At 34.8% G+C, this 52,572-nt stretch overlaps 2 protein-coding genes across 4 annotated transcripts; one reads left to right on the forward strand and one right to left on the reverse strand.

The window, feature by feature from the left end:
* Nucleotides 1-3,588: 3,588 nt before the first annotated feature.
* On the reverse strand, nucleotides 3,589-30,172 carry LOC123715078 (cytoplasmic FMR1-interacting protein). Its single transcript, XM_045669897.1, has 28 exons — nucleotides 29,892-30,172; nucleotides 29,149-29,285; nucleotides 28,683-28,862; nucleotides 28,301-28,482; nucleotides 28,052-28,179; nucleotides 24,567-24,664; nucleotides 23,962-24,066; nucleotides 22,532-22,617; nucleotides 21,889-22,009; nucleotides 20,587-20,778; nucleotides 20,193-20,407; nucleotides 19,354-19,484; nucleotides 18,093-18,263; nucleotides 13,945-14,027; nucleotides 13,244-13,386; nucleotides 12,103-12,276; nucleotides 11,262-11,400; nucleotides 10,158-10,244; nucleotides 9,636-9,835; nucleotides 9,143-9,276; nucleotides 8,384-8,575; nucleotides 7,937-8,061; nucleotides 7,458-7,536; nucleotides 7,282-7,376; nucleotides 6,547-6,725; nucleotides 5,321-5,383; nucleotides 5,098-5,245; nucleotides 3,589-4,771 (listed from the first exon to the last, which is right to left on the reverse strand). The coding sequence occupies exons 1-28, from the start codon at nucleotides 29,965-29,967 to the stop codon at nucleotides 4,607-4,609; spliced, it is 3,828 nt and encodes a 1,275-aa protein (XP_045525853.1). The 5' UTR covers nucleotides 29,968-30,172; the 3' UTR covers nucleotides 3,589-4,606.
* A 1,386-nt stretch (nucleotides 30,173-31,558) lies between these two features.
* On the forward strand, nucleotides 31,559-50,583 carry LOC123715617 (cyclin G). 3 transcript variants are annotated; one of them, XM_045670795.1, is made up of 10 exons: nucleotides 31,560-32,020; nucleotides 43,194-43,299; nucleotides 44,582-44,753; nucleotides 46,328-46,443; nucleotides 47,071-47,198; nucleotides 47,593-47,771; nucleotides 47,921-48,032; nucleotides 48,159-48,253; nucleotides 48,680-48,894; nucleotides 49,148-50,583. In XM_045670795.1, exons 3-10 carry the CDS (start codon nucleotides 44,616-44,618, stop codon nucleotides 49,227-49,229), a joined length of 1,065 nt encoding a protein of 354 aa, XP_045526751.1. In that variant the 5' UTR covers nucleotides 31,560-32,020; nucleotides 43,194-43,299; nucleotides 44,582-44,615; the 3' UTR covers nucleotides 49,230-50,583. The 3 variants fall into 3 exon arrangements, with proteins under 3 accessions (XP_045526749.1, XP_045526751.1, XP_045526750.1); XM_045670794.1 differs by lacking the exon at nucleotides 31,560-32,020 and adding an exon at nucleotides 32,141-32,273; XM_045670793.1 differs by lacking the exon at nucleotides 43,194-43,299 and having other exon boundaries at nucleotides 31,559-32,020.
* Nucleotides 50,584-52,572: the final 1,989 nt, after the last annotated feature.

Raw genomic sequence — 52,572 nt, forward strand, 5'->3', positions numbered from 1 at the left:
GGGAAACTGGTTGAATGTCGCTCAAGACTGTGAGAAATGGAAAAAATATGAAGGTGGCTTTACCTAACACTAACAAAACTAACCTTAAATTTTAGTACTTATACTAATACAAGTAATATTTATAATAATAAATATAAACTAAACAATTGTTGTATGAATTAATTAATATTAAATAATAATAAATATTCAATTTTTTAATGCGACAGTTGAGTGAAATATGATCCCATGATATAATTATTCCCATTATCCGAGTAAAATATAATATATATGTCTCTGGTACCTGCTGCCATTTTTATTGTTATTTAATAACATTAAAGTCATATTAGTTCTAAAGAATTATATTACAGAAATCACTTAGGTACTCCAAAAATGAAAATATTTGCATTAGTAAAATAGATTTTGCAGTGTCGTAGTCCAAATTGTTCGCAACGAGCCAAACCAACTTTTGTGTCCACGTGGTTCCTAAAATATCAATTAAATCTTATGTAGATCTACTACTCGCAGCTTTGGAGAAATTATCCAACCAATTTTTGGTTTGCCAAAATTAAAAAATGCTCGTTGCCATACAGGAACTGGTTGGTGCAGTCCTCGGTTCGATTGAGCGGTCGGCAGAACCCTTTAAAAAGTAGACTTTAATGTCTAAATTATATAACTGATGCAAACAAACCAATCTATGACGTCATTATTTGAAGACAACAATTTATCGGCAGGTCCTGTTTTTGTTTAAATTCATGTCGTGCTTTCGAGTCACTGTTCAGGTCGCTTTTGCTTTATCAACAATCGCTCCCTGTCTCTATCATCTTGTGTCTGCTCCGGCCATCATGTCGCTAGACGACAATATTCCTATCGTTCATAGTTAGTTTCTACCTCTGAAATTCTACCTACCTTTCCCCCCAGTCCTCGCGTATCCTCCTGCATCATGATTTAGGTGCCACCCTCGTTCCTCGGTTTTTTAACTCTAATCTATCTGTCTAACTATTTGTTTACATTACACGTGTAACATTATGATGTAGCCTAACTTAAGACTAATAAGTAATTAAAGTCTAACCTAATTTGGTAAAAGTTACCTAGTCACTAAGTTAACTCACTTGACATGGGGAATTCAATCTTAATTTACATCATCGTTATTTATACGTATTCGAATATAGGAACTCATCCTGTATGTGAATGAGAATTCTCGACAAGAACAGGTTTCTTGCATCGGCTATCTATGGCGCGTCAGTGTTTAGATTTGTTTATGACGTTTTACGTGCAATTTTAAATCGCTTGAATGGTTTGATTGTTATAAAGTTTATATGTCACTGGCCTTAGTATATATATATATATATGTTAATGATTTAAATATGTTCGACGTCCTGGTGGACAGAAAAACTGTGTACAGTTTGTGTTTCCACCACACCTTCCTTTATATTAAGATTAATTTTATACAATATATAAATAAATCCACCTTTCACCAATTTGCTCGGGGACAATCGTTTCAATCACATTTACTTTCCAAAAATGTTTCTATCAATAACTTTGCTATAGCTGCGGCGAACCCCAAAACGTCGTACATTAATCCTGGCATTCTGATTCTAAAAGCCCCTAAATTTGTATGAATATTTTTGTGTCAATTTCCACCACATATCTTACAGCTAACATACGTATTATAAAACAATACACTTAGATACAATATACAAAGCCAAAGCAGATTACATAGATAAACAATATATATGAATGTTAGTATACAAAGAAAGAAAAATTAAAGAAAACTGAAATTTAATATTTTAAAGAAAAAGTAAAAACAAATCCATAAGAACTACATTTTATACATTCATGTTTCAGTAGTTATACAAATTGTGTTAATTATAAATGTATTACCTATTATTCGTGTTATAAAAATAATATAATTGCTCAATACTACGGCCACTACAAGTTGTTCATATCAATAATTCAAAACCTCCCGCTTTAACCATACCTATTAGTTACGCTGCAGTCTCCAGCACCTCCTAAACTGTTTATCCACTAGAAACCACATCATCCTACATGCTCGAAGTGACCGAAAATGTTTGGGCCCAAAGCCAAAGCACCCCAAACACTCCTGCAAAAAAATCTTTAGGGGCTCACCTTCGAGTCTTGTGGAAACACTTATTAGCGGTATCACGCGCGGCGGACGTCACGCAAGCATTTACGTGGCTTTGCAATTTGAACTGCTTGCCAAAATAGCCATGTCACCCGGTGGGACGAGTATATGCATTTAAGATAAAGTTTTCTATGGGCATGGTTAAGTAACCTAGCTGTTTATTTCCCAACAAACACCTGGGTCTCCTAGGGCTTATTTTGAGGTTTCTATTTAGGGTTGGAAGTAGTGTATCTTTATACGATAATACAGTGATATTCATACGGAATTGCTTGTTAAAATTAATTCCATTACTTGCATGCCTGTCTTACGTTTGTGCTTATTGCTTAATGGTCCTGTTAACAGTATCGCGTTCACAATAAAAGTAATGCACTGACACGGTGGAGATTTTCAGTAACTCCTTAGAGATCTTTCGTGTTGTGCCTTAAGTTATTATGTATTTTTCATTCTATATCATATTTTCATATATATATGAAACATGAAGAAAAATAAAATTAAATTAAATAAAAATCGTTGTAAGGGTACAATTTTATTTGCTGATTATTTATTATTTATACTTCATACAAATACGTAATAATATTATCTAATACAAAGCTTACAAAATTTCATTCAAACCATTTTATTTGCTCAATCATAATCTAAATAAACAATAAAGCTACTTTTACTAATTAGTTTTATGTTTACCGAGTCCATAATTATTTCATTAAACCTTTCAAAGAATTTCGAATAATCGGACTTAGTTTACGCACTTGTAACGCGAGATGTCAATGTCAATATTACGAACGAACATCAAAAAATATATTCAACAGTACTGTAGTGTAATACTAAGCACTACAAGTGATTAAATATAAAAAATCTATATAAATTCATGCAGATAAATCTTGAAATCACAAAAAAAACTTAATGTCAACGAAGTAATCTTAATTGAATTTTAATCTCAAAATTCGACTTCGTTTCGTCATATGTCACTTCAAACGTCTAAAGTTTAACATCAAAAATTACAATTGTTAGAATTTCATGTGGTTTTGTCTATTCTTTTAAATCGAAACCATTACCAAACAAAGATCTCGTCTCCCATAAAACGATTCTCGAGATTGTAAACAGTTATTTTCTCGTAATAATTTGTCAATGGGTGATCAACCTTTTGTGCCTGACTGAACGACTTTTTGGATCTAAGACAAATCGGTTTCCTCACGACGTTTTCCTTCACCATTCGAGCGAATGTTAAATTCGCACATAAGGAAGCGTTCAAGTATTACGTCACGCAATTTTTCAAGATTCGTGGACCCCCCCCCCCCCCCATGAATCGCATCGTAACGTTTTCTGTATCCAATAGTAAAACTTTTCGTGACCACCCCCAGTGACACTTTATACCTAAAATTAACCATTATGTGGTGTAAAATAATATTATCAACAACGCGTAATTCAATACCCGCCCCCATCGTAACGTTTTACAGGACCCTCCCCCCCCCAAATCCGTTACGTAATACTTGAACGCTCCCTAAGACGAGAGAACTAAACCTATAAATTAAAAAAAAAACCTAGTGTAGTGGATATAAGCAATTGCGGTATCTCGGACACACGAACATAGTGTCAAGACATTATAGAGCATTAATACTGGTAATAACATACCTTAGTTTAATCTGAAGTCAACATAATATTACTTATTAGCCACAATTATTGATTAGCTAGATTGTAGTTCACGTAAAGCACTCTTTTTGTGAACTTATTACCTTAACTTATTGTAGGAAAAAATGCGGACAGAAAGAAAGTCCATTGGTGCACAGCCGGGGATCGAACCTTCGACCTCGGGGATGAGAGTCGCTCGCTGAAGCCACTAGGCCAACACAAAGAGCTTAGTATATTTAAAATAACTTCTAATTTAAATATTAAAATGCATTTAACCTTAAATATCTAATTGGAATAATGTCTATTTTCTTTAATGTAATATGAGCTCACATGATGTTAAGCGATACCGCCGCCCATGGATACTCACAAGCCTGAAGGCTCACAAGTGCGTTGCCGGCCTTTCAAATATTGGTACGCCGTTTTCTTGCTAAATAATTCATGATATATACGTTTCTTAACACAAAAAAAATAAATAGCGACAGCTGCGTTCATAGGTCGTCAACGGAACTTCAAATCGAAAATAAGTAACATCGCTATTGGAAATTCTAGAGTATCGAATAATTTAGGTCGTATCCTTCTTATCATAAGTCGTCTTGAGCGCTGTCAATGTTATGCAGAAAAAATGGTTCTCTTGAAACTGGATTTAAGACTGATTCACGAATAAGGGCCTCTAACATAAGCGACATCTATGACTGTCTATCTGTATATAAAATGGTAATAAAGGAATTAATCAATACTCGGGGAATGTTATTTTTCTTTGAATTTTTGGAAACTGAAAATGTTTTGTCCTTATCACTCATATACAAATTTATAAACGAAAGAACGAGACAACTATATGCATCCTCTTCGGAAAGGAATCTAGTTGATTGTGTGATGGCTGGTAGACGGTGGTGGGAAGCACCTAACGTGTTCCACACCAGCTCTGTCGTCGTCTGCAGCGGCCAGGTGCCTGGAGAGGACGCTGAAGATCTGCGAGTTCAGCACTTGGAAGCGGCGAATTCGGTCCACCATACGTTTCAGAGGCTGGAAAAAAAATGTTGGTTAAATTAAAAAAAAAATCAATGTCCGGTTTTCCGAAATTTAGAAAATGCGTTGCCGGCCTTTTAAGAATCGGCACTTATAGAACTGGGGGCAAACGGGCAGAAGGCTCCCCTGATGTCAAGTGATACCGCCGCCTATGGACACTCACCGCCAGAGGGCTCGCAAGTGCGTTGCCAGCCTATAAAGAATTGCTACTCTTTTCATGAAGAATAGATATATATATATATATATAGGTAAGAGTACCAAACAAAAACATGTGCTTTCTTTCTCAACACCCGTCCTATCTGCTAATATTAAGACACACTCACAATCCCCTTGACCACATCATCCTTTCCATCCACCCTCTGAACCCTGAGGATGTGATAACAGAAGTCCAGAGCTTCGAACCGCCGCTGCTGACCTAAGAGGGCCATGATAGTGCAACCAGCCCAGTGAAGACCTTCCCCGAAGAGCTCTCTGTAAAAATCCATAGTTTTAAAGATCTGTTATCTATGGAAGAAACAATTTTAACTAAATTAAAAAAAAACTTACTCAACAGTAAACTGCGTGTCACCAACGGGTATACAGTAGAGGAATTGCAGAGCGGACCACAATCTGAAGAAAAAAACCCGTTTTATTTCATACATAATCTTTGAACCAGCTGTTCCAGGTCTTCAAGAGAATAGAGTACCACTTAAATAAAGGCTGGCAACGCAATGGCCAGCTTACTGATGTCACATGTAAGCACTAAATAATTAGAAAAATTACAAATTTTTTATTTTTTTTTAATAATTTCAACCATGTAGACCAATATGTATCTGCACGAGGTGTAGTCCTTGTGATGACCAGCCTTTATCGTTTCTATCACAATAAAACAAAATTGTGTGTTCGTCTCTGGCGGTAGTTTTGATTTGCGTTCTGTTACAACTCCTCGATGCATCCTATATTGCTGACATATCCTGTCCATCAACAACCTTACATTCCCATCAAGCCAGTCCTTCTCCTAACTCTTATCCGAGCAGACATGCTCTTATATTATTCTATTTTCTTTTTGAATTATATTCTAAGTTAATATACTTATATGGAAATCATTATAATCTTTTTTTTTAAAGATCCCAAGCAATTTCCGGGTAACAGTTCTTTAGATAATCTAATTGTTGAAACTCATATTCATAAAACTGATTTCTATTACTCCTAGTGCAAAGTATTCTACTCTGGAATACATTACCAGTTGATATCAGACGAGCTCAGTCTCTAAATTTATTTAAAAACTTATTTTTGATCATTTTTCTTCTGCCTCGTAATTAGTTACTACTTATATATATTAATTGTAAGTCAATTAAACTTTGGCAGAGCTTCTGCATGTCTGTTTATAGATATTATTATTTATATTTTTCTTTGGATTTTATTTTAGTTATTTAGGTTATTTCGAGTTCTTTTTTTTAAAATTAATTATGCACTTCTTGTACTTTACCCTCTCTGTGTTTCTTTTTTTATTCTCCCATATTAGGGTTGCCTGGAAGAAATCGCTTGTTAGCGACAAGGCCGCCTGTTGTCTAATAACTTATGTAACCTACTTACTTTTTGTTTTATGTTTGTATAATTATGGTAACAAAGTATAAATATATATTTTAAAAAATATATTTTTTTGTTTTTAAAACAATAATTAATTCAAATCAACGCCATGTCTATCACAGGATATAAAATTTCAAAAAATATATTGAACAAAAAATAAATAGGTTATACTAAAAAACAAACTCACCAGGATATACACTTACCTATGAAACTCGCTGGTATCGTCTGTGTGCAGCGGCGCATGATGCGGCGAGGGCGGGGCCGGCCACTGCGGAGCGGTGAGGCTGGCCCTCAAGCGTCGCAACACAACGGAGAACAGGGATAAGCCGCAGCACAAACGCTCACGGGTTAAAAGGTCGCCCTCGCGGGACAGTTGGCTTTGCTGAAATATTTTTTTTTAATTTTAACAATGTTAATAAATAACTGATATGACTGCGTATGCGCAGCCTTAAAAAATGTATTCAATATGATGGGATTTTTCTGCTTCAATCAACTGTGCTGCCTCTTCCGTTTTACGTCTCGACTTATTCCTCGACATTTCAAGGTTTTTGCGTATGGAATTTAAAACAATCAGTGGCGCTACAACCTTTTAGGTCCGGGCCTCAGATTTATGAATCTGTTTCATGATCATATGTTAATCGAATAGGCAAGTAGGTGATCAGCCTTCTGTGTCTGAAGCACGCCGTCGACTTTTTGGGTCTAAGGCAAGCCGGTTTCCTCACGATGTTTTCCTTCACCGTTCGAGCGAATGTTAAATGCGCAATAAAGAAAGACTTGGTGCACAGCCCGGGATTGAACCTACGACCTCAGGGATGAGAGTTGCACGCTCAAGCCACTAGGCCAACACCGATCAATGCGTATGTAATTACGGTTAGAAAAAGGAGGCCTTTACCTATAAGGAGTTCTTATATGGTAAAGATTAGAAATAAATATATTACCTTAGCCGTCCCATATTTTTCGACATTCTGAACAATTTGCAAAGCGGCGTATTTCGCTTCGAGCCGCTTCTGTTTTGTCTCTGGTTTTTCTCCCTCTGTGAACACATCAAGTGTTTTTAAGTCGAGCCATCCGCAACAATAAATTTTGTGTTGACTATTTTTTATATCAAAAATACCTGCTGTGTATGGCCTGGGAAGAATATTCTGGAATGGAGCGGCATGTAGGAGATCAGTCACTTCCTCTTGACTGAGAGCCTGAAAAATATAAAAAAGGTGTTAGTTTCTCATGTTAAAAAATTTATTTTATAATGCGCGGGCGCAAGACACTCGTGACATCAGAGATGACACGACATCTGACCGTTTGAGGAGCGTTATCTTTGAATATTAAACGGCCGGCAACGCACTTGTGAGACTTTTGGTTATGTCACGTAACCTCAGGTGAGCCTCTTTATAAAAGTTTGTAAAAACCCACTCCAAAATATATAAACATATTTTTTATTTGACTAATGTACTCAACACTGATAGAGATGCTATAACACTTAATTTTTTTTGTATAGGGCAATTTTTTTATTTTTTTGATTATTGTTATTTTATGTGCTGCTGTGTGTGTGTTCTGTTAGTAATAAATGTTATGTCTATGTCTATGTCTAATGACCTGTTCAATCAGCATACAGAAGAGAATAATGTTGCCAAGTTCACGGAACGCGTGGAACAGTTCTGTTCTGGCATCGGGGTACTGCACTATGTCGGTCAATTGGGCGTGGTAGTAGCCCAGGACACCTGAAATTGATTTAATTCATTCAATTAATATATGTTATGCAAAGAACGTCTAATAAATAGCATAAATCAGTTAAAAAACTACGACACACACACAAAACATTGTTTTGAATTTTGATTTTTGCTATTAAACACGGAAACACATTTTGTACGACGAATTACTATTTCGTCTCTATCTGACAAATTGTGTTTGCTTATTTTAAAAATTGCAACCATGTGTTTTTGTATTCTAAAATTTTATTTTTATTTACTAATAAAAAACTTCTCCATTAAAAACGAAAAATCATCTTTCCCCTGTATAATACATATTAGGCTTTCAACATACCATTAGATCCATAGTCATATCTCGGCAGCTTGCAGTGCCTTGGCATAGCAGCCGCCAATGCTCGTGTGAACTGCGCAAGAGTTCCATGAAGGAGACCCCGAGCTACACCCAGAAGTTCCGACACCACAACAGCCACTCCCTGGTAGCCCAGGAGACGGACCAACGCGTGCAAGTGTTGAGCACCGACGAAACCTGAAAATATGAATATCAAAATAAAGTAAATTGCGTAGGACTTATTTATTATTGTAACTTAGAAATTTTTTAAATTTTATTGGTATTTACGAGAACTCCTATATCATGTTGTGTGGAGTATCAGATGTATTGACAATCAAGGATTATAATAATTTACCAAAACCAATGAAAGATCATTCTACTAGAGTTTTTAAAGCAACTTAATATACTGCTTTTGGAAAAATAAATTAATATTAATTTGATAACGTAATAATATATTGATGATAAATGAAAATTATATTATTTTCAAGTATTAAATTGAAATTAACTTCTATATAAAATTCCTTTTTTACACCATTTTACCATTGCACGACATGTGTGCCAGAATATGCGAACTTAAGATTAGACTGAGGTCATTATTTCAAACCTAGCTGAGCTACACCAAAGGACTTGAGAGCATTTAAAAACATAATAAGGCTAGCATGTCTTAGACAATCGTCACGTGTCAGACACAGAAGACCGACCACCTAAGAATATAAAGAAAATCACACATAAATCTAAGTTCCAAGAGCTCTTAATAGTACTAACCGTTATACTGTGCGTACTGTGCTGAATACGCCAAACTGAGTTGTTTGGAGCCCCAAAGCATCGCATGTCCAAACTGCTGTGGCTTCTCCCTTTGCACCGCGGGAGCGAATTGGATCCCACGGCATTTAACGAATCTGTAAGAGAAATGTTTTTTATAGAATATATTTCAATTGAACTGTGTTCAACTGAGTATCTGACGCGATTACATACAAAACTCTGTAACGAGCGAAAGCTAGGACATTTTTTGCATCAGGCACTCTCTTGAACATTAACATTACAGCATTGAATTATTTTACGTCCTTTGTTGAACCTGTGATAATAAACAATGTACATTATTTAAAAACAAATCGTATATATAGGTTCTTAGTGCCGTATCCATAGCCGGGTTCATATCCGGCTCGAAGGACCAAAAAGGCAAAATACCTTGGCTCTAAACTTTAAATACGAATTAAATTAAAAAAAATATTTATTTGACATATATAATTTTACTTACCTATCGGTCGCGGCATTGTAGCAATAATTTGGCAAGAAGTCGTAATTGAGCTCCCAGAAGACGTGCAGCGTGACCCTTCCATATGGAGCAAGTACGCCATGGTCGGATTCTCGGAGAATGGCATCGAACTCGTCCAATGTCAGATATCGACTTAGGAGTTTGTGGCAGAGCCTGTTCACGGCTATCAGACCCTCTAATTCCTGTTTCGAGATTTTTTATTATGACCTTATAATAAAAAGAACTATAACAGTCTTGATATAGTATAGCTTATTAATTATATTCTTCACGCATTCTAGATTAACTCACGAGTAAATTAAATTTAACTGAACAACAAAATACTTACAAAAGTCTTATGGCAAGCTTGGAATTAATAACTAGTGGGTGTCGATTTGATTCTTAGATTTAATATTTTGTAAGTGTAAGTGCGTTCAAATGACAAAATTGAATTAATTCATGTAAACTAACAAACTCTTAATGTTGTTTCTTAAAATACATATTTCAGTAACACATAAGTATACTTACGACGACACCAGTTATATCGCCAGCTTCGAACTTGGCAACAGCCGCGTCTAACGCGCGATGCATGTCCGCGTTGATTCTTTGTGCGACCTGAAATTATCTTAATATATATAAATCTCCTGTCACGATGTTTGTCCGCGATGGACTCCTAAACTACTTAACCGATTTTAAATTAAATTGGCACACAGTGAGCAGTATGGTCCAACTTAAGAGATAGGATAGCTTAGATCTTTAATTATAGTCGCAAAAATTATTTTATTGCAAATTATTTGTCTATAATTAATTGACAGTCACAATTATCTGTCAACTCCAAACGATTCTAATAGATGTCGATACTTTTCGACTTGATTGAGTAAGTAATCAGTAGATGGTACTGCTATGGTAAACCGACAAACGTGTCATATAAGCTACAATTTAATATCATGATTACCACGTGTTATTGAGGCTAAAGTATAAATTAAATGTATTTTGTAGTAAACGAAATACCGTGAAATTCAATTATTTCTACTTTTTTAATTTTTGGTGTTAGCATAGCCAACCACGTGCTACTTAGACCGACATGTAAATCAAATTCAAATTATGTAAATTGATGAAAAGAATACATTTTTTTAGTACAGGGGCCAAACGAAAAGTCATCTGATGTTAAAGATGACTACGAACACTGCAGGTTCACAGCGTTATGGTTTTAGGAAATGGTACGCTTTTTTCTGGAACCCTAAGTCGAACGAACGCTCGACGAATTGGTACACTCTTGCATTGTAATGCAATTGGCTACTTAAGAAATTATTATTATAGTATTGTCTTTGGTTAACATAGCTTTTACACATTGAAAGAAAACAATTTTTAACCGGATTAAAGCTATTTGTATTATTATAAACTTATAATTATTTACATAATTTTGAATTTAAATTATTTCCGACGTTTCGCGTGCTTTACAGCGTGCGTGGTCACGGTGACTAAATGTGTGAAAAAAAATGGTGGGTAAAATTTAAATTTTAAAATTATGTATATAATTATAAGTTTATAAGAATACAAATAGCTTTAATCCGGTTAAAAATTGTTTTCTTTCAAATTATTATTATTTAAAACTGTTGGCTATAATATTACCAATGCACACAGATCAACATGTCGTCCGAGCAAGGCGACATGTCGCTGCCGTAGGAGCGAGGCGTATCGCCCCGCCCCGCAGCCCGTACTCGCTCCACGCGCTGCGCACTCGCCACGGTACCGTTTGTCCAGTAACATACTAAAAAAAAAACATTATGTACTAGAGCCAGTTATACAGGGCGTCCCAAGACATGGGACATTAAGGGAAAGTACCTTAAATATCGTAAATAGGCTAATTTTCTGAAAGAAGACTTTCATAAAATTACTTAGAGAGAGTTCAAGTATTACGTAACGAATTTAGGGGGGGGAGGTCCTCTTGTTAATATTATTTTCCACTTTCCAGTACTTTACACCACATAATAGTAAGTTTTAGGTGTAAAGAGTCACTGGGGGTGGTCACAAAACGTTTTACTATTAGATACAGAAAACGTTTACGTTACGTTTAGAAAACGTACGGCGCGTTTCTTTGGGGGAAAGAAAGGAACAACTTTCCCTTGACGTTTCATAGTTTTGGGACGCCCTGTACAGTGCGTTAATTCCCACGGAATCACCACACACGTTACAAAATTGTCTACTGTCTGATATACGCGAATTTGTATACAAGTAAAAAACTTCTACTAAGAGTACAACAAGATTTTTTACGAATTTATTACGTTATTATTAGCGTCTCGAATATGTAACCATTGGAATTATATATTCGTTAATAAATAATAAGTATAATTTATTATAAAAAAACATTTATTCCGTATTTAGCGATTCTCAAAACGACTTTATTAATCAGCAAATACAATATTTAATAAAATAAAATATGTTAAAAATGTGTATTCTACTGACTACTCACCTCGAAGCCAACTGCTTATAATGAGCATAGACAAGCTCAGACAATTTATAGACGAACTGATCGAAGCACAGATTCACTTCCGCTTCCACTTCATCGTACAAGAACTGTTTCCGGAACACTGTGAGCGCGTATTGGGCCGAATCGTTGTACAGGTCTAGCGGATATAGCACGTATCTGAAAAAAACATCTCATAATTTTTCAAAATTTCCAACTGCTTTGAATTATCGGCGAAATTGACGGCATTTAGAAATGAATAAGCTTTTCTGTGCAGACACATGCGCCAATATCATCACACACAAATTCAGACACACCCTTTCATAGCGCGACGGAATCGTAGGCTTTCATCGTTTTTTAAAAACGAAAAATAATGTTCAATCTCATTTATTACCACTTTCAAAATACTAAAAGCTAGTAGTATAATAAATTAGAAACAAGACGGGACTAACAGTTGGCCTGCTATCTACTTCTAAGTCTTGCGGGTGGTAAGTGAAAGTGTTCTTCAAGAGGTTGCTTAGTACCTAGGGGATATGTACGACACGAAGACCAAGGTTTTTGCGTTAACAAAGTCCAGAACCAGTTGCACAGATCCCTGTTAAAGACGTTGCCCCTACTGATTTGTGTTTCCGACAATCGACATTTTTGTATGTTCGCTATGAGTTCACAGTAGCGATATTGTGTGTCTTATACATTTTATTGTACAGTGTCTTTATAACGACACTGAAGATACTGTGTATTTTATGGCGTTATTGAGTTGTTAAATGGAGAAAAAAACGTATAGATAATCCATAACTCCTACTTATTAGTCATGGTCAACAACAGTACACGTGCAAGCAATCCCAATTTCTAAACAAAAGAACGAATTTATTAGAAAGTTCGTATGCATGATGCCGACAGTCGAATTTATTGCGGGCTATAAAGAACGGACACAGCTGCGCAGTTTTTACTAATGTTAGCAAGTTAAAAAGTACTTTATTACTCAATTTTCGTTATAGGGAGTGTGTTACGCTATGTAGAGTGTATCATTCTATGGAAGACAAGCTAAACTAACCATAGCTAATTGATTACTGCGCTTTAGGGAGATCGCCGTTAAATCGAGAGACGTTACGTGGAGTTTACGCTGTAATTAATTAGAAATCCTTACTCCATCATAGCCGGCTCCTTGCTCCTCAATATGTGATCCGTCAGAATCCACGGCATTGACATTTCTATTGGGAACTGAATCCGTTTCTCCATTGTGATTAAGTCGTTACACTCTTCGTTGTGCTGGTGTCGTACAGTGCATTTCTGAAACACACATTACTTATAAACATGTTGTAACTAAATGTCAATCATCAGTAATTATAAAGGACTTTAAAAACCTGTAATCTACGAAGAAAATATCTCAAAAACTATTGAAGATAACTTCTCTCTATCTCGTAATATCTTCATCACTTTTTGTTATAAAGAGATAAAATTAGTTAAAACCATTTGATTTTGTGTTAGTGCATGTCAAGTGCAATAGTGGTAAGTGAAAAATTAGTACACATGAACAGTACCTTAATGGAGATAGTAAGTAGTTATTGGACACTTTCCTATGTAAAATATCCTTTTTAGTAAATTAGGAAAGATCGTAATATTCTACGATGTCGTAGTGAGCAGACAATGTATTAAAAATAACAAGGAAACATAATATAAATGTATGTATGTGATGTGACAGAATATTTAATGAAGTCGTATATCAACACTATTTATTTACAATACTACTTAATAAATTATAATAATTCATGTAGTTTATTTCGTGTTTACTAGTCTTTGAATTTACAAAAATAAATTTAAATTAAAAAAATATAGAGAAATACTCACATTGACCTTTCTCCCCATGGTCATTTCAAGATAGAACTCACGATACCACAACTGAGAGAGATCACAGCATTTCTGAAGTGAATCTGAAAAAAAAAACATTTATTGCTATATTTTTCTTAACTATTTTATCCATATATATAACAGAAAGTCGTGTTAGTCAAAGAACGGCTGAACCGATTTGGCTGAAAATTGGGGATGTAGCACCAGTTGACGGACGGACGGAGTAGGATATCATTTATCCTGTTTTGAAGTGTTCATTTCGAGTTTCTTTTGGTATTTAAGTCCGTCGGGTCCGCTAGTATTGTATAGATAGAAATTGTCCTTTCCAAAAAAGCTTAAACTTTTCAATTACAGTCTAAACCACTCTTTCTGTCCAATTGTGTTTATACTATGGTGAAAAGAGATACATGGGTAAAGATAAGGTAATAATTTTCCCGGGCGTCGGGACGTGACGACCCCATCGCCCACTGGTGAAATAACCTGTGACAGAGGTTATTTCACCAATGCAGTCAGTCAACCCCCTTCCTAGTGGGAGTGCCATGCTGTTGCTTTCGGGCTTCAGCCAAACGGGCAGGCACGACCGGGGCAGTACCACTGTCACACAGAAAACCGGCGTGAAGTGATGCAATAGGTTCATCTTATTGTACTCGCGTTTCGTGCGGTGAGTGAGACTCCCGGAGCCCACCAATTCCTCCCCCCCCCCCCCCGAATATGAAGATGCAGTTTAAACAGAGATTACCCCAGGGGGGTACCACACGTTTCCGCTGTGGAGAATCCCCCTCTGAGCGTCCATCATCGGAACAATCAGTATTCGGTGGTGGATGCACAGGCTGCCCTTCGTATTCTGGGGTGGGCAAAAACTGCGCAAAAAACTTTAACTATAGGTTTCGATCTCGGGGCAAACGGAAGAATTTACCGAAGGCATCCCCTTCCACGCTCTCAGTGGACTTTACCAATGTTAGGGGGCTCAATTCTAATCTTAACGCGGTTCACTTTCACCTCGAAACTGCGAAGCCGGCCTTATTCTTCCTTACTGAGACTCAGATATCCTCCCCGGCTGATACTTCCTACCTCTCCTACCCGGGGTACAAATTGGAACATTCATTTTTGCCGCGGGCGGGAGTTTGCGTGTACGTCAGAGAGGATATCTGTTCTCGTCGCCTCGGGTCGCTTGAAGGAAGGGACCTATCTAGCCTCTGGCTGCGCGTAGACTGCGATGACCATTCGCGATTCTACGCATGCCTGTATAGGTCCCATAGCGTAAATACCGAAACTGACCGACTCATTGAGCACATCCAAATGGCTACAGATTCCCTGCTCGAAGGGGTTCCTACCGCTGAAATCGTGATACTTGGCGATTTTAACGCTCACCATGCCGATTGGCTCGGCTCGGAAACCACCGATCACGCGGGAAGATCCTTTCACGACTTTGCTTTAGCTTACGACCTGTCACAAATGGTCCCTGCGATTACGTGAATACCAGATGTGGATGGTCATAAACCCTCTTTGTTGGATCTTTTGCTGACCTCACATCCGGAGACCTATCAAGTCTCTGTTGACCCGCCATTGGGTTCATCGGATCATTGTGTGGTCCGGAGTACTGTGCCTACTACGCGCCCTCCTTGGCCCCGTTTTTCGGGTTGTCGCCGTATTTGGCACTATTGGTCAGCAGATTGGGATGGAATGCGGTCTTTCTTTGCGTCCTACCCTTGGGGGCCTATGTGCTTTTCGTCGGAAGCTCCAGATTCCGTCGCTGCCTCTGTCGCCGAAGTGGTTCTGCAGGGCATGGAACTCTTTATTCCATTTTCTGCGGTGCCGATCGGTGGCAAGTCACAGCCCTGGTTTAAGCGTTCTTGCAAGGCAGCATCGCGTCGAAAGCTTTAATGCATGGGCGGAAGCGGCGATATCTCGTGATGCCAATACCAGCAAACATAAAAAAGCATATAACTCAGCCTCCAGGTCCTTCAAACGGGAAATCGCTAAGGCAAAGTCAGAGCACATCGCCAGATTTGGCGAGAGATTGGCCCAACTCCCTTCGGGGACTCGAGCCTTCTGGTCTCTCGCCAAAGCTGTACAAGGGAATTTTTGTCAGCCATCCATTCCACCGCTGCACAGGGAGGATGACTCGCTCGCCCACACTGCGAAGGAGAAGGCCGACCTCTTGGGCTGTCTCTTCGCGTCCAACTCGACTTTGGATGACCGAGGGGGATCACCACCTACGATTTCGCGGTGTGATTATTCAATGCCGGAAATTACATTCCGGCAACTTGCTGTTCGCAAGGCACTATCTTCCTTAGACATTCATAAGTCGAGCGGGCAGGATGGTTTCCCTCCAATTGTGCTGCGTACTTGTGCTCCTGAGTTGGCTCCGGTCCTGACGCGCCTATTCCGGTACCTGTACTCGCTCGGCACTGTCCCGAAGTGCTGGAAGACCGCTTCGATACATCCGATCCCTAAAAAAGGCGATCGTTCTGATCCGTCCAACTATCGTCCAATAGCTATAACCTCCTTTTTCTCCAAAATAATGGAATCCATTATTAATGGCCAGCTCTTGAGGTATCTAGAGGGCCACCAGCTGATTAGCGATTATCAGTACGGCTTTCGTCGTGGTCGTTCGGCTGGTGACCTTCTAGTATACCTTACACATAGATGGGCAGAGGCAATTGAGTCCAAGGGGGAGGCGCTAGCGGTTAGTTTGGACATAGCGAAAGCCTTCGATCGGGTGTGGCACAAAGCACTGCTCTCGAAGCTTCCAGCCTACGGGCTTCCCGAGAAATTATGCGACTGGATCTCCAGCTTTCTGGCCGATCGGAGCATCAAGGTCGTCGTCGACGGAGCATGTTCCGACCTTAAACCCGTGAATGCTGGGGTCCCACAAGGCTGTGTCCTGTCCCCGACCCTGTTTCTTCTGCGTATCAATGACATGTTGCAACTTAGCAACATTCATTGCTATGCGGACGACAGCACTGGGGATACTCTTTACACTGGCCGGGCAGGTATTTCTCGGGCAGTTGTCGATGAGTACCAGAACAAACTTGTGTCTGAAGTCGAAACTCTACTACGTGGAGTCTCGGACTGGGGTAGACTAAACCTAGTCCAATTTAACCCCAAGAAGACACAAGTTTGCGCGTTTTCCGCGAAAAAAATACCCTTTGTCGCTACTCCTCTTTTTGAAAACACTCTTCTTGAAGCCACAGCCAGCATCGGAATACTTGGCGTTGACATATCGAACGACGTTCAGTTTCGCGGTCATTTGGAGGGAAAGGCTAAATTAGCCTCCAAAAAGCTTGGTGTGCTCAGCAAGGCGAGACGGTACTTCACTCCAGGCCACCGTTTGCAACTCTATAAAGCGCAAATACGGCCCCACATGGAATACTGTTCTCATCTCTGGGCGGGGGCTCCCCAGTACCAGCTCCTTCCACTTGACCGTATCCAACGAAGAGCGGTTCGAATCGTCGATGACCAATCCCTCTCCGAGCGAAAGAAGAACTGGCAAGAAACTCTCCGCCACTCTTTTTATTTAAGTTATGAGTCATACAAATCGTTTGAACTGGAGCAAATCAATCCCAAGGATCAGGATCATTTAAATATTCATAAGTTTTGAATTTATTCAGTGATAATTATTTTAGACAAAAATAAATAAATCAATGGCACTACAACCTTTTCAGGTCTAGGCCTCAGATCTGTTTCTGTTTCATACCGAGAACATATAGAGAAATATTTTTAAAGTGAAAGTTCTTTAAGTTTAAAGTGAACGGTGAAATTACGGTATTTTTTTCGGTTACACGTCACATTTTTCCGTTACGCGCCATTTCGCGCTTTTTCTTGTCCCTATCACGGTTGATTCTAAGAGATTTGAAGTCATTTATAAAAAAATATATAATAACGATAACAATGATAGTAATAATTCTATTACAATTAAAGAAATTCTGTAATAATCTTATTAGTAATAAGGTAAAATGAAATAATTGCATTTGTTTGTAGTTATTTGTATTCATGTCTATGAAAATAAAAGCCTTTTGTTAAAATTTATTAATTGCTGTACATGCATATAGTAGATCATTTTTCGAAAAATAAGGTCATAAAGAAGTTTCACTTCTTACGTGTGTACACTAATACACGCACGCATTTTTTTAAGGTAAACTTACCAGCCAAATTCAACATATAAGTCCAATAGAAGCTCTGTCTATGAAACGTTTCGATCTGCACAAGAGTGGTCGCGTCCAAATCTTTTCGCAGTGTACGTCGGCCCCCCGATTTGTCCGAAATAAGGGCCTCTAGTTGCGTACGCACCATGTATAGTTGGGTTGTTGATGGGCCTGCAAAATATTTACATGGTTTTTTTAACTTTATAATTCGTTACAAAAACAATTGAATGAAGCAGCGAGAACTAGACGAAAAATAATTTTAATAAATATTACAATAATTTACAAATAATCGAGGTAAAGCAAGTGCCTTCAAAAGTATTCTTGTAAATGTATATAGCATATTTATTTTGAATGACTTTATCGACATATTTTTATTGAAACTACGAAAAACTGGTCTTGTATGGTAAAACATGTTTGCGCGTATGTGTCCGTGCACGCAGGTAACCTACGAGTGGTACGTGAGTCAGTGCGCTTGGTGCATGCTATATGTTAACTTTTTATATTATTTTTCTAATCCAAATAAAGGTTATTTTATCCACCCCAGTTCAGGGATTACAAATGGAACCTCCTGGAAGAATGGAAAAGATCGTAGGCGCATGAACGCTAGAAGTATTCAATTTATATGATTATTAGTTAGCCGTAACTTTCAAAGACACGTGTATAAATTTGACCACAGTCGTACTAACAGTTTGTTAGATATAGTATTTTGAGTGAAGGAATTTTTGTTTGTAGAAAATTGATATAAGGAATTTCGTATAATCGCGTAATAAAAATTGCTTTACGGCGAAAAAAATAGTATGAAAATTGTATTCGGACTCGGCACCGGAAAAATCGAGCCATGAGAAGTGGATTGCTAAGTTAAAACGAGGCGAAATGAGCACCGAGGACGGTGCACGCAGTGGACGCCCCAAAGAGAATGTTACCGACTAAAACATTAAAAAAGTCCACAAGTCTTTTCAGCCCTTATGTTAATTCAAAGTTAAAGTGCCAATGTTTAGTCTGTCTATATATAATTTGTGAGTTCTCTTTAAACACAATAAGTCTACTGCTTTTTGACAATATTCAAAAAGTACTATCAGTGACTATAGAACCTTTACAAATGCAATTTTATGTAATTATTTATTTTACTCTTTATAAAGCTATGTTACATATAGATTATCAATCACACTAGCCTATCAGGTCAACCACTACCAAAACTAAGACGTAAACAACATTTCTGTTTTAGACCAAATGCTAAAAAAAATTAAAAAAAAAAACTCACCAACATTCCGCCTCGGCACTTTGATAGTGAAACTAGCTTCGCCGTCCTTCTTTCCGCGCAGTGCTGGATCCTGCTGGGGCTCACAACCTCTAGCCCAGTCCCCGCATGTTTCTCGTACCGAAACAATTATACTGCAATAAACATATATTCCATAGTTAACAACTTTGATTTTCATACGCCAGTCACGTGATACGTAACCCCTTCTGTGTCTAATCCAAATACTGTTTTGGACTTTAATTTCGCCTTGGCTAATGATGACGACTGACGACGATAATGACTTTTTACGCGTTTCATTAGCATGGGTTTGTAATGTAATGCCATCTTGTCTAGCGAAGTCTTTGGCCGTTTAGTGAAATTATGAATATTTTATTAGATTTTTTATAGCCAATACTTAACAAAATTAAATTTGTATAAATTCTATAGAGACCAATAAATAATCAAAAATGGTTTTTAAATCTTGTAAATAAAGTCAATATACCACATTATATGGCATACGAAGATAATGGATATGAAAAGTTACAAGTTACAGGATATTCAACGATAGCAAATATTTACAGTTGATACTAAGAGGAGCAGTGTTGGCTTAGTGGCTTCAGCATGCGACTCTCACCACTGAGGTCGTAGGTTCGATCCCCGGCTGTGCACCAATGGATTTTAAATTTCTATGTGCGCATTTAACATTCGCTCGAACGGTGAAGGAAAACATCGTGAGGAAACCGGCTTGCCTTAGACTCAAAAGGTCGACGGCGTGCATCAGGTACAGAAGGCTGATCACCTACTTGCCTATTAGATTGACAAATGATCATGAAACAGATACGGAAATCTAAATCTAAACATACCTTCGTATTAAATCCTTTTTATTCTTAATCGCCTTCCTTAGCGGTTCCCGAAGTACGAGCTGAACGAAGTCCTGTAGTTCAGCATAAATTGCTCTACGTGCCGCATCAGCAAACACCGTCTCCATACGGGACATCAGTACTTGCAGGCCTTTGATCATGGCAATCACTTCGATCATCGCGAATTTCTCCTCTGACGTATAATTGTAGCGAGTGGCCTACAAAATAATATAACAATTTTGGTTTTAAAAGAAAATTATTCTTTTTATGGAATTTTAGAAATTACTTAAATTAATTTGTGGCAGTCCATGCTGTCAATTATAACGGATTAAACAGCTGGATATATTCGGTAGTGCTGCTTAAGAATGAATAGAAGCTTTCTATAGAAGATTCTTACCCTCTCATACTCTTCAGCATCAGGTGGACATCTACTGTTGGTGGTGTGGTCCGTCGGATGCAACAACTTCCACGAGCACAACTCCGTGAGAACAGAACACCAAGATGACAACAGCTGAAGTCCACGCAGACACAGTTCTGTGACCGCTTTGTTCTCGTTATCCGAACCGGCTTCTTTAAACGTCGTCGTCACCTATAAGATAAATGACTCTTAAAAGTACAGTTCTCGTACGGCATATGAGAACTGCAAGAAGTGTAAACTTGATGGGGTCACAAATTTTTTGGACAAGGATGGCTCATGGCATATGAAAACGTATCTATTTCCCTTGGTCATGCGTGAACGGTACGATTCCACTATTCTGCTGAACTGTGGGGTAGTGTTGCACAGCGTACGGCAAAAAATTTCACGTTTTGGTCGACTCACTTAAGCGAACAAAAACAAATTGTGACTCGTATCGACGCGCACACACTCGTTCGTATCGAGCTCAGTCTTGCTTCCGTACCAAAGCGAAGACATTCATTTGTGATCGCACTATGCCAGGTACATTTTTGAATGAGAATATATTAGGGGAAGCAAGACGCATATGTTAAACAATCTCAGTGAACAAGTTCGTGAACAGGAACAATACTGCGCTCACAAGTTACACACAGAATCCAAACGCGATACGCGCTTAGAACCTGTTTTGCTATAGTTTTGAACAAAATGCCTGTAAACAAATGTACGCTATTTTGGTAGAATGTCATTACGTTTATTATAAGAAGAGTCTAAAGGGAATCTTTATCGTATTGAAGGAAATTGATCGGAACATTGACTTAACGACATTATTCGATTCTACGTAACTGTCAGTTGTTTGAAATAACTGTCAGCGATTGATAGAATGCGCGTAAGCGCAGATCATAGATCATTGAAGAAACACGCACATAAATTAGTATTTTTCTAGAATTCTAGCCCAAGGATATTCCCTGTTGTCATGAAATGGTACGTTTATGCGTTCGCTGGAAGCTATTACGTGCACGTTCCCACTGTCAGTGATATTTACTGATGACTCAGTTTAAATTGCGTCAACTTTAACGACAATTAATACGAGAGATTTGTGTCTGTAACTAACTTATAAACTGGACGAATACCAAAAATTTTGATACCATTAAAATGCTACATTATCCCTGACATTTACTAATATTTTCAAAATATTAAAAAAAACTTGCAAAGCCGGGAAAGACCGACTTTCACAGGGAACAAGAAACGGAGAACGTTCGAAGAAGAAAATACTTTCGGAATAATTGAAGTTGGCAAAAAATATACCTCATTGCTGTATCTGGCCAACTCCGAAATATAATTCTGATGCTCTTCTCTTATCTGAGGCAGGTGGACCATCAGGTCAGCCTGCGGAGACAACGGGTTCAGGTTCGAAGACAGTGGCCACCTGGGGGATAAATATTTTAGAATTGTTAAATATTTTTGGTTTAATCGTAAGAAAATAATCAGAGTTTGTGCGAACTATAAGTCGAGAACGACTGGACCGATTTTCATTGATTTTTGGATTTGACGTCCAACAGCAGAACAATTCAATACAAAATATTAATAGGTCTTTTTTCATATATTATGGCAATAGTTTTAACGTTATGCCAGTTACAAGTAAAATTTTCATAGATTTCGTAACTGTCAAATATTAAAGAACGTATTTATATAAAGATTTCGAATCGACAATATTCGGATAAGGGCGTATTTTAGATGTTTAAAAATATACAATAATGTCAAAAGACTAAGGATTGACATACATTGGTTGTCATAATCAGAATAATGTTGAAAATCTATGTAAACTTATATTTATTTTTCATACATTGTATTACTTTCATAGAATGATAAATTAAGTTCAGAATTAGATTGTTAGGGGTACAAATGCCGGGCCAACAAGTTATAAATATAAAATAAATTTCCCACTCACTTGCTCGGATCATAGTGTTTCGATCTTTTGATATAGTTGAAAGGAGCGATTTGCATGTCACCAAATAGTGGTACCACCTCCAAATTCTGAAAACAAATACCATATTTTAACCTATTTTTTGAAGTTATACTTTTGACGTGTTAGGGAGCGATCAAGTATTACGTAACATATTTGGGGGGGGGGGTCCTCTTGTAAAACGTTACGATGCGGGGGGGGATTGAATTACCCGTTATTGATAATATTATTTTCCACTTTCCAGTACTCTTCACCTCATAATGGTAAGTTTTAGGTATAAAGAGTCACTGGGGGTGGTCACGAAAGGTTTTACTATTGGATACAGAAACGTTACAGCGCGTTTCATGGGGGGTCAAGAATATCAAAAAATAGCGTGACGTAATACTTGAACACTCCGTTAGGTAAAAATTATGAGAATATTTTTTTACGATGCGCGCACATCGTCACAAAACCCCGACACCCTGAAGTTAGCATAGTCAACATTTTAAAATAAAAAGTGTCAATTTCTTTAATAATCTAGAAATATATTTTTATATTTTAATAAACTTTATTTAACTAGATAATGCGTTGTGTTATAACAGAACTTTCAATGTATTAAATACCTTTTTCTATTGTTAGCGTCGTTTTTTCTAAATATAGAATAAGACGAAAGATACAATTTTTGAGATGTATAATTTCTGACGGGTGACGTGTGGTGATAAATACACACATTTTTTATACTTTGCTGAGAAAGTACTTTATTTAATTTTTTTTATTTTTGTGTGTGTTTGTATGTATTTTTGTTTTCCTTTCCATATATATTGTTTATCTATGTAATCTGTTTTGACTTTGTTCATTGTCTAAGTGTTTTGTTTATAATATGTATGTTAGCTTTAACATACTACAAGTAATATATAAATGGTGCATTTCCTCCACCATAAAGGGTCCTGATCTGTTGAACCTCAGACTGCCATGAAGGCCATTTCTTATCTCTACGGCTCAATATAAATTTAGTGGTTTCATTTTGGACGTTTATGAGTGAATCAGAAAAAAAACGTAATCAAAATGTAACTTTATTTATCCAAAACAAATAAATATATTTAGGTTATCTTTTCGGTTTAAAAGTCGTTACAACGACAACTGTCAATCAACAGACTACTAAATAAGTTAAAAAAAATTAACAACGTGTTTCTTAAGTTGATTGATTTTTTTTATATTGCAACACCTATACTCTAAACATACAAAGTTTTTTGATTTCTCCAATAACATTCATTTAAAAATCTATTATTTTTACAACTGTAGGTATTTAATGAGTACGCGAAGAAAATGTCTGATCGTGAAATCGTTAACTATTATATAATTTGAATTTAATATTATATTTAAGCTAATGGTAGAAAATAAGTTTAAAATAAACAAATAAAATATTATATTCGTACCTTAAAAATCCTGTCAATTCGATCGAGACGTATCTTTTTCTTCTGATCCAGCCTGTTGATATTACATACTTCCGAATCCATTAAGAAAAGACCAAAGCCCATAACCTGAAAACCAAATGAAAAGTTATTTCTGTATGCGTTTAGATTCACAAATCAGCCCGGCAGGTGGCGCTGAATTCGGTATTTTAATACTTTGTTTAATATCCTAATTGCTTGAATTATCATGCAGGACAACGTCATCATGAGCGGGAAACTATATCCAGACCTAGCTCGTTCATCAATGCTTAATCTGGACATTAGTGAGTTTTAGCCAACACGTTCTCAAAGGACGGACATATGGAATGATGCCTGAGGTATACGGAGAGCGTTTACGTATACGTATAATTAAAATTTTGTTAAAACGTTGGGGCAATCAACCTGATCGTTAAGTACCTTAATTGCAAACAATATTAAAATCAAATAATATTAAATTATAAGTAATCTGTTAGTTAGTTAGTTGTTAAATAAAAAGTATGCTTTACTAGTTAAAGGGTGTGCATTAGAATTTTCTATGTAGACCTATTGTGTACTGTAACATAGCAATGTACAAAAAATTATGTACATACCTTCACAAGCATATGTTTCTCCGACGGTGTCAAATACATTTTTGTCTCAAACATATGCACACAAATGTTGACTACATCACAGAGCAGATCTTCATAGCCTGTGTAAATAAAAAAAATATTTTTAAACAGTCATAAAGTATGAATCAGGAAACGACGCCCCAGCCATCGATACCAAGTCCAAGCCCTACCATGAGCTCTAATTGCTAGCCTATTGACAACTTACAACTTAGATGCATGCTAATTCGTACGTATGACATCGAAAAAACGAGACAGTTTATGTTTCCACGTGACCTTAGCGGTAATCAATTTCGTTCGTTCAATTTCAAAGTCAAAAATTATTTATTCATATAGGTAACACAATGTACACTTATGAACGTCAATAAAAAAAGAAATATACATGAAATGCTTCTAATTTTACATTTACAGCCAGTACTCAAATCAAGGGCGTAGAACGGAAGAGAAGAACTAGCAATAAACTCGTATATATATAAATAAATTTATATGAAGATGACCGCTGGGCTGAACCGAAATTTGACAGTTGCGCTTTCCAACTATGACAGAATAAGCGATTCTAAAAAAGTTACTTTTTGTCCGACTTTTTTGTGTCGAACGTGTCCAAATAAAACTTTGGAACATATTAAGTACTAATTTTAAGTTTAGAAAATATGGATTGCTTTAAGGAAGTTCATGGTAGGCCTCCAGTGCTAGAATCTGGATGGTTACGATGCGGGGCGGGGATTGAATTACCGGTTATTGTTAATATTATTTACCACTTTTCAGTACTTTACACCACATAATGGTAAGTTTTAGGTTTAAAGAGTCACTGAGGGTGGTCACGAATCGTTTTAAGGTCGATTTATATCTACAGACATTGAGTGTGGCAGACCTTGCCCTGACAGACACCGACAGACACCATTTATTTATTATATTTATTTATAATTGTATTATTGTTAGAAGAAGATAAAACTAAAAAAAGAGCAAAACGCATGGCTGTACATCCTATGCTTAAGAAAAGAAAATTAGAAGGAGAATACTGATGACACTCTTTAAAGAACTTGTTGACGATGAAAAAAAAATTTTCATATATTTTCGTATGAGCCGGTATCAGTTTGACATTTTACTAAACAAAATTAATTTGCTGATAACCAAACAAGATACAGTTTTTAAGGAAGCCTTGTCACCAAAAGAAAAACTAGCAGTATGTCTCTGGTAAGATTTATTACAGAATTATTTATTATTGTGTAAACAAAGTGCCGATACACCCTTTCGTCAGTAAGGTCTGGCTGTAAACCTTCGTAAAAATCTTGTATTGTTTCTGGCATAGGAGTATCCTCATAAGTGTCAAATGTTGATGGCGTGGATACCGTAGAACTCGTTGATGGCCTGCTCAGTATGTCTATTTCCATGTCAGGTACTATTTTATAGCCCTCTCTGGGCGGAAAAGATCGCAATGTAGTTACAACTCCAGCCATAACTTGTTCGATGTCGCCCGGCGGTGGAGTATTATTTTTACTCTCTATTATATACTTCATTAGTACAGTACTAGGTGTTTCATCAGTTGCTTTTTGGCCTCGTTTACCCTTTGGCTGAGGGTGCTTTGGAATTGAGCTGGGGAGGGTGTAGTTGGCAATGTACCAACTGTTTGTTGACTAACCCCAGGTGTGAATGTGTCAGTGGTTTGTTGCTCAACCTCAGATGACTGAGCAACCTCTTCCTCGTGTGCATAATCATTAAATCCGGGTACAGGTGGAATTGGACATTTCAGCCTTTCTTTCATGTACGGTAACAAAAAAGACATTTCTTCTTCGTACCTCCATTTTTTTTCACGACCCTGAGCCTTTAGCCTGTCCACTTTTCGTATCTTTTTTATTTTTATGAGAACGTCTGAAGGCATCTTGCAACAGTGCCCATACTTTTTTACATTCACTTCCTGAAACAAGGAAAACAAATATCATATATGTTTTTCTTTGCAGATTTTTGGCTACAGGGACTCCTTCGTTTCTATAGCATTTAGTTATAAGACTAGGAGTAAGCACTGTACACTAGATAGTGAAAGAGGTTTGCAGTGCAATAAAAGAACGGCTCATGAATGAAACAATGGCTGTCCCTACAAAAGAACAGTGGCAAAAAATCGTTTTGGAATACTTGGAATTTTCCAAATTGTATTCCTATACAATCGGATGCCATTGATGGCAAGCACGTTCAAATAACTGCTCCGGCAAACTCTGGATCTGAGTTCTTTTACTGTTATTGATGGCAATTGTGGACGCTGACTACAAGTTTATATGTGTCGACGTCGGCGCTTATTCAAATTCAAACATCGGAAAAGCATTAATTTCAAACACATTTAACGTTCCAGAAAGCACAAACTTACCTGGCACTGAAATTACAGCGCCATATGTTATCATAGGAGATGAAGCCCTTTGACAACTTATCTAATGAGACCATATCCTAAACCTCAATTAGGTGACTAAAGAAAAAATATATTCAACGATAGACTATCTCGTGCAAGAAAAGTTGTCGAAAATGCATTTGGGATTTTGTCTCAAAATTTTCGTATCTATAACAGGAGAATACAACTTGATCCAGATAATGCAGACAATGTTATTATGGCGACGTGTATCTTACATAATTATATAAAATCTGGTGGTTCTCAGCATTCACATAATGAAGAAGACAATATTGCATCATATTCTTTCTCAAACCTACCTAGACAGGGTGGAAATCAGCAGGTATCCGCATTTAATGTCAGAGAGAATTTTGCTAGGTTTTTCGATTCACCCGAAGGAGCATTAAACTACTATATATCGGTGTCCTGTCGTTTGACCAAAAGTAATTTGACAAAATTACACTTGACAAACAACGTTTGGTAAAACAATGGTTTCGCCGATGGATCATTTTAGTAATAATCATTTTACAAATACACTTTTTACAAATATCAGTGTAAAATACATTATAAAAAAATAAAATATGTACTCACCACTACTATTAAGTTTTATTCCTATTTCGTTCCACGCCTGATCCTTTTTCTGATTGTCACTATACTCTTTATCACTTAAATCATAAAGGTATTTGTAATCTCGTACAAATTCTATGAGCTTTTCGTTATTCATTGTATTCACACTCCCCGGCAAGGAGCCACAGACACGTACAGACATCAACCGCGCAGACAAAATATTCTTTCCGAGAATACTAGCCGGGCACGACACGTGTCTGTAAGAGTCTGTACGGCATTTTGTCTGCTACACTCAATGCCTGTAGATATAAATCGACTTTTATGGGGCCCCCCCCATCAAGAATCAAGGTCAAGAATCTCCAAAAATTGCGTGACGTAATACTTGAACGCTCCCAATACGAAATAGTGTTTAGAAAAATTTTAAGGGGATAGAGAGTTCCACTCCTTTGTCTTTTTATCTGAATATCATCAATTAACTTATGGTAGTAGACTAGAGTAAGTCAGAATGTAATTAAGAAGATTTTCATACCATTAATCTTCTCCAAAGCGTCTTTCACCGTATCTCTGATTTTGTTTTGCGTTGCTAGGAACATAGATAGATTTTGAGACTCTTGTAAACTTTGGCTGTCAGACATAACTTTGAGGAACTGGGCTGCTCTGAAAGATTATTTTAAAATTGTTTTAATTTCATTTTGGTACAAATTTAAAATTTAAATATTTAAACCTTTCGATTTGCATAGTTATTTTTTTACATATTAAATTAAATTAAATAATGTACCTTCTGTATGTAGAATAATCATTTTTAACTGAACTTTTCATATTCTTTAACTCGTCCAGTACAGCAAACATGTTAACGAATTTCCCCAATGTCAACAAATATGCTTCAGATACAAAATCTCGTCTTTTTTCAGCATGACAAAGACGCCTTACCTCACCACAAAATCTCTCAATAGCTTTGCGCTGAAAAAATTACAAAACTTGTTACCTAAAACTGATTATATCATGTGCTTATTTCATAGACAATTTTGATTTTTGTCCCCAATTTAAATTGAAATGTTTGTTACAAAAAATTCAACCTACAGTCAAAACTCAAATGCTAACTCATGTATGTACTAAAAATAATAGGTCAACTCCAAAAGAACATTAATTTTTTTCAATACCTGAAAGTACATAAACTGTAGCAGTTTATCCACTTCTGGAGCCAAAACCTGTACAGTCCGTTCATATATGTGTACTCTGTCTGGTTGTTCATTTGACCTGGGCTGAGGTATAGCTCGGCTGCAGCATCTCCAGGTGTAGAGCATTACAGCATGGGCATTCCCTTCTTCTAGTAATTCATTCTGAAACATTAATCATATTTAATAGAATTCAGGTAAGGTTTAGCTATATTATTTAGAAATCCAACTAAAAGACTGAACTAGACTATTAATACTCAGGTACAAATAAGAAAAAAAAAAACCAAAAAAAATTACCCCATTTAAAGAATCAGTCCTTACCTTGGTTAGTACTTTAAGAAAATTATTTATCATAAAATATGTAATTAGTATTCTGGAATATATGAAGCCTATATATGCTTAGATTTGAAATAAAAGCCTAAAGATTTAGAAGATTTCTAAATAAACTTACCAAGTTGGCATGTATAGTTGCCTCCTCAATATATTTAGCAATCCCTGTGACAAAGCCATTGCGATCTTCAAAGTTGGTGTCAAAATTGGCTTGATAAAGAATAGAGCATGGTGCTGCTTCAATGCACGGCTGCTCATCTGTATATTTAATATTTTGACATCAAGCCTTTTTACAGAATCAATATTATATGTAAGGTATTTAATTCAACAAGTTATGCCTCCAAAATGACACTAGTGAAGAAATCCTATCAATCAAACATGTTTATTGAATTCACTCACACAATTTAAATTTAAACTCACTAAAACCTCAAAATGATATGATTGGTTAATTTGTGGAGACCTTACACTTTCCGCATAACTTCCTTATTGCAGAGTCCCTTCAGCATCACTATTTATACAGTTTATTTTTTCTATGGTAAAGACTTTATTTTGAAGGACATTTAAAGTTATATTTTCCTAGAATTACATTTTTGCTAAATAATAAATAATGAAATGGTAATTATTATAAATTTAATAATTGTTACTATTTAATCAATGTTTAAACAAATTTACATATACTCCAGATGATGTTATTTTATGATGAAGAAACTATGACAAACAAAAGGTCTGTGTAAGTTGTTCTAACTGTGCAACTCCAATATACACCACAACGATGTGTAGATTATTACTCATTTATAAGCCTGTATCATAATACTGCATGTATTTCATGTGGTATACTGGGTGTGTCTCGAGATAGTCACTTACCTGGTAATGTAAGCTCGTCCAAAACATCCACATTGCTCAAAGCATCCGAAAGAGAAACTTTTTCACTAACTGACATGATTAGTTTAATAAAGAAATAAACTTTATACACCAAAAACTAAATATTTAAATTCTACACAGGAAATATCTTTTTATACACGATCAATGTACACAACAATGTATTATAGTTAAAACAAATCTATTACATACATATTAATCATCACTTATGACTTTAAACTAATATATGATACAATTTGAACATATTTATTTTTCTCAATTGAAATATATCAAAATACCAATTGAGGTATTAAGCTTTATTATTTACGTATCTAGTATCTACCATCTTGATTTGAAATAATTGTTGATATGACAATTGACAGTAATAGGACTTGACAACGACAGTTTAATTAAAACAAGTCAGAAATGGGGTTTCCTTCATAACACTAAAACTGCCTAACAAAATTTATGGGAATAGAAATCAACAACCATAATAATACTTACCTAACCCTTTTATTAAAAATAATACATATTTAATGATTAATAAATTAAGGGTCTACCTCCATTTATTTAATAGGGCTAATAATGAATTCGTATTATGAAAACATATAGTTATCGTTACGAGTTATAGATTTTTCTATATAATGAAAGTATTTATTTGATCTACTGTCTCTCTAATATCAGAATATTAAACATTGAAAATAAACTGCTTCAAACTTGAAAATAAAGCAACAATACAAAAGCAACTTTTAAGTATACTGAAATAGATATTCCTTGCATTAAAACAATGCTATTAAATAAAATATATAAATATATGTAAAAATAAACTATTTTTTTACCATAATTATAATACCTAAATTAAAATATAATACAAAAATATGTCGGTCTTAACTTTATTCATAAGTTCACATCCGGTAGTTTATGTATAACAATATAGTCGTATTACATTAATTTTTAAAAATACGATTTATTTTTTTATTTATTAAATGTCTAAAATATATTTTTTTTAACTAATTAATGTTGCATAGTAATAAAATTTTAATTTAATTAGATCACAGTGATGAAATGTTTTTTACAAATTAATGATAAATGCATTTTCAGCTGTAAAGCATTTAATGAAAATATATTTATTATTACCTAAATACAAGAAAATGATATATTATACCTATACTATTCTAGTTATTGAAAAAAAAATTGGCTTAAGAAAACTCTTGAAAAGACATCACTTTCATAAGTATTGTTAATTGTAAATTCAATTAATCTTTAAATCTTCAGCAGGTTAAAGTTTATCTTATCTTATCTATTAGTAGCCCATTCGTAGATTACAAAAAATATTTATTATTCATAAAACCTAAACTTAAATTTATACTTATAAATTATTACAGTCGCATGTGTCTTAGCCTCTTAACCGAGAAACTTCTGGCACTCTTGATTGTTAAATTATTAATTTTATTGAAGAACCCAACATAGAACCCAAGAACCCAACATGGAACTCAGGAACCCAACATAGAAGCCAAGAACCCAATAAAAAGGTGCCAGATCCGATGCAATATCGGTAATAGTGTACTAAAACTTCACCAAAACGTTGTAGGTTTTAGTTAAATGGCAACACTGCACTTTTCTTTGTTTACTACTGCAAGAGATCAAAACAATTTACTTTTGAAATCAGTTTAGTTTCTGTCGTCTTAAGTTTAACTGAGTATTTATATTTACTAATTACAGTAGATTTTATTATACCTCTTTTAAGAAATAATCATTAATTAGAATTTCAATAATAAATTGTTTCTTTAGATTTTACGAGTTTTTAAAAATTTACGATATCCCTTTGTTCGTTCAATCGTCAAGTGACGCGACGTTGCCGTACTTCCAAGTGAAACTCATTCAAGGATTTAAATAGTTTTATTATAAAGTACAGCTATTTTTATAATATTAATAACTACAAAGACAATATTAACTACGGTTCTAAATGAATTATGATCCAGTCTCGTGAAATGAGTTTTGTTGAACAGTTTTTACTTTCTGACGCAATAACGGTTTGGCAACAGCGCGTCGAATCGGAGTGAATACGCCTTTACAAATGTTTTAAGAACCCAAGTGGAACAAACTGTATATACATTTTTTCACATCTTAATGAGGTAAGGAATTAACAAATATTTTTATTTATTAGGATGGCCTAGTTTACAATACCGTTAGTAGTATTAGCTGTTCGAATTTCCCGCGCGATGACGTAATTCAACATTCTCTATCCGCCATTATTCCGAATTCTGAATTTGACAGCCCATCATCTGTTTCGTTTAAGCTGCGGTAGCTTTATCCTACGCAGTGAAAAAGTTATATTTTCGTGAAAAGGGCAGGTTTTACGCAAAAAACTACACCAGGCGCGTCCCGGTAAGTTCGAACATATTGCTAATGCTACTAAATGTCCACTACGACTTTTAAATTCATATTTGCGAAAATTCTTTGCGTCATACATAACCTCAATTTAGTTCCTCCGTACTTGAATAACTTGCTTTTTTTAGGTCAACCAGTGTCATCTTCTTTATCTTTTTTTACCTTTTTACCTCCGTTTTAGTTATCAAAATGCCCTTCAATATTTTACGAGTAACCTATAACATAACATACATAGCAAAAATTTGCAATATCTTCATTTCAGGATTAAAATTTTGCCAACAAAATATCTTAAATAACTTTTTTTGATATAAAATCACAATTAAAATGTCCAAAAGTACTTATTCTTTATTGGTACTTATGTACCAACAGAGATTTGACATAAATTTTGATAGCTCCAGAAATTTCTAGATGTGGTATATTTAGCTTTAACTTGTCTGATCTTGTAGTTTTCTTGCGTAATTATTATAAATATAACAGCGAGAGACTATCATAGGCTCTGTCAGAATTTTTATCTTCATCTGGTTGTTAAAATAAAGGTATGTTTAACCTTTATATATTTTTATAATAGATTTTGAGATGTTTTTTAGTATTTCAATGTGAAGATAATACATAATTTAGCATATTTGCCAAAAAGTACAATGTAATAGAATTTTTTATACATTTGACAGTTTTTTATACACAATAAGTGCATAATAAATTAGTCATAAGAAATTAACTGGCAAATATTTTTTACATGTCTCATGGTGTCATGAATATTATCAAATCCTTGTCTGGTTATTGATTAAAAAAATTTTTCAATGTCTACAGTTGAAAATGTAACAGATAGTTCATAACAGCTGTTGCCAGGTGGAAATCCTTAATTTCATTAATTTTAAAGTTCTGTCGCCATGACTTGACAGCTGTTAGAGGGTTAGACAAAGGCATAATGAAAGAAAGCTTGAAAGAGAGCTATTCTATGCTTCTTAATAATGTTTAACTGTTGTTTTAGACTTTTCACTTAGAAACATTTTATACTTTTTCAGTTGTTGAATTGATTCCTATGTCTGCTTGATTTTGAGTAAATTAACAGATTTATGTGTAGCTGTCAATCTATTCTTTCTGCTGATCAAGTAATACAAACACATACGCCAAGAGATACAGAAATTTTAGTTTAACCCTTACATATTTTTTATTCACTTATTAGTTATTGAGTATTTCTGATAAATGGTTTTGATAAATATATTATATATACAGTCAAAACCATTTACCACAACATAGGGGTTATATTGACCAAAATCAAAGGTAAACGGGCAGACAGGTAAAAGTAAAAGGTACTTAATAACAATGTCATTGGATGTTATCCCTTCGATGTTGTTACAATAGATTTTGACTGTTTATAAATTTTTTATAATAACTATTATAACCTTTGAAAGTTCCATAAGATCAAAGTCCAAGTATCAAATAAAAAAATATTAGCTTGTTTAAATCATATAGTCAACCACTTAATACTTTGATTACAATTTAGGCCTATTGATAAAAATATGGGCCAAATGTTGAAACCCTTATCTAGGGCAAATATGAATGCAAACATTGAGATTATTTTTTTTAATGAATTATATGTCCTAGTAATCTGTATTATGACAGTAGATTACTACATAATATAAAATACTAATAGCTTATTATTTGGTGGTTTAGAAAATACTGTAGTATATGAAAACTGTTTCAATATACATACATATTTGTGTGATAAGTTAATAATATAATGAAGTAGCACCTAGCCAAGAATACAAAGCGTTCCTATTTAGAATACAAGTATAAATAAGTGATAAGAAATAACAGTTTAATAATGAAAAATCTCTTGAATATAAATGACAAAGTTCTTTTAATACTTGCAAACAATATAAACTTTAGGTGGACTTTATTATTTATATTCATATTTTATTCAAGATATTGAATCCAGATATATTGAATTTGATTATTATTGAACTTTCAATTATTAGATATTGATAAAATGTTGTAATGCATTCACAAACTATTCTTCCTTTAGGCATAAAAGTTATTACATAATTTATTTTATTATATATGTATCTTTGGACTATGAATTGAAAATAATAAAGATACTTTGTTTGGCCCTTTTTTTGCGATAGTCTGGCCTCGTTTTTTCCCGATAACACCTGAAATAACAAAGGAATTGCGCACTTGTCCAATGTAAACAAAATCAATAATCATTTTGTTCGAATTGAGGTTGTAGTGATTGTAAATTATAATATTGACAATCTATTAACTACGTCTTAATTTTGCATCTAATTTGCATACTCTTTTGAAAATCTTTGTATGTATTAAGTTTACATGACATACGTATTGTTTACATCTATTACAAATATTTCTCACCCTCTGATACCTCGAGTTTTGAGCGTTTACAAAATTTTATTAACACAACATTGCTAAGTGTGTCGGATGTTTTCGCAATTTGAGTTGTGATGTCTAGTTATTAAAATTATTCTAACATTAGTTACCAATGTAAGGTAGGTCCGTTCGAGCCCCGGTCGTGTACCAATGAATTTCATGTGCGCAATTACTAGCCCGGTGTAAGACTATGTGATTAGAAACTAAAATCAACATGTTCATGACTCATACTTGTTCAGCATAGATTTCTACCTCTGTTGAGATCATTTCAAAGGCTGTTGTATAATGACCGTGAAGTTTCATAAAAGTTTACTATATATGGCTACGGATTGATACAACCTCCGCTTGGTAGAAACCAGCTGGCTTAACGCTTTTTAGTTCAGCCAAATGCTTTATAATCGTGTTCCCGTGAATAAAAGACAACTTTATAATATAACTATAGCAGTGAGGGTTATCGTACATGGTCGTAGCCGGAACTCGGAAAAAATATGTTTTTGTACCAATCTATCACTAATTTGTAATTATACAATTATAATTGTTACGCGGAAGCCAGTTCATGTTCCGGATAATGGACCTCAACTCTTAAGGTTCTCTTAAGTAACTCTATGAAAAAACAAATTGTGCTAACTTGTTTTCAAGGCAAACAATTTGGCTACAAACCAGTTGCGATGGCCTTGAGTATTATCAAGAGGCCCTGCAGAACATGACATGGGATTTTTGTGTCTAATAGAATGAGAATAAGTGTTACATTCTATTGTGTTGTTGTAAGGAAGTTTGATGAAATCAATACTGGTTAGTGACAAGTACGGAGAATTTTAATTTTAATGTAATTTTCACGTATTTTCACCTGTATATACAATTATAGTAAATTTAGTGGATCTATTAGATGATGAATATACGTCTAGGCCTAGGATTGTGTGGATGCGAAAATAATACATACTAGATTCACGTCGAACTACCTTAGTTATTCATATACCTTTAGACGGCACATCCAGATAACACTCTAGGAATAGCTAAAATTTTGTTAAGCCAGCAAACTGTGCCTTGTTACAGTATTACAAATGAGTGCATGTAAGACCAACGGTTAAACAAAATTTTGTTAAATCAAAACGGCTCTTAGCTAATATTGTTTCAATTGGAGGCCAAAAAATATCGAGATTCGAGATGCGTTCCCCGTCACGTACGCAACAACCTTGTACGGACGCCATGTCACTTTCATTTGTTGCACATCGGGGCTTCGTTTGTTGTACTTCTATGAAATCGCTGGCATAGTAGACGTTTAGCCAAGACCTGTAGGTAAATATTTTATGAAAAACTGTTTCTATGGCGATCACTTTTCATACAATATTTGACATTAAGACCTATATAATTAAAGACGTATCGTGACATACTATACAGGTGTATTCACAGTCGAGATTTAATGGATGGTCAAACTTCGCGCTGAATCGCGACTCAGAAAAGCGAGATTTGCGTTAAGTGTCTGTTCGTAAAAAATGTATTGGATTATAGAATACGGTATTAATAGTTGTGTCGTTTCTGAATATACACAAAATATTATATGATTTATATCCCTCAGACTCATGTTATTTTAAAAAACTTATTTGATAAATTGATGTTTATTGATTAAGAAGCTGGGATTCGTTATTCTGCTTTTGAACAACGAAAATGCAAGTATAGAGCGAAATAGCATTGAACAAAATAATATAATTCAGATACATTAATAGCCAATGGGATTTCAATGTTATATCTATTTATGCAATGCAATGTCGTGTACCAAGGTGATAATCCGAGGTCTCAGGCTGTCTCATTTGTTTTGTAAGAGGAAATTGAGATGGTGGTAGACGTATATATTTTTTAATCTACAAATACTTTACACGATATTGTCATTAGAGTTTCAGGGGAGCATTTTTCATAGAAAAATCTGGTAATGTTTTCATGTAACTAAGTCATTATTTTGGACTGTCTCTTTTGCATTACAATGATGCCATGCAATGTGAACATGGTACGTGAAATAATAGTACATAAATGTCAACACCATCGAATAGACAGGAAGAAATTTTAAGCTAAATTACAAAGGCAAAAAAAATTATATTGCACAATAATGCGTTTTTATAAGTTAAACAACAAAACAGTTAACCATGACCTCTGTATCAGATGCGACGTCATCCGAGGTTTCTTTTGCACTCGTAACTGTACAGTAGGATGACCGCTATAGGTGTGCTATTTAAAATAGAGGTCATGTTTGCCTGGTCCATGTTCTAAATCTATAATGAGGTTTAATGCGTATTTATATATATACAGTCAAAATTTACTACTCATATTTGGTCGTAAAAAGCGAGTCTCGCCGGGATTTTGGTCAATATAACAGGTATGTATGTTGTTCTAAACGATGCCGTCGTAAACGGTTTTGACATATATATATTTTGTTTAGAATATGTTGCATTTTCGCTTATAAAATAAGATTACATCAGAAAAGACTTGTTGCTATATCATCGATAAGTTATTTGGACTAGAATTTGTATAGACCAATCATGTCACCATTTAGAATAATACCCTCGTGGTATATTACATTTGAAAACCACTGGTTTGTATTAATGTAACAATAGCGTCCTTGTCAGGGGTGCGACAAATGCATATAAAAAATATTCACCTTGTTTTATGTTGCTTAACGTTGGGCTATCCATTTATTAGCTGCGGTAGCAAATACCTCAACGTACTCTCCCCATAGACGTTGTTTTAGTCTTCCGCGTGCTTTCGAAGTACTTAGCCGAAGTTATAACTAATATAAACGGCTTACGTCGCGTTGTACGTGTAAAATACATTCGAAGCTGCGCTCTTGTTTGATGTGGAATCCGAATGATTTTAACATACGAAAGTCATACTTAGCGCTAAGTCTGAATCTTATAAATAAATCAATGGCGCTACAACCTTTTTTAGGTCTGGGCCTCAGATTTCTGTATCTGTTTCATGATCATTTGTTAATCTAATAATCTACGTCTGAATCTTACCCAAGTATTTTCATTAATACGTAAAGAGGTGTCTCAAAACAAACACCGAAACTGATAAATAACATTGTTGACTATTCAAAGCCATGGACGGCTGCCATGTTTTGCGTAATTCAAGGTAATATGAAGTAATAGATCGAAAATACATCGTGTCTATGACCTGTAATTATTTCGAAATTTTTCACTAAATATTAAAGTTTTTTCTAGAAATATTATTAAATTACAGTTGCATTGTAACTAAAGCAAAGGGACGAATTAAAACTACCTTGTGATGGCATTACGTGCTCTAATAATAGAGCGTACCAAGTGTTTGTCCCCTGTTATTAAAAGGTATTAGATCAAGTTCTCCAAATTAACAAAATAAATGACGAAAAACTGTCTTTATTATCTATGTTAATGAAGGAGTCTCAATGTTTGTTCTCTACTAAATTAGTACTCTTTGCAAAATTTGTATGCGGGGCTGCTACGCACTGATGATGTAATTTATATACAAGATCCAGCTTTCTATGCCACATATATAATTGTGACTAAATCTTAAAATATACAGTTAACCTCTATCTCGATTGAAAATTCCGAAAATTTTAGTCAGGTCAAGGTAATTTAAAACCGGGTACAATGTGACATATTTTGTAAAACTTTTATAACTATTATTATCCATTCGCTTACATTTTATTTTTTTACACTTCGTTACATTTATAGAAAAACAAATAAAATATCAAGGTATGCAACGGGTGGCCTTATTGCCAATAGCGATGTCTTTCAGGCAACCCTAGTAAGGAAAAAAAATAATGGTATTGTGGGATTAACAAAATCTTGTAAAAAAATTTGGAATCACCAACCTTACCAACCAAAATAAAGCAAAAAAAAAAAACTTAAAATACAGACAAAAGTCACGATTGAGCAGGATAGTATATGGTTAATAAATGTTTATGTAGAAATTCAATTGCAAATCTTCCCTCTATAGTAGATTGAATTCGGGATAAATTTTAAAATGACGTCAATTCTCTACGTACTGACGTTGTTACGGTTATTCATGACGCATTTACACTAATAACTTGAAGTATGAGGTAACGTCGTACTTATTCAATAAAGTATATACAGTAATCCCCCGTTACATACACTTTTATTTATATAAGTGATCACTCTGACACATCGTTAATTTACTGCCCAAGACTGGTAGTTTCCTGCTGTTTCCTTCATCATTGTAGGAACAAGTGGCACTACTGGCCCGGCTCGTTTAGGACCGAAAGGCCTTCCATCCTAGTGGGTCGGTATTTTTCTAAATAAAATAAATATATACTATCGTTTTTATGTTAATGCCTCCCGCAGTTTGTTGCCCGTCTCGACCTACATAAGCGAATTACACCGAAATTGGCGACGTTTAAGTTTGGGGCCAGGAACCGTTAATCTCAATCGCTAACAGCCATACGTTATACCGTACTATAAAAGGTGACTTGTAAATGTTTAAAATGGATAACAAGTAACCATGGAAACAAACATGTTCAGTTCACTTTGTCCACAAGGTCGTAACGGTTTTATTCATAAACTGTTGACACCTTATCTCTTTGAAATTAACGTAACAAATCGGTTTGGTATACTTTAGTTTGGGATAGGGATTATTTTTAAATAATCACGTAGAATAGTGGTATAATTCTAGGCGTTTGTCAGTTACGTCACGTTATAGACAGTGTAGGATGCCAGAGATATAGTTAAAAGTTTATTTTTAATACGATCGCTTACCAATAAACAAGAGCCATTTTTAAATTGTAAATGTCCACAGGTTTCTTAATAAATGTTAATATAGAGGAGTAGTGTTAATAGATTAAGCGTGAGGCCCTCTACCTTGAGGTCGTGCGTTCGAATCACGGCTGGCACAACAATGACGCTCAACACACTCGCTCGTACGGCGTATGTCAGGCTAACCATCAATAAATAGATTTGGCCAAGACTAGGGTTTATAAGCAAAAATCTTTATTTTTCAAGTGGGTAAAGTAAGCAAGGCGATGAATTTATAGTACACAAGCCTATCGAGATTCGTGGCCAACGCAAAACCCAACCATATTTGAATTTGTTTATCAAGTGGGGGTGTTAATGAGGTCACGCGTGCGTAGTGTTTGTTAAATAGTTTGAATCAATAGTCATCCGTTGCTTTTAGAGTATAAAACTAGACAATATTATAGTTTAAATGAAAGTTGGCGTGTATCCGAAGTTTATACAAGAGATGATTAACAGGATAATCTCAATATTTAAGACTGTTCAATGCAATTTTGACAGAATATTAAATATTGCAGTTGGTTCGGCTTATTAATCGAAATATTCGATTAATGTAATGATTTATTTATACACATTTAGTTCATAAAGTATATTGTTACTGAAACACATGACATGGCTACGAAATTTTGTTAAAAGAGTTGACGCGCTATTGATCCAAAATTTACCTATATTTATACTATGACTCATAAATCATTTTCTATTTAAAGCTATGAATGTACGTAGATACTAGGTTTAATTTGGAAATACTTTTTGTACATAAAACATATTTATTCATTAACAGAGGGCACTAAATGTTACACAGGAAATAATAGAAATTACAAAAAGATATATTAATTAGCATTAACTAGGGAAGCTAATTATAAAATCCAATTAAACTGGTATCAATGAAATAATTACAGCTTTGTGTAATTTCTAAGAAGACGTGCTAAACTATAGCTATTCTAGCGTTTCACGTGAGAATGTGAACTTTCACTCGCCACAGTCTTTAAACAGTAGTAATTTATTTATTTAATATATATGAATTTAACAAAATAATGATGGTCAAAACATAATCTAAAAAAATTGCTTAAGTGCTGAAAAAAGTTAAAAACATCATCATCATGTCGATAAAACCTTTTTAGGTCTGGGGGCCTAAATGTCTGTATCATTTGTCGGTCGAACAGGCAATTAGATGATCATGTGCTGAAACACGCCGGTTGACGTTTTGTGTCTAAGGCAAGCCAGTTTCCTCACGTTGTTTTCCTTCACCGTTCGAGCGAATGTTAAAATTTAACATCTAATTTAATTTCTATTTATGTTCGCATTAAATGCGTCTATTGGTGCACAGCCGGGGTTCGAACGTTGAACCACCTCAGGGATGTGATTCGCACGCTGAACCCACTAGGCCAATACTGTTCTGAAGTACAAGTTCATGTAAACAAAAAACACTGCTATTAAAAGCCAAACATAAGCCTTAGTAATTGAAAATTTTACTCATAATTCATAACTTAACCACTTATTCCGCCACTACAAGATTATTTTTAAATATATATATATATATATATAGTCTCTGTTACTCAGGTAGCATTTGAAATCGGTCCAGATTCGAGTTTATTATTTCATTCAAAAAAATAATAGAAATCTTTAATATTTGTAAAGATTTCTTAGAAGTTATTTTTACTGTGGCACCAGCAATAACTTAACCATGTCCTATTAACAGTTGCATTGTTCGCAAGTTTCCTATTTAGCATAAAAATCATTGTATTACGTTTACAATTCTCTCTAATCCTATTGTTTATATATTCCTATTGTTTCCAGTGACGCTGCCCATTTTGGGTTTTGAAGTTGCTTTTCTTTTCCTTTTTTTCTTACCCCAGGGTAACAACAACCAACCCTTAAAATAATTAAAATTTTTGTTAACAATAGGTTATCTACCTAGCTTAACTATTGTTAGTGAAATTACAAATAGCAGGTTATAAAAATTTATGCTAGGATATACTTTAATACATAGATCATTCACACACCGCATGCCTGTTTTTGTTCTAGTAGATTACCTGTGGAAGCCAATTCAGAATGTTCGCGAACGTGACTTCGATAAAAACAAAATATCAAATGTCTTGTTTACGCGCTATTTTTCGCCTCGCAAGGTCGAAGCAGACAGCTGATACAATTTAATATAGTTTCTATTTGTTGAGATTGAAATAATGTTTAGTACTATATTATTTTACCTAGATCAACAACCGCTTGGAACTGTTCTAAAAACACAAGTCACATTAAGACGTTTGGACTATAGAATAAGCTCGTTGAGACATAGGATTGTAATTTAAAATTGTGTTTTTTGTTAATCCATTTGCTATCACTTTGTGAATGCGGAGTTCTTAATTTGACTAGGAGGTACTTATCTACCCACATTAAATTTAAAATTTTGTCGGAGTGGGTATCTTGGGGATATTTTAACGTTTATAATCCAGCAAAGCTAGCCGTATAATTAATTTCAGAATCATTTTCAAGATTATCTTAGATAAGTTGTTTTTATGTATGTTTTTATACTATATTGGCACAGCGAGAAACTGTTCTGGTTTATCGGAAATTGCGTTCAATTTTAATTTATGATAACATATCGCTAATATAAGTAGACTGGTACTTGTATAGTATAAAATCAATATGCTTGAATTATTGTTTACAACAGAAGAACAGAAGTGTCTTCTCACGACTCTGTATGTCTTCAAGTGATCACAGATAAACTCATTCAATTGCACGGTTTAAAAATAACAATTTACAACCATCTTAGCGTCAGATATCTGTATATGTTTCATGGTCATTGGTTAATCTAAGAGGCTAGTAGGTGATTAGGCTCCTGTGCCTGACAGACGCCGTTCAATTTTTGGGTCTAAGGCGAGCCGGTTTTCTCATTTGCTTGGTTTTTCTTAAAGGAAAACAAATGGCGTATTTTAAAATTTACATTTATATTTTAACTCCTATGTCCTAGGACAATAGGTATTGTGTATTCAATCATGTGTAGGTACGCTGATGTAATCTTATCTAAAGCACCAATCATTATTTAAAATATTTCTAACAAGTGAAACGAGACTATTTCTTTTATACATTAATTATTCTTTACGTAAGCAAAGCTTACAACCTTCAACTTTTTTAACTTTAAGCCCACGCTTTTGGCAACAATGACACCAAACACTGGTTGACCAATTGTATAAAGAGTTTTCGCAATCATGTACTTGAAGTGATTCTTTTCAATAGCCGGCGGTTCAATGTCTAAAAACTGCTGAACCGTGACATTTCACAGGATTCGTTAACAACGAACTTTGTGCTGGTATTCACGTGAACGTTTTTACAGGTATATCTTAGTTATTGCTACGTTTTTATTGTTCCCTGTCAAGAGACCTGCTTTGAGCCCTCGACGGCTCACGTAAAAATAGTACTAAGGGCCACCAACCCAGTTTGTACTAAAGGTCAAGGGAGGAGACCGTGGCGTTTTGTGTATCTTTTATAGTGTGCTCTGTCTCGCTCTAAGTGAGCAGTGCGTAGCCCTACAGTTGTGTTCAACCACAACTGTACGTTGTACTGACAATTGAGAGCAAAGGCGGCTGGGCAATCGTCTTTCAACAAGACATTGAACCCGGTAACCTTTTTGGAACCCATATCCTTATCCGACATCTTACCACCCACCAAATCCTATACCAAGACCGTATACATCCGTTAAACCTGGCGTCCCGTGGCCAACTAGGCCGCAGTGCGTTGAACCAAGCTCTCTTGTCAGGTACTAGGGCCTCCGCGCCCGGTCGCTGCATACGTCGGGAAGACGAGACGTGGGGGGATCGGCGAAGGCCTACGCAACACTTAGCCTTTCCTGCTATTGCACATAGGTAAGAGAATTGTATTCACGTCCTCTATAAATTACTATAACCAGCGTTAAATAGCTACTAAAATTTGTACTATTCGATCCCTCAAAAGTTGAAAACATTGTCTTTGGTTTACAGTGATTCATTTGAATAAAACTGCTGATAAACATTTTTTTTTATAAATATTCTATATTTCGATAGTGGGATGTACAAAAGTTTTTATACAAGATTGTGTCAGTACTTTAATATTTTCTAGCAATGCAAAGTTATTTTAAATTAAAAGCCGATGTTGTTGAATGTTTATCTATACGAATAGTACATTGACTTGAATAATCGTTTACATGTGTTGTTTACGTCAATTATAGAGTTCGATGCCCGGGGTTTTGTTTTTCTTACAAAATACAAATACATTTTGTATTTAAAATCGGTTATTAAAATAAATTATGAGTATTAAACATCTACGTAATTAATATATATATATATATATATAAAACTTCTACATTATGTGCTTAATTAAATGAAACAACGTTACGTAAGTATATATTGTAATGTGTAGAACTAACATAAACCAAAGACAAAATTAAAATATATAATTAAATGGGCAAAGAACGTTATCAACATATTGCGCTGTAAACAGATTTGCATGATCACGCTTTAAAATGTACCAAAATATCATGCATATAGCGTGCTGATAAGATACAATGGCGTCATAACGAAAAAATATTTTTTAGAATAAAGTGTAATAAAAATGGGCGTGATAAAATCATTTAACCAAAGTTTATATAGATTTTGTAATGTTTTGGTTGTTATTTATTTTACAAAAATGATTATTGGTGAGGTATGGATGAGAGCTGGTTTAGTGAATATGTTATGTAAACGTTACTTATATTTAAATAGCATATAAGATAATTTTATCTACGAACGTTATGATAATATTATTAGTCAACAAGTTTTATTGTACTTTGGCTGGTCAGAGCTCATATTCAAGTGTAGTTTAAAAACTTACAATCCTAGATCACTGCCTTAAGAACTTTAAAAAGCAGCTACAGTTAGAATTTGTTAGACGTCGAAGGGACTACTCATATTTGGAACTATTGGTAATTTTTAAATTTATCTCTGGTCCCTGGAGTTTATCGAGAGTCGACTGTACCATATTAGGGTTAAAACGTTCACTTGTTGACTAAATATTTCTCAATGTGTTTATGCAAGTATATAATTACTATTATTCATATGTATATTAATTGTTTGAATTGTTTTAACTAGTTATTTTATAAGTAGTGTTATGAAATCTTATAAATTTCTGCAGGTGCCGATTCACCCTCAACTCGCATAGCCCGACAATGTCTCGAGCGGGCGCGGGGCACCCGGACGAGACGGGCGTACGTGACGATCCAACGATGCTGTACGTCGCACTCAACGATCTGCTGCAGATGGAAGCCAAGTTCAGACCAAGGCTGGCGTTGCCCAAAGATGAACAGGTGAGGCATCGCATCTTAATAGTCGACTCTTTCGAATTTTTTCGTATCTATTTAATTTGGAATCCTATTTTATTATATACACTATATTTAAAAAAAAATCTCGACATTATCGTTGCATAGTCTGTTAGGATAATGTATATGTTTAGGTGTTAAATAAATTATATATAACAAAAAATAATTATAGTGAATATATCAAAATTAAAATTTAAAAAAAAAATAATAAAATATGTAACTAAATTAGTATATGTAAATTAAACATTTTAAGGAATGTATAAATTAGTTTGTTATAAAAGAGCTGGAAACCCTGACACAGGTATTTTTTACTTAATAGGGTTTCACAAATCTTACACATTGTAATGAAATTGTACTTAAAATGAATAAACATGTTTATATTGCCCAAGATGGAATATATATTTATATATACAAAAAGGTTCACGATGTGTGCATTTACGCAAGTATAATCAATAAAAATAATTAAATACATTTAGCTCAATAATGCGAAATTCGGGTATGATGTGTGTGTACGTTCGTGAGGTGTGGTCATGATGCTGGTTATTTAGCGCTTCTAAATACTCCTTGTTTAAGCTATCCGTGATAGCTTAAACAAGTTCAGGCTTATATAGTGTATAAATTTATATCTCTTGATGGATGGTTTTAGAAGACGCTTTCATGGATTCCGACTGATTCTGATTTATGTCTTTACAGATGTATTTTAAGTTCTCTTTATGTATTTCTTGCTTTCTGAATAAAGTAATTGAAAAAATCTGCTAGATTCCAGTAATATTTTCTGTAAAGTTGTTTTGTCCCAATGATTCAATAGCATAGCTTTGTAACGGAAAATAGTCGATGTATGTTATGTTTATCATCATAAGATGATAAACATCCACTAGGTGATACTTGGAAATCCCATAACGAAGTCAGAGTTCATGATCAAATATCATATCAAAAAAGTATTAAATGCGCGAGCGACAATTACAAGCAAGTTTAATAAGTTGGCTAGTCTCATTATGTGTACAATATACTGTCAAAATCTGGTGAATTTACTATTTCGTCTAATACTAGTTTTAAAAATTACTTAAAAAGGTTTATGAAACGTTTGCCCCCGCCTTATCAACTGTTAGCAAGCATTTGCATAACTGGAAGGACTGTTACGCAAATAGAATAACAAGTGTGTTAGTGAAAGTTCTACAACGGGGTTTTATCTCCTAAAACATTTTCATCAGCATCGCCTTGATGGCTGCAAATCTTCCACGGTCCGCTTAACAAGACACTTTCTTTTTCGAACTTGCGAACTGTGGAATCTACTCCTCTTGGGGCCTTGCCTAAAAGATGCGGCAACTCAACCACTATAATGGATGTCAAAGGGCTATGACTGCCTTTTTAGGACGTTGGTGATGGTATTTTGTCACTCGATATATAAACCTTATTCACTTAAAAATATCGCAGCGCAATTTATGTGGATAAAAAACATCCATCATATCATATGGTTGGACCGGAGCTATGTTTCGTTTCGTAATTTACGAACTAGGTAGAAACTGAATCAATATGTAAATGTTTATTTAAAATCGTTTCAGAGTGGCGAAGTAACTATCGGCGCACGCGATGGCGCAGCGCACGTCCTCAAATGCCTCAAGGTGTGGTACGACCTGCCGGCGGACGTGCTGATCAGCGCTATCAGCTTGTTTGATCGGTGAGTGTCAATTGTGTGTTAGTCAACGTGTACGGGATATTAAAGATCGCCCATCATCATCAAAATCTCGCAAATAACATATTTATATTAAATTATGTGTCCACTGTATTACTTTAGAGATTAGGGACACCTTAAGGGAGCGTTCAAGTATTACGTAACGAATATGCCCCCCCCCGCCATGTCATCGTGTAAAACGTTATGATGCGGGGCGGGGATTGAATTACGTTACGGAGTAAGTTTTAGGTATAAAGAGTCACTGGGTCACGAAACGTTTTACTATTGGGTCTAGAAAACGTTACGGCGCGTTTCATGGGGGGGGGGGGGGGGCATATTCGTTACGTAATACTTGAACGGTTCCTAACTTAACTCGTACGGTTCAAAAAAATCCATATTTTTAAGGCAAGTGAATTTGCCACTGCAAAAGGAAGTTTTGTATTTAACAAACACCCTTCTAATTAAAATTTTCTTCAACGTACAACGTTTTATTTGAGCACGTAATAAATAAGAAATTGGATGGGGTTTTGAATGCACAACCTCAAGAAATTGTGTTCTTGTATGTGAAGTTTGAGTCTGAATGAGAGTTTCTTGTACCAAACATATTATAATTATATTATATTTGTATTTCAGGTTCCTAACAAAAATGAAGGTGCGTCCGTGTCACATACCCTGTATAACTGTGTCGTGTATGAACATCGCAATTGACGAGTACGCCGAGGTGAACAAGCAAGCGAGGAAGGTTTCAGTTGAGGAACTGGGTAAGTGATTAAAATTTTAAAAAACTCAGAAATTTACATAACAAGAGAAAATAACTAGAAATTACGTAATTCAAGGAAGGAAGTTTGTTAAGCAAATTTAACTCATGAATTAAGATATTTCCAAAGCCCATAATAATAAAAGTATTGTCGGAACCATTCTGAAGCATTATGCTTTCCCAGTTGCAAGCAGAAAATAGTATCCAAAAATAGATGAGATCTGAGTTCTTAGGTTTTGTTCCACGCAGTTAAAAATGCTTGTAACATTTACAAATGAGAATTATGTGATATTTTTTAAGCCTTGTTAGAAACAAAACCGTTACTATGTTTTCTGTTACTAGAGAAAGAAAAATATTTTTTTAATATGATTTTTATTTATATAATGTAATTTTTCCAGTATCAGTCTCCCAATCGGCCTGCACAGCTGGTGACGTGTCTCGCATGTCCCGAGTGATCACGGACAAGTTGGCCTTACTCCATGGCTCTGCTGTCACAGCATTGCATTGGCTGCGGCTCCTCAGACGTCTGGTGGCCAGCGCGGCACAGGAGTTCGGCCTGACTAGACCTATTTTGGCTGTGAGTATCTTATATATACATAAGTAATATTTCTATTGAATATTTGATTTCAACCAATATAAATTTATGACTCGACTTGAAGACTAATTTCTATTGAAAGTTGAAAATACTAATTTAAAAACTTTATTAATAACTAATTATTGTTTCAGCCATCATCTGAAGAAAATTTGATCAAGTTATTGGAGATTGCTATTTGTGACGCGGGCTGTGTTAACGCACGGACCAGTGAATTGGCGCTTGTCATTGTCTACCATCAAATTGGTTAGTACATACGATTTTTCCAAATATCTTTGATAAGAAAATAGAAATAACTACAAAAAATTATTTAATATAATATTATTTTGGGGACTGAAAGATTTAAAAATATGAAAACTTTTTTTTTTTCAGAACAAGAATTGCTGGAATGGAGCAGGGAAAGCCCGGTGCCAGACGAGGCTTACTGTCTATACGAGTTCGCCGCACATTTACAGGCACATTGCAACGTAAGTATTGAAATTTAACCATTTTTGTATCCATTTTGTACCTATTATAAAATAATCATAAATATTTATTTCATCTAATTATGTTAAACTACGTTAGAACCTCTGGTATAGAAGTAGCAGTGTGAGGAGTTGACAAATATTCATAATTAAGTAGAAATGTCTGTTGGGATCAGTTTGACCTAAATAATGATTAAAGTATGAAAATCTATTAAGGCTTCCAAGTATGTGCGCTATATGTATGTTTGTCCACAAATGTGTTAAGGATAAAGTCTAAAATATTTAGTTTGAATCGAACAATTTACAGATACAGATAACAGTCGAAAGTTTCATTAAAATTAGTTCAGTAGTTTTTTTTTATGTATCTATGAGATATGTATAAGTATTGAAGTTTTTTTATTACTTTATTAATAAAATATTTTTTTACAGATGAACGACGCGTCCCTTCTAACAACACGTAACCGTTTCCGCACAGTACTGGCTAGTTATGAGACCCGCGCTGCTGCCCCACAGAGACAGAGGCTAGTGTGGAGACTCTCTGAACGGACGTTCAAGGTGCTTCGCCCCACGGACCGATTGACGTCCCTTCTACCAACCATCGAGGAGCAAAATTTCGCTGTTGATGCGACACCCACTAGGAAGCGGTAAGAACATATATTTCACTTTTCGTTGTTCGTACTTTAACTAACTCAGTCCGTTGTAGTATCAGCTTAAGCGCTGCGGTATCAGAATAGGGAAGGCAGGTTATCATTAGGATCATTATCATAAATTTCAAAACAATACATATGTGTTATCTATGCTAAAGACAATGGTTACTCTTAATCCAATATTATTATTTTTTGAAGGATATTAATCTTCTCTTTATCGCAAGGTTTAAAATAATTTAAATATTTTTAGATCCGGGAGCGAAAGCAGCGAAAGCGAAGAAACATCCGATTGGCCAAGAAGCCCCGTTTTGCCTGTCTACTGTGGAAACTAGCTGTAAAACCTTTGTACCGGCCGAAGACTCCAGAGTGTCAGCTGTCATCTGTCATTGTCAAGTGATTGGCGCCAGATCCCACTTTTGAAATTTCAAAATTCCGTGATCCGCATCTTTTGACATTTAAATATGGAACCGGTTCGAATTCAGAGTATTAATTTGTACTTTTTTTTATCGCATCGGCCAGGGCAATGTTAGTTTTTTATTTTTTATCGATATAGAGCTTTATTAATTGTAATTTTTTTTAGATAATCCTATCGGCGGTGTATCATAGACAATGTTACTAAAGTGCTATACTGTAGATTAAATCTATTTTTAGGCCCAAAATTGTTCTATTTTTTAACATCTAGCAATTAATATATTAACGAAATTTATTTTTATTTTTATTAGTACTAAGTACATAACCTTAGTTAAGTTCATAATTTTCGCTCGTGCTATACCGCTGATTACAGAAGCGAGCATTGCTCTAGCCAATAGCTTTATAGTTTGTACTGTGATGATTTTTATAAGTGAAAATGTTCAAAAAAAAAATATTCCATATTTTTCTAGACGTAAGCTATTTTAAGACGTGTGAATGTGAAGGAAGTCCACCGATTGTGAGGGCCGGTTTTTCGATTGCATTTTATCAGTCAAGGTTAGGACTAGCTCAATATTGTTTGATTAGGCCCGTATTGTAACAGCGTTTGAGTCTCAAACCCCTAGCATAAGATTTGACAGTTCCAATTAGTCAATTGTCAAAAGGTGTGGGGAAACCTAAGCGCGAGGAATGCGGCCGTCATTTTTGTTTGTGTTGGAAAAACCGGCCCCAAATTTTCTTAGTCTTGGCCGGGTAAAATTTGAAAATATTTTTTAACGTAGTTTAGTGTCTTAAATTATATGTAAACGAAAAAAAAAACAATATAATTTGAAAAAATCATAAAAAAATGATCTCAAATCATTTCATAATATTAGCGTAGATCATTGTGTGTATGTTTGTTTCGTATTTTAGTTATTTATTTCAATAAAATTGGTCAGCATTTGTTAGGTTGGCTTCTAAGACCCTGATAATCTTTTGCATTTTTAGTGATATTTGTTTTTATTCTGTGACATAATGAAATTAATATAATAATACATTACGGTTGTCAAAGCCCATGCCCACAGATAACGATTCAATTTACATTTGATACTATATCACGTATAGTATAAATGGTAGGTAATTTGTATGAATGTAACGAGTTATCACCAGGACCGAGTAATGTGTTCATATTTTATGTAAAATTTTGTATCTGCATTTAATAATAATGTACAGCGTGTGGGTACAAGCAAAATTTAAATATTATATAATTTATTTTTGTCGCCGAAAATTATTTTTGTTATTTGAATCAAATTTGTTTTTAGAATTTTATTTGAAGGTAATTGAATTTGTATGAATGTTTTGTTGTACATATTTTGTGGAACTCGAATTAGAAGAATAAAGAAATTGCGACCTTATTTTTTCTTTCATTTCTTCCCCCGCGTGGATTTGGCAAGGATTAAAAAAAATGTATTTAGTCAATGTATATGAAACAATAATTCATATTTCGTAGAAAAAAAATATCCAAACATGGAATACATAATATATACAAAGAGGATAAAACATTTACAAAAGTTTATTGAAAGTTTATAAAACATTTACAATTACAAAAAAACTAAAAAATATTTAATAAGTTTTATTAAGATAACTTGAACCTAATCGATAAAATACATCATATCTCGAATTATTTAGACTAACTCGTACAAAATGTTATTTATATAATATCATTCGGTAATATTCTAATTATGAAATACAGACTTTTATTGGCATATTGTATTTACATACTTCTTAAATAAGATTAGAAAATTAAAGCATTATTCTCCTAATATAACAATTTTTTTAATTATTAAAGAAAAATGTGTCCCGACCAAGGAGGTTTCAATTCAATTTAAGTACACATCTGTAAAGAGCAACGCGCTGGCTCCGAGCCAATAGACCAATAACAGACTTTTTCTATTTCGTACATACGAATTTAAGTAATATTTTGTTGGATAAAACTTTAGTAGCAAAAATGTCAAGCAAGTAACAACACCGACTATACTGATGAAAATTTAACTCCACCTAACATTCTAGAAACAGCTACGAAAATCACGAATGTTATCAAGACTTTATTACTTGGAAAATTGACAAAAAGGCTAACTCATTTTCCGAAAACGTTTTGTTAGCCTACTTTCAAGAGTTATCGGATAACTTTAAGTGTTCGTCCTTATGGTCCAAATATTATATGATTAAAAGTACACTGAGTATTTACAACGAAATATTACCAAATATTCAAAACTTGTATCAAATTTGAAACCTAAATCACAAGGATATAAAGGAAAGAAAGCCAAGACATTTTCAGCTGAACACTTAAATAAATTTATAAATGAAGCGCCCGATAAATTATATATTTCAACGAAGGTAAGAAGTATTGATGTATTAGATAGATTAAATAGAATATATTAGTTACTAAACGCCATCTCACTAAGCAATGGCTTTATACATAGATATTTACTGGCTTCATATTACTCAAGTACTTATAATATTGTTACAGATTGAACTAATATTTGGAATAATGGGTGCCTGCCGCAAACAGGAATTATACAACATTATATTCAAAGACTTCGAAGTTTTCGAATCATCAATTTTAGTTAAAATTTGGAACACTAAAAACAAAATAGACCGATCTTTTACCATACCGGGAAAATATTATCAATTATGTAAACAATACAATGAACTGCGACCAAATTCATGTAGCAATCCTTCCTTCTGTATGAATTACATTTCTAGGAAATGCACTCAACAAAGAATTGGTATTCATAATTTTGGAATGTTGGGTAAAACGATAGCCAGTTATCTTAATCTTCCAAACTCAGTACACGGGATATTGCTTCCGCAGAACTTCTGTGACCTTACTAATCGATGCTGGCGGAGACATAACAGCACTGAAGCGTCACGGAGGGTGGAAGTCAACAACAGCTGCAGAACGCTACATAGACGATTCTATAACTAACAAAATCTTAATATCCAATTCGATACTCAATTCCATAAAAAATAATAAACATGAAATCAATATAAACTTACCATTGTCAACCGCGACAACGACTAGCTCTTATAGCGCCTCCCAGCCTGTTATTCAGGTTTAGTTTTGATAATTGCAATATTCAAAATGTGAATAATTATTGTAATAAATAATATGTTTGTTTTATATTGTATTTTATTTAATGTAGCTACCTATAGCCATGAGATTAAATAAAGTAGTGTATGCAACTGCATATAATTAGGTATTAAAATACTCGTGTAATCTTATCT

Source organism: Pieris brassicae, chromosome 10 (genome assembly GCF_905147105.1).
Source record: "Pieris brassicae chromosome 10, ilPieBrab1.1, whole genome shotgun sequence".
Taxonomy (NCBI): Eukaryota; Metazoa; Arthropoda; class Insecta; order Lepidoptera; family Pieridae; genus Pieris; species Pieris brassicae.

Coding starts and splice junctions, on each gene's coding strand:
- LOC123715617 (XM_045670793.1), top strand. Junction 47,772..47,920: donor TGACTAGACCTATTTTGGCT/GTGAGTATCTTA, acceptor TTATTGTTTCAG/CCATCATCTGAAGAAAATTT. Junction 48,033..48,158: donor CATTGTCTACCATCAAATTG/GTTAGTACATAC, acceptor TTTTTTTTTCAG/AACAAGAATTGCTGGAATGG.
- LOC123715078 (XM_045669897.1), bottom strand. CDS start 29,967: ATGTCAGTTAGTGAAAAAGTTTCTCTTTCGGATGCTTTGAGCAATGTG. Junction 11,401..12,102: donor TATAAGCAGTTGGCTTCGAG/GTGAGTAGTCAG, acceptor TTTTTTTTTTAG/TATGTTACTGGACAAACGGT. Junction 8,062..8,383: donor ATATGACTATGGATCTAATG/GTATGTTGAAAG, acceptor AATCAATTTCAG/GTGTCCTGGGCTACTACCAC.